The 72,089-nt window shown below is 46.0% G+C and overlaps 3 non-coding genes across 3 annotated transcripts; 1 reads left to right on the top strand and 2 right to left on the bottom strand.

The window, feature by feature from the left end:
* Positions 1-45,049: 45,049 nt before the first annotated feature.
* On the bottom strand, positions 45,050-45,122 carry TRNAK-UUU (transfer RNA lysine (anticodon UUU)). The gene has a single exon. It is a non-coding gene; the product is annotated as a tRNA-Lys (tRNA).
* A 1,613-nt stretch (positions 45,123-46,735) lies between these two features.
* TRNAQ-CUG (transfer RNA glutamine (anticodon CUG)) lies at positions 46,736-46,807 on the bottom strand. Its single transcript has one exon. It is a non-coding gene; the product is annotated as a tRNA-Gln (tRNA).
* Positions 46,808-48,903: 2,096 nt separating this feature from the next.
* On the top strand, positions 48,904-48,986 carry TRNAL-CAG (transfer RNA leucine (anticodon CAG)). The gene has a single exon. It is a non-coding gene; the product is annotated as a tRNA-Leu (tRNA).
* The last annotated feature ends 23,103 nt before the right edge of the window (positions 48,987-72,089 follow it).

Below are 72,089 nucleotides of genomic sequence, written 5' to 3'. Positions count from 1 at the left end.
GGACAAAATATTAGTGTTAGAGGGAGAATGCAAGGAAAACACAAATCAGCAATGCAACAACGATGGATTTCTGTCTGAAGGTACCTGTGGAACAAGGGGACCAAGTCCAAAAGTCACAAGCAGCTCGGAGATGGGCAGATGCCCAAGAAATGCCAGCGGTTGGTGCAAAGAAGCTCTTACTAGGCTGAAGAACTGTGAATACTGCAGGAACGACAAGGGCTAGAGACTTCCCCTTTGGAGGATGGATCCCCCACGCCTTGGAGAGTCGTGCAGAAGTGTTTTCCCGCCGGATGGACGCCAACAAGCCTTGCTACACGCAAATCGTGCGTTTGGCGTTTTTGGACGCTGCTGGGGCCCAGGAGGGACCAGAAGGTCGCAAATTGGACCTGCAAAGAGAGGGGACGTCGAGCAAGACAAAGAGCCCTCACTGAAGCAGGTAGCACCCGGAGAAGTGCCAGAAACAGGCACTACGAGGATGCGTGAAACGGTGCTCGCCGAAGTTGCACAAAGGAGTCCCACGTCGCCGGAGACCAACTTAGAAAGTCGTGCAATGCAGGTTAGAGTGCCGTGGACCCAGGCTTGGCTGTGCACGAAGGATTTCCGCCGGAAGTGCACAGGGGTCGGAGAAGCTTGCAAAGTCGCGGTTCCCAGCAATGCAGCCCAGCGAGGTGAGGCAAGGACTTACCTCCACCAAACTTGGGCTGACGAGTCACTGGACTGTGGGGGTCACTTGGACGGTGTCGCTGGATTCGAGGGACCTCGCTCGTCGTGCTGAGAGGAGACCCAAGGGACCGGAGATGCAGCTTTTTGGTGCCTGCGGTTGCAGGGGGAAGATTCCGTCGACCCACGGGAGATTTCTTCGGAGCTTCTGGTGCAGAGAGGAGGCAGACTACCCCCACAGCATGCACAAGCAGGAAAACAGTCGAGAAGGCGGCAGGATCAGCGTTACAGAGTTGCAGTAGTCGTCTTTGCTACTATGTTGCAGGTTTGCAGGCTTCCAGCGCGGTCAGCGGTCGATTCCTTATCAGAAGGTGAAGAGGGAGATGCAGAGGAACTCGGCTGAGCTCATGCATTCGTTATCTAAAGTTTCCCCAGAGACAGAGACCCTAAATAGCCAGAAAAGAGGGTTTGGCTACCTAGGAGAGAGGAAAGGCTACTAACACCTGAAGGAGCCTATCACAAGGAGTCTCTGACGTCACCTGGTGGCACTGGCCACTCAGAGCAGTCCAGTGTGCCAGCAGCACCTCTGTTTCCAAGATGGCAGAGGTCTGGAGCACACTGGAGGAGCTCTGGACACCTCCCACGGGAGGTGCAGGTCAGGGGAGTGGTCACTCCCCTTTCCTTTGTCCAGTTTCGCGCCAGAGCAGGGGCTAAGGGGTCCCTGAACCGGTGTAGACTGGCTTATGCAGAATTGGGCACATCTGTGCCCAACAAAGCATTTCCAGAGGCTGGGGGAGGCTACTCCTCCCCTGCCTTCACACCATTTTCCAAAGGGAGAGGTGTCACACCCTCTCTCAGAGGAAGTTCTTTGTTCTGCCATCCTGGGCCAGGCCTGGCTGGACCCCAGGAGGGCAGCTGCCTGTCTGAGGGGTTGGCAGCAGCAGCAGCTGCAGAGAAACCCCAGGAAGGGCAGTCTGGCAGTACCAGGGTCTGTGCTACAGACCACTGGGATCATGGAATTGTACCAACAATGCCAGGATGGCATAGAGGGGGCAATTCCATGATTATAGACATGTTACATGGCCATATTCGGAGTTACCATGGTGAAGCTACATATAGGTAGTGACCTATATGTAGTGCACGCGTGTAATGGTGTCCCCGCACTCACAAAGTTCAGTGAATTGGCTCTGAACAATGTGGGGGCACCTTGGCTAGTGCCAGGGTGCCCTCACACTAAGTAACTTTGCACCTAACCTTTACCAGGTAAAGGTTAGACATATAGGTGACTTATAAGTTACTTAAGTGCAGTGTAAAATGGCTGTGAAATAACGTGGACGTTATTTCACTCAGGCTGCAGTGGCAGGCCTGTGTAAGAATTGTCAGAGCTCCCTATGGGTGGCAAAAGAAATGCTGCAGCCCATAGGGATCTCCTGGAACCCCAATACCCTGGGTACCTCAGTACCATATACTAGGGGATTATAAGGGTGTTCCAGTAAGCCAATGTAAATTGGTAAAAATGGTCACTAGCCTGTCAGTGACAATTTGGAAAGAAATGAGAGAGCATAACCACTGAGGTTCTGATTAGCAGAGCCTCAGTGAGACAGTTAGTCACTACACAGGTAACACATACAGGCACACTTATGAGCACTGGGGCCCTGGGTTACCAGGGTCCCAGTGACACATACAACTAAAACAACATATATACAGTGAAAAATGGGGGTAACATGCCAGGCAAGATGGTACTTTCCTACACAACCCCCCCCCAAACGAAGGACAATAAGACTAGCCATTACCTGATGAGTCTTCATTGTCTAAGTGGAAATATCTGGAGAGTCCATCTGCATTGGAGTGGCTACTCCCAGGTCTATGTTCCACTGTATAGTCCATTCCCTGTAGGGATATGGACCACCTCAACAATTTAGGATTTTCACCTTTCATTTGTTTTAGCCAAAGTAGAGGTTTGTGGTCTGTCTGAACAATGAAGTGAGTGCCAAACAGGTATGGCCTCAACTTCTTCAGAGCCCAGACCACAGCAAAGGCCTCCCTCTCAATGGCAGACCAACGCTTTTCTCTAGGGGTCAACCTTCTACTAATAAAAGCAACAGGTTGATCCTGGCCCTCAGAATTAAGTTGTGATAGGACTGCCCCTACTCCTAATTCAGATGCATCAGTTTGGACATAGAATTTTTTAGAGTAACAAGGGCTTTTCAGGACAGGTGCAGAGCACATGGCCTGCTTCAGCTCCTCAAAAGCTTTCTGACAGTTTGCTGTCCATAATACCTTTTTAGGCATTTTCTTGGATGTGAGGTCATTAAGAGGGGCTGCAATGGAGCCATAGTTCTTAATGAACCTCCTGTAATACCCAGTGAGGCCTAGGAAGGCTCTCACCTGAGTCTGAGTGGTAGGGGGAATCCAATCAATAATAGTTTGGATTTTCCCCTGAAGTGGTGCAATCTGTTCCCCACCAACAAGGTGTCCCAGATAAACCACCTTACCCTGCCCTATCTGGCACTTTGAAGCCTTGATAGTGAGGCCTGCCTTTTGCAGGGCCTCCAAAACTTTCCAAAGGTGGACCAGGTGATCATCCCAGCTGGAGCTAAAGACAGCTATATCATCCAAATATGCTGCACTGAAAGCTTCCAGCCCTTGCAGGACTGTGTTCACCAACCTCTGAAAAGTGGCAGGTGCATTTTTCAAACCAAAAGGCATTACAGTAAACTGGTAATGTCCTCCAATGGTAGAAAATGCAGTCTTAGGTTTAGCATCTTCTGACATTTTGATCTGCCAATACCCTGCAGTCAAATCAAAAGTGCTTAGATACTTGGCAGATGCCAGTGTATCTATTAGCTCATCTGCCCTGGGTATAGGGTGAGCATCTGTTTTGGTTACCAAGTTGAGACCTCTATAGTCTACACAAAACCTCATTTCCTTCTTTCCATCTTTAGAATTGGGTTTTGGTACCAGTACCACAGGAGAAGCCCATGGACTGTCAGAGTGCTCAACCACTCCTAGTTCCAACATCTTCTGAACTTCTTGCTTTATGCAGTCCCTGACATGGTCAGGCTGCCTATAGATCTTACTTTTGACAGGTAAACTGTCTCCAGTATCTATAGTGTGCTCACACCAAGAAGTGGTGCCTGGCACAATGGAGAAGAGTTCTGAAAATTGTCCTAGGAGATTTATGCAATTATCTTTCTGCTCAGCAGTAAGACAATCAGCCAAAACTACCCCTTCCACAAGAGCATCTTGTTCTGTGGAAGAGAAGAGATCAGGTAGAGGATCACTGTCTTCTTCCTGTCCCTCATCTGTTGCCATGAGCAGGGTGAGATCAGCCCTGTCATAGTAGGGTTTCAGGCGGTTGACATGGAGCACCCTAAGGGGACTCCTGGCAGTGCCTAAGTCAACCAAGTAGGTGACTTCACCCTTCTTTTCAACAATTGTGTGTGGACCACTCCATTTATCTTGGAGTGCTCTTGGGGCCACAGGCTCCAAGACCCACACTTTCTGCCCTGGTTGGTACTGAACCAAAACAGCCTTCTGATCATGCCATTGCTTCTGGAGCTCTTGGCTGGCCTGAAGGTTTTTACTGGCCTTTTTCATGTACTCAGCCATCCTTGATCTGAGGCCAAGTACATAATCCACAATATCCTGCTTAGGAGCTTTTAAAGGTTGTTCCCAACCCTCCTTTACAAGTGTGAGTGGACCCCTAACAGGGTGTCCAAAAAGAAGTTCAAAGGGGCTGAAGCCCACTCCTTTCTGGGGTACCTCCCTGTAGGCAAAAAGGAGGCATGGTAGAAGGATATCCCATCTCCTGCGGAGTTTTTCAGGGAGTCCCATAATCATGCCTTTGAGAGTTTTATTAAATCTCTCCACCAGTCCATTTGTTTGTGGATGATAGGGTGTTGTGAACTTGTAAGTTACACCACACTCCTTCCCCATGGCCTTTAAGTATGCAGACATGAAATTGCTTCCCCTGTCTGATACTACTTCCTTTGGGAAGCCCACCCTGGAAAATATTCCCAGGAGGGCCTTTGCCACTGCAGGAGCTGTAGTGGTCCTTAAAGGAATAGCTTCAGGATATCTTGTGGCATGGTCCACTACCACCAAGATAAACCTATTGCCTGAAGCAGTAGGAGGGTCAAGGGGGCCAACTATGTCAACCCCTACCCTTTCAAAGGGAACCCCAACCACAGGCAGTGGGATAAGGGGTGCCTTTGGGGTGCCACCTGTCTTGCCACTGGCTTGACAGGTTTCACAGGACTTACAAAATTCTTTTGTGTCCTCAGACATCCTAGGCCAATGAAACAGTGGTACCAATCTGTCCCAAGTTTTCATTTGACCCAGGTGCCCAGCTAAGGGAATGTCATGTGCCAGTGTTAGGAGGAACTTTCTGTACTCCTGAGGAATCACTAATCTCCTGGCAGCTCCAGGTTTAGGATCCCTATGCTCAGTGTACAAGAGGTTGTCCTCCCAGTAAACTCTGTGTGAGTCACTGACATCCCCATTAGCCTGTTTGACAGCTTGCTGTCTGAGACCCTCTAATGTGGGACAGGTTTGCTGTGCCACACTCAGCTCCTCTCTGGCAGGCCCCCCTTCACCCAAAAGCTCAGCAGTGTCTGCTTCCAGCTCCTCTGGTGTAGGTTCTGCACAGGGAGGGAATTCTTCTTCCTCAGAATTAGAATCCACTGTAGAGGGAGGGATAGTAGGAAGTGGTTTGCTTCTACTAGCCCTAGCTTTAGGGAGCACTTGGTCCATTGTTCCAGGATCCAAGCTTCCCTGTCCTTTTTGCTTTTTGGCCTGAGCCCTTGTCAAAGCAAAAATATGCCCTGGGATGCCCAGCATTGCTGCATGGGCCTCCAACTCCACATCTGACCAAGCTGATGTCTCCAAATCGTTCCCTAATAGACAGTCTACAGGTAAATCTGAAGCTACCACAACTTTCTTTGGACCAGATACCCCCCCCCAGTTGAGATTTACAACAGCCATGGGGTGGCTTTGTGTTCTGTTGTGAGCATCGGTTACTTGGTACTGGTGTCCAAGTATGTGTTGTTCAGGGTGTACCAGTTTCTCAATCACCATTGTGACACTGGCACCTGTGTCCCTGTAGGCCTGGACCTCAACACCATTTATTAGGGTTAGTTGCTTGTACTTCTCCAAGTTATGGGGGCAAGCAACCAAAGTGGCTAAGTCAATAGCCCCTTCAGAGACTAAAGTAGCCTCTGTGGTCTCCCTAATCAGACCAACCCCAACTAAATTACCAAAAGTGAGCCCAGCTACTCCCTTGGATTGGCTATTAGTAGGTTTGCTCCCACCACCACTGCTATTAGTAGGGACACTAGGTGTAGCAGTAGGGGTTGTAGTGGTAGGAGCTGTGGTGCCTTTCTTTGGACAACTGGGGTCTGTTGTCCAATGGCCTTTTATCTTACATAAATAGCACCATGGTTTCTTTTCCTTGTTCTGATTAAAGGAGGGTTTGGGCCCACCACCCCCACCAGAGTGTTTTTGTGGGCCTGATGAAGACTCATTTTTAGATTTGTCCCCACCCTTGTCTGAAGACTTACCATCCTTCTTTTTGTTGCCATCTTTGTCACCCCCTGTATGAACTTTTCTGTTCACTCTTGTTCTGACCCATTTGTCTGCCTTCTTTCCCAATTCTTGGGGAGAGGTCAGATCAGAGTCCACCAAGTACTGGTGCAACAAATCAGACACACAATTATTAAGAATATGCTCTCTCAGGATTAAGTTATACAGGCTGTCATAATCAGTAACTTTACTGCCATGTAACCACCCCTCCAAGGCCTTCACTGCCTGGTCAATGAAATCAACCCAGTCTTGTGAAGACTCCTTTTTGGTATCTCTGAACTTGATCCTGTACTGTTCAGTGGTTAAGCCATAACCATCCAGGAGTGCATTCTTAAGAACTTGGAAATTGTTAGCATCATTTTCTTTTACAGTAAGGAGCCTATCCCTACCTTTTCCAGTAAATGATAGCCATAGGATAGCAGCCCACTGCCTTTGAGGGACATCCTGTACAGCACAGGCCCTCTCAAGTGCAGCAAACCACTTGTTAATGTCATCCCCCTCCTTGTAAGGGGGAACTATCTTATGCAGATTCCTGGAATCATGCTCTTTTGCAGGATGACTATGGGGAATACTGCTGCTGCCACCATGGGTATCTAAACCCATTTTCTGTCTTTCCCTCTCTATTTCTAAAGACTGTCTATCCAAATCCAGCTGTTGCTTCTTGAGCTTCAGTCTGGTTTGCTCCACTCTCAATCTATTGAGCTCCCTTTCCAACAATCTGTCATCAGGGTGGGTGGGAGGGACATTTCTAGATACAGAGGTATGATGGGAATGAACAGAAGGAGACCTGTCCCTTACAGAGGGCACCCTAACAGCTTGGCTACCAGTATAATGTGAGAGCACATCATCAGTATGATGTGATTCAACCTCTGTACCAACTATGCTAGACTGTCTAGTAATGGGCAGGCTGAGAAGTTTCTTTCCTGAACCTTTTCCTGGGGGAGTCCCTGGATCAGATTGAGAACCATTAGCTACTTTTTCTACAGATTGGGCACTTATGGCCTTATCCTGTACTCTAAGCATATTAATTAACAGTTCTAAGGAAGGATTCTTCCCTACACTCAAACCTCTCTCTATGCAGAGACTCCTTGCTCCTTTCCAGCTAAGGTGATCATATGCAAGTTTGGACAGTTCAACTTTTTGGCCTGTGCCAGACATTTTTAGAGAGAGTTAAAGTGATAGACAAAGAGAAAAAAAAGTTTTCAGAACTTTTTGGAAAGACAGAAAAACTTTTTAAACTTTTAAGAACTTTTTGAAAGTTTAGAAGTACTTTTCAGCACTTAGAAAAGAGTGAAAAGAGGAAATGCAAAACTTTTTGGCTATGTGTATATACACTGACCTTGTTTTGTATATTTTTCTCTTATGAAAAGTACAATGACAAGAGTGGTAAGTAGTCTCAAAGCACCTATCCCACCACTGCACAACCAATGTAGGAGGCTGGACTGGCTTGTAGTGAGTACCAAGGGGTACTTGCACCTTGCACCAGGCCCAGTTATCCCTTATTAGTGTATAGGGTGTCTAGCAGCTTAGGCTGATAGATAATGGTAGCTTAGCAGAGCAGCTTAGGCTGAACTAGGAGACGTGTGAAGCTACTACAGTACCACTTAGTGTCATATGCACAATATCATAAGAAAACACAATACACAGTTATACTAAAAATAAAGGTACTTTATTTTTATGACAATATGCCAAAGTATCTTAGAGTGTACCCTCAGTGAGAGGATAGGAAATATACACAAGATATATATACACAATAGCAAAAATATGCAGTATAGTCTTAGAAAACAGTGCAAACAATGTATAGTTACAATAGGATGCAATGGGGAAACATAGGGATAGGGGCAACACAAACCATATACTCCAGAAGTGGAATGCGAACCACGAATGGACCCCAAACCTATGTGACCTTGTAGAGGGTCGCTGGGACTATTAGAAAATAGTGAGAGTTAGCAAAATAACCCACCCCCAGACCCTGAAAAGTGAGTGCAAAGTGCACCAAAGTTCCCCTAAGGACAAAATATTCGTGTTAGAGGGAGAATGCAAGGAAAACACAAATCAGCAATGCAACAACGATGGATTTCTGTCTGAAGGTACCTGTGGAACAAGGGGACCAAGTCCAAAAGTCACAAGCAGCTCGGAGATGGGCAGATGCCCAAGAAATGCCAGCGGTTGGTGCAAAGAAGCTCTTACTAGGCTGAAGAACTGTGAATACTGCAGGAACGACAAGGGCTAGAGACTTCCCCTTTGGAGGATGGATCCCCCACGCCTTGGAGAGTCGTGCAGAAGTGTTTTCCCGCCGGATGGACGCCAACAAGCCTTGCTACACGCAAATCGTGCGTTTGGCGTTTTTGGACGCTGCTGGGGCCCAGGAGGGACCAGAAGGTCGCAAATTGGACCTGCAGAGAGAGGGGACATCGAGCAAGACAAAGAGCCCTCACTGAAGCAGGTAGCACCCGGAGAAGTGCCAGAAACAGGCACTACGATGATGCGTGAAACGGTGCTCGCCGAAGTTGCACAAAGGAGTCCCACGTCGCCGGAGACCAACTTAGAAAGTCGTGCAATGCAGGTTAGAGTGCCGTGGACCCAGGCTTGGCTGTGCACGAAGGATTTCCGCCGGAAGTGCACAGGGGCCGGAGAAGCTTGCAAAGTCGCGGTTCCCAGCAATGCAGCCCAGCGAGGTGAGGCAAGGACTTACCTCCACCAAACTTGGGCTGACGAGTCACTGGACTGTGGGGGTCACTTGGACGGTGTCGCTGGATTCGAGGGACCTCGCTCGTCGTGCTGAGAGGAGACCCAAGGGACCGGAGATGCAGCTTTTTGGTGCCTGCGGTTGCAGGGGGAAGATTCCGTCGACCCACGGGAGATTTCTTCGGAGCTTCTGGTGCAGAGAGGAGGCAGACTACCCCCACAGCATGCACAAGCAGGAAAACAGTCGAGAAGGCGGCAGGATCAGCGTTACAGAGTTGCAGTAGTCGTCTTTGCTACTATGTTGCAGGTTTGCAGGCTTCCAGCGCGGTCAGCGGTCGATTCCTTATCAGAAGGTGAAGAGGGAGATGCAGAGGAACTCGGCTGAGCTCATGCATTCGTTATCTAAAGTTTCCCCAGAGACAGAGACCCTAAATAGCCAGAAAAGAGGGTTTGGCTACCTAGGAGAGAGGAAAGGCTACTAACACCTGAAGGAGCCTATCACAAGGAGTCTCTGACGTCACCTGGTGGCACTGGCCACTCAGAGCAGTCCAGTGTGCCAGCAGCACCTCTGTTTCCAAGATGGCAGAGGTCTGGAGCACACTGGAGGAGCTCTGGACACCTCCCAGGGGAGGTGCAGGTCAGGGGAGTGGTCACTCCCCTTTCCTTTGTCCAGTTTCGCGCCAGAGCAGGGGCTAAGGGGTCCCTGAACCGGTGTAGACTGGCTTATGCAGAATTGGGCACATCTGTGCCCAACAAAGCATTTCCAGAGGCTGGGGGAGGCTACTCCTCCCCTGCCTTCACACCATTTTCCAAAGGGAGAGGTGTCACACCCTCTCTCAGAGGAAGTTCTTTGTTCTGCCATCCTGGGCCAGGCCTGGCTGGACCCCAGGAGGGCAGCTGCCTGTCTGAGGGGTTGGCAGCAGCAGCAGCTGCAGAGAAACCCCAGGAAGGGCAGTCTGGCAGTACCAGGGTCTGTGCTACAGACCACTGGGATCATGGAATTGTACCAACAATGCCAGGATGGCATAGAGGGGGCAATTCCATGATCATAGACATGTTACATGGCCATATTCGGAGTTACCATGGTGAAGCTACATATAGGTAGTGACCTATATGTAGTGCACGCGTGTAATGGTGTCCCCGCACTCACAAAGTTCAGTGAATTGGCTCTGAACAATGTGGGGGCACCTTGGCTAGTGCCAGGGTGCCCTCACACTAAGTAACTTTGCACCTAACCTTTACCAGGTAAAGGTTAGACATATAGGTGACTTATAAGTTACTTAAGTGCAGTGTAAAATGGCTGTGAAATAACGTGGACGTTATTTCACTCAGGCTGCAGTGGCAGGCCTGTGTAAGAATTGTCAGAGCTCCCTATGGGTGGCAAAAGAAATGCTGCAGCCCATAGGGATCTCCTGGAACCCCAATACCCTGGGTACCTCAGTACCATATACTAGGGGATTATAAGGGTGTTCCAGTAAGCCAATGTAAATTGGTAAAAATGGTCACTAGCCTGTCAGTGACAATTTGGAAAGAAATGAGAGAGCATAACCACTGAGGTTCTGATTAGCAGAGCTTCAGTGAGACAGTTAGTCACTACACAGGTAACACATACAGGCACACTTATGAGCACTGGGGCCCTGGGTTACCAGGGTCCCAGTGACACATACAACTAAAACAACATATATACAGTGAAAAATGGGGGTAACATGCCAGGCAAGATGGTACTTTCCTACACTGGGGTATATTACATTGTGGAAAGAATGCTTATTATCGTCTCCCAAGGGGATGGTATGGAGCTTGTTATTTGGGAGTGGTTTTCCTGACGATTTACCAGATTGACAATATAGATGACACACATGACATGAATAGATTGAAAAGACCAAGATTTAAAAGAGCAACTTATTCTGAAATAATTGGGGATATATTTGGAGCAATTATTCCTTCTGTAGGAGTTGTTCTGAATGCTCTGAAAATTAGAAAGTTGTCTACTATTGTAGATAACATGTTAACTGATTTTTCTGGAGCTGTTATCCTAATGGATACTGAAATGGTAGCGGTCTGTTCTACGGTTCTCCAGAACAGACTTGCGTTAGATATTCTTTTAGCAAAGGAAGGCAGAGTCTGTTGGATGCTGAAAGCTAAACATTGTTGTACCTATGTACCAGACAATAGTAAAGGAAGTAGAAATGTTATTAAGAACCTGGTAGATGAAAATTCAGACTTAAAAGATCCGAAAGAGCAAGGGGTATGGGAAAATATTGGCAAAGGTGTTACTAAAGTGAAAAATTGGCTGAGTAATCTTGGTGAAGGTATTGTGGGAAAAATATTGAAACCATTATTAATTGTGGTTGTATGTGTCATCTGTATGATTGGATTTTACAATCTATACATACTGATAAAAAGACAAAGGATGAAAAATGAACCGAGGAGGGAAGAAATCTGGAAAAGATGAGAAGCAGATACTTTCATGATTTGAGAAAAAATTAAAACTGGGGTAAACCAAGAAATAATAAATATTCCTAAACTTTGAGCAGACTCACAAGTATTAATACAAGTATTAATATGTATATTTTGTGACAACACATAGTCGTCAGAGGAGGGATTGTTGGAGTGTGAACATTATCAATAAAAATTGTGACACTAGAACGTAATGAAATATCATGTTTAAAACGATTAAACTGAAAACGTGTTTTGGAAAATGTGATTACCTTGGTGGCAGCCATAATCTAGTTCATAAATGTAATAAATAACTGCCTAATGAAAATGTATTTTAATTATTCATAATAAGATGTACTGAAAAATGGATATTACTATGTACTAAAAGGATTAATAGTTAAAAAAATTATGAAATGTTTTATTCTTCGTGTTTTAGCATTTGTTTTAAAAAGGCCTTATGTAATGAGTTTTCTAGAAGGCAATGTTTGAAATGTTAACGCTGCAAAATGTTTCTCTAAGCATCCTGTGTGACTTGCTCACTGTGGAAAAGTTATGTTCTTATATTGTAACCTTTGACTGTCTTCCTGCTATGAGATAATCCGTACCCAGGAACAATGGTCTTCAGTGCTTATGAATAACCAGCAACAATTGTATTTTAATGTGGAAACAGGTGACTGCAGTGAGAGAAGATGAGACAATCATGAATGCAGAAAATGAAGAAAAGATACTTCTGAAACCCAGAAGAAAGTTAATTAGTTCTGACCTAAACTACCCCATAGACTGACCAATAGTAGTCTAGTTAGTTCATGTCTAGGGTTTTAATATAGCAGTTACTAGATGATGTAAGGAGATTTTTCTTTCTGTCAATGACTGCAGATCTCCTGTCTTGCTATTGCTTAATGGTTCAGTTGCATTAAGCCCAGTCTTAGGGAACTGCTTCCACTGTCCTGAATGAAGACTGAAGATGCTCTGCTGATGATGACTTTGCTGCTTGCAGTTCCGATCCATTAAGGAGAGGTATAAAATCTGCATTTAACTTTTGCAGATTTTTGTGTTTTCTCTCTTTTAGAAATCCAACCGCTGTTTTGATGTTTTCCAAATTAATATTTTGTCTGCTTTTCTCTTTTTGCATGTATGTCCAAACATGCATGTCTAACTAAAGGCTAGATAGGATGTCATTCCTGATTTGAGTGTTTGAACAAAATTATTAATTAATCCATCTGTGCTGACTAAATGTATTCAATCTTGTTATTGCACATTCTCTTGTTGACTTACTGTATATCATACTTGAATGATAATTCAATTGTTTTGCTTGCATTCATCACCTGCTTTAGGCAGTTAGTTTTGTTTTCTTTACTTTTATCATTGGTGTTTTTGTATGACCTACGTGTCATTAGTATTGTTAATTTAGGGCAATAAATGTTTAAACTTTATTAAACTGGTGTGGTTATTCATGGCCCAATGGGTCATGGTGTGTGATTAATTAATGTCTTCTTATGAAAATTGATTTGAATATTGATTAGATTGTTGTTTAATGTGTGTAATGTGGTTTAGGGACATTATGACACTCCAATTGGAGTCCAAAGATTTGTGTCGACCTCTAAGGGTAATTGATGGCTACCCTCTACGTGTCACCTTATAAATAAATTATCAAAAGAAATATAAGGGTGGACATGCCCACAGAAGCTGAGAAAGTTTAATTTCAAAGCTGAAAGTAGCAGCAGCAAACGGGCCTGCACAGACAAGGTAAGTAAAAACTGCTTTTCAATAGTGTGTATGTGTGTGTGATAGTGTGTGTCCGTGAAAGAGGGTGTGTATATGTGAGCATGTTTTTATGTCTGTGTGCGTATGTGTGACTAAAGCTGAGAGTGTTAGAGAAGGAATGAGTCAAAGTGAGGACAAAGAGTGATAAGAAGAGTGAGTACAAGTGAGAATGAACGAGGGAGGGAGAATGATGGAATGTAACTGAATGTTACTGTGTGTGAGACTGAGTAAGTCAAGTCTGAGTGAGTCTTAATGAGTCAGAGAATGAGTGAGAATGAGTCAGTGTGAGAGTGAGAGATTAATTGAGTCGGACTAAGTGAGAATGATTGTGTCTGAATAAGTTTGAATCAGAATGAGTGTGAATAAGTGAGTCTGAGTGTGTATAAGTAAAGAGTGAATTGGAATGAGTATGACTGAGTGAATCAGTGAGAATGCGTGAGATTGAGTGAGAATGACTGAGGCTGACTATGAATGAGTAAGACTGAGTCACATTGAGACTGAGTGAGTCAGGATGAGGAAGACTGAGTGGGATTGAGTTTGAATGAGTGAGACTGATTGCGTATGAGTGAGTTACAGTGAGATTGAATTAGAATTAGTAGGACTGAGTGAATCAGGGAGGAAGAGTGAGTTAAGAGGAGACTCATGGAAACTAGGTGAGAATGAGTGAGACCGGGCGGCAATGGGTGAATCAGAGTGAGACTGAGTGAGACTAAGTGAGTCAGAGTGAGATTGAGTCAATCCGAATGATTTAGAATGAGAGGGATTGAGTGAGAGTAACTGAGAATGAGTGAGACTGAGTGGGTCAGAGTGAGAATGAGTGAGACTGCTTGAGGCAGTGGAACTGAGTCAGAGTAAGTAAAAGTGACTGCAAGTGCAAAGGAGAGTAAATGACTAAGATTGAGTGAGAATAAGTGGGAGAATAAGACTGGCTGCAAGCGAGTGTGAGCGAACCACCCCAAGAAAACCTCCAATTAATTGAGTCTGTCTCGAATTCAAGCTAAGGATTACGCAGTAGTGAAGTCTGAATGTTTACCTCTCTGCTTGACTTTGACGATTCTATTTTCAACCTTTTGCACTTGTTTTGTACATTCTTTATTGAAAATAGCAATTATGCAAAAGTTTGAAGCAAAGTTCTTAAACTTTCTCATTTAATAGAACAAGAACATGTTACTTATCTCCAATGTACAGAAACCCTGCTTCAACAGGAGGAATGACGTTGATAGGCACCTCACGAGTATAGCGCCCCGATGGCTGCACAGCCGAGGTTAGTGAACTACAAACTCTGAATGGAGCTGCAGATACTGAGAGAGAAGTCTGTCTCAGACGAGTCTGTGCTGCAGCCGCAGGAAAACACGCAGCACCAGCATCTCGGGCAAAAATACGTTTTTAAAAAAAAATACTTAAAGGCGAAGAATATTTCCATGGGTTCCCCAAGATATAAAGAACAATATTTAAAGAGCTAAACCCGAAGAGAAGAACTCCGGGTTGGACTCGGGCTCCAGGCAGCTGTAGGAAGAGTAAGGGGGCTGAACACAATAGGAAACCGCAGTTCAGCTGGCTAAATGATTTCAGTTTATAGATTGTGAAAATCTCACCGTCGGCCACTTCTGACATGTCAGGATGGCCGAGCGGTCTAAGGCGCTGCGTTCAGGTCGCAGTCTCCCCTGGAGGCTGTTGTTTTTACTGTGGATACAGAAGATATTTCTGTAAATTAACGCATCTGTTTCAAGCTTTGTGTACAAATTGCTTGAACATGGCAGACACAGCGAAGTTCAGAATTTGCGTTAAAACACAAGAATAGCAGGTGACTGACTTTCTGTCTGTATAAAAACAGTCATCATCTTGGCACTTTAGTGCCCGTCTAGACCCTGCACTCCCTCAACAGAGGAAACACCTGACTGCAGAAGTAGCCGTAGACCAGAGTCCAACTTAAAGACAACCCTTCTCTCTGCATGGAACATGGAGCGCAGCTGGATGTTGTGTAACGAGTAAAACCAGAGTAGAAAGAGTTAAACCTGTGGAAGGAGATTCGACCCCGGGGCGCACACGTGCCTGTGGACACGTGCAAATATTATCTGGTGAATGCGGCATGGGCGAGCTGGACTGGCACACTGGGCACCGGGCACAGAGGGGTGCACTGGGCACAGAGGGGCCCACTGGGCACCAGGCACAAAGAGGCACACTGGGCCTTAGGAACTGAGGGGCACACTGGGCACCAGGCACAGAGGAGCTCACTGGGCACCGGGCACAAAGGGGCAGACTGTACACGGGTCACAGAGGGGCACACTGGGTACCAGACAGAGGAGCACACTGGGCACGAGGCACAGAGGGGCAGACTGGACACCACGAACTAAGGAGCACATTGGGAACCGGGAACGGGGAGCACACTTGGCACAGAGGGGCACACTGCACACTTGGCACAGAGGGTTGCACTGGGCACTAAGCACAGAGGAGCACACTGAGCACCAGGCAGAGAGGAGCACACTAGGCACCTGGCACAGAGGGGCACACCAGGCACACCGAGCCTTCACTGAGGGGCACACTGGGCACCTGGCACAGAGGGGCACACTGGGCACCAGAAAGAGAGGCACACTGGGCACCAGGGACAGAGGGGCACACTGGACACCACAAAGTAAGGGGCACATTGGGAAGTTGGAACGGGGAGCACACTTGGCACAGAGGGGCACACTGAACACCAGGCACAGAGGGTTGCACTGGGCACCAAGCACAGAGGGTCACACTGAGCACCAGGCAGAGAGGAGCACACTGGGCACCTGGCACAGAGGGGCACACTAGGCACAGAGGGGCATACTGTACACGGGTCACAGAGGGGTACACTGGGCACAGTGGGGCACACTGGGCACCAGAAAGAGGGGCACAGTGGACACCACGAACTAAGGGGCACATTGGAAACCGGGAACGGGGAGCACACTTGGCACAGAATGGCACACTGCAGACCAGGCACAGAGCGTTGCACTGGGCACTAAGCACAGAGGGGCACACTGAGCACCAGGCACAGAGGAGCACACCGGGCACCTGGCACAGAGGGGCACACCAGGCACCGAGAGGCACACCGGGCCTTCACTGAGGGGCACACTGGGCACCTGGCACAGAGGGGCACACTGGGCACCAGCCACAGAGGGGTACACCGGGCACTAGGCACAGAGGGTTGCACTGGGCACCAAGCACAGAGGGGCAAACTGGGCACCACGAACTAAGGGGCACATTGGGAAAGGGGAGCACACTTGGCACAGAGTGGCACACTGCACACCAGGCACAGAGGGTTGCACTGGGCACTAAGCACAGAGGGACACACTGAGCACCAGGCACAGAGGAGCACACTGGGCACCTGGCACAGAGGGGCACGCCAGGCACCAGGCACAGAGAGGCACACCGGGCCTTCACTGAGGGGCACACTGGGCACCTGGCACAGAGGGGCACACTGGGCACCAGCCACAGAGGGGTACACCGGGCACTAGGCACGGAGGGTTACACTGGGCACCAGACACATAGGGGCATACTGGGAACACGGGACACAGAGGGGCACATTGGGGACCAGGCACAGAGGGGTACACTGGGCACCAGGCACAGAGGGGCACACCGGGCACCAGGCACAGAGGGGTACACCGGGCACTAGGCACAGAGGGTTGCACTGGGCACCAAGCACAGAGGGGCAAACTGGGCACCAGGCACAGAGGGCACACTCGGTACCAGGCACAGAGGGTTAACCTGTGCAACAGGCACAGAGGGTTACACTGGGCACCAGACACATAGGGGCATACTGGGAACACGGGACACAGAGGGGCACATTGGGGACCAGGCACAGAGGGGTACACTGGGCGTCAGGCACAGAGGGCTTCACTGGGCACCAGGCACAGAGGGGCACACTGGGCACTGGGGGGCACACTGGGCACCAGGCACAGAGAGGTACACTGGGCACCAAGCACAGAGGGGCACACTGGGCACCAGCCACAGAGGGGCACACTGGGCACCAGCCACAGAGGGTTACATTGGGCACAGAGGGTGCACACTGGGCACTGGGCACAGAGGGTTACACCGGGCACCAGGCACAGAGGGGCATACTGGACACCAGGGGAGCATGCTGGACACCAGGCACAGAGGGTTACACTGGGTACTGGGCACAGAGGGGTACACTGAGCACCAGGCACAGAGGGTTACACTGGGTACTGGGCACAGAGGGGTACACTGAGCACCAGGCACAGATGGTTACACTGGGCACCCGGCACAGAGGGGCACACTGGGAACCGGGCGCGGAGGGGCACTCTGGGCACAAGGCACTGAGGGGCACACTGGGCACCGGGGGGCATGCTGGGCACCTGGCACAGAGGGTTACATTGGGCACCGGGCACAGGCCTTTCCTCTCTCAGGCACCAGCCACCAGAGAGAACTACTTTTGTTTCCCTTGGATCTCCCAGTGATGCCACCCTCTATTATCTCTTGCACTTTTACCTGCACACATCACCACTCCCTCATCCTTTAGGCTCTGACAGTCTGGAGCTGGGTTGAAGCTTTGGGGGGCCAGTTGTGCACTTTAACTGGCCTCATCAGACAATTACCCTTTTTGTGTCCCTCTGCTTTGAGCACTGGAAGCGATCAGCGCTTCTGAGTGCAGGGCTGTGGTGTTCACACAACAGCACCACAAGACACATCAGCTTCACACCTTCAGTCTGACACTATTTCTGACAGTGCAATCTGTGTGCAAAATGTAATGCTCTGTTTGTAAGAAAAGGCGCTCGAGCGCCTGGTAGTTCCCTCAAGGATCCTCCTGCCTGGGACATTCCCTTCTACCCCAGTGTTATCTGGTCCATTGCCAGCCTGGCATCTCTGCTCTTTCTGCAATTCATTATTTATGAGTATGTACACTATGGGCCGGATTTACAAGGCCCTTGCGCCTCTTAGCGCCACACTAGCATAATTTTTTTTTTACGCTAATGTGGCCTTAAGGAGCCATTCTCCTTCGTCATATTTACAAAGTGGTGCAATGCTTGTAATGCGCCACTTTGTAAACCCTTGCGCCACATTATGCCTGCACCAGCCATTATGTATGCAAGGAGGGAATTCCCCCGCAGGGAGGCTGTAAAAATGGTGCGTTGAAATTTACATTTCACTGCGCCATTTATAGCGTGAATATGACTCGCCCATTACTTTCAATGGACCTGCCTTTACTTTTCAGGATTAGCACCACAATTTATGGTGCCAGTCCTGCAAAGTACCACAATAGAGTCATAAATTATGATGATGTTGTCCTAACATGCGCCACGGTGCGACATATTGTAAATACGCCAAACAATTGGTGTCGTTAGGTGGTGCAGACGGGCGCAAGAAAAGTGGCGCATCACAGCTGATGCGCCACTTTCTTGTAAATCTGGCCCTAAGTGCTTTATGTAATGCTGCAGCGCTGTAGTAAAGTGCTTGAAAACACTTCTGTAATGTCAACAACCAAAGTGCCAACCAAGTTGTGGCTGTGTATAAACGGTGCGCACATCCAGAATTACTATTGTCATGGATATCGTAAGTACATGGTAGTTTATCTGATTCAGACAGAATAGAGTGCTCAAGTGGTAGTACACCCAGCCACAGGGTGTGGTACGCTGTTAACCAAAGGTTCACAGTCCATGTAGGAAAGAAGAAAACCACTGCACGTCACAGGATCAAGGTGAGAAAACTTTATTCCTTGGTAATACGTCAGGGCTAAAATCCTCTGGTGTCATAAAATGCACTAGGAACGTGGTGTAAGAACACAATACTTTTTTCCAGTTTGAATAACAACAGCTGACACGTGTTTCGTCATCCTTGACTTTTTCAAAGCTGTAAACATATGCAAATAGGATGTGTCAATCACAAGACTTGACATTGAATCTCAAACATATTGGATTATAGTGTTCAAACGTGATAACCTCGTTGGAGTGAGTGAACTGTGATGAGAGGCCCAATATCACCAGGCATAACATGAAGATGAAAAAGATGCCATTGTCTACCCTTGTGTGGAGAGAACACGAAAGTGAGTGATAGAACGAGAAAAAACATGCAACTACCTAAGTGCCTAAATGAGATAGCATCGATGCCTAGGACCCTGCAGATACCCATGCAAAAAGAGAGGATGTTGATAACAGTGTACTACAGCTGGTAGTTAACACCAGGAATGAAAGGTAGAGTGAAGAAGTGAAGGGTGCGTCCAGAAATGGAACGTGTAAACCGAGAAGAAATAGAATAACATACAAGCGTACATTGCTAAATATGAACAATGAGATTAAATTATGATGGGACTCCAAGATTTCAAGAGTTTGTACAGCAAAGTGTACACATATTGGCATGGAAGCATTCAAAGGACATAGACCCTGGTAAGTCTGTAAAAAACGAAAAGAGGGTAAGGGGATAGAGGAAAGAATCAAATGAGTAATGACCGGAAAGTAATATATAAAAAAATGTGGAAAACTGGCCCCAGAACATGAGTATTATTGAGCGCTAAAAAGCGCATATATCTTGCTATGTAGCTCAACAGTTATAAATGTACGAATAATATGTGGGGAAACAAAACGAGGACTTAAAGACACCAAATATGTATATTCATTGTGTCTAAGCATCTGCTTCAAAAGTTGAACCAGCGCGTAAGATAAAGAGCCAGGCTGTAAACTCAAGGTTACGAAGATCACTCCCCCTGTTATCCGGCCCAACGAGATATAAATGCGTAACGGGAGATCACCTCTGAAAGGTTCTATAAAAATAAAACTTCTGTAATGTCAACACTAAATAAAACTAAATATATAAAGGCACGAATAGTAAATATCAAAAAGCTAAAAACTGCACATGGTTCAGCTGGCTGGTGACCTGGTGATCACCTCCAGACATAAAATGAAAAGCGAACCAAGGCTGAGATTTACCCAGAGTCACGCAGCACAATGCTATTCTGCATACAAAGCAAAACAAGCATTGGCAAAGCCAATAGGTCTCGACTTTGAGACCTATTGGCTCTGCTAACTGTTTTTCTTCATGGTGTATAGGGTCCTTGCAGACACTGCACAGCATGTAGGAAAGATTTAACAGAAAAAACAAAAATGGGCAGCTGCGTCATTTTGTAGCCACACACGTGTGCTTCATGTATGCACATACCTACAAAATGATGAGGCGGAATCATAGTGCTTTTACATTTTAAACAAGGGTCAGGGTAGAGGGAAGGATTGAAGCAACATGGAGGGCGGGGGGCAGAGAAGCACACAGGTGAGACCAGTGGAGGAGACGTACAAGGGCAAACAAAATCAACATAGAAGAGACAGAGGTGCAAAGACTCACGGGGCCAGAGAGAAACAGGGGCCCTGACTTAAGAAAAGTGGCCCTGCAGCCATTGCAGCGCCACTTGTCTTGCACCAAGGCCCTTAGATTTCTTTGTGCATTTTTTCGCCCCCCCCCCCAACGGGTGGAACGCCCTCATTGCATACATTATGCCTGGTGCTGGCATAATGTAGGGCAATGGGTTACAAAGTGTCGCAATGCATTAATTGCGCCATTTTGTAAACTAAGCGCAGCAATTCTGGCCTTGTTGGGCCACATTAACATAAAAAAATGACGCTAATATGGAGCAAGGAGGCGCTAGGGGCTCTTAAATCAGCCCAATGGAGTATAGCAGGGGGGCACAGAAGCACACGGATGAATGAGAGAAGCATGGAGGAAAGCGGGGGGCACAGAACCACATGGATGAATGAGAGAAACATGGAGGAGATGGGGGGCACAGAAGCACACAAACGAATGAGAGAAACATGGAACATGGAGGAGAGCGGGGGCACGAAGCACACAGATGAATGAGAGAAACACGGAGGAGAGCGGGGGGCACAGAAGCATACAAATGAATGAGAGAAACATGGAGTAGAGCGGGGGCACAGAAGCACACAGATGAATGAGAGAAACAGGGAGGAGGGGGGCATAGAAGCACAATGATAAATGAGACAAACATGGAGGAAAATGGGAGGTGCACAGACGCACACAGATGAATGAGAGAAACATGAAGGGGGCACAGACAGCACACGGATGAATGAGAGAAACATGAGGGAGAGCAGGGGGCACAGACAGCACACGGATGAATGAGAGAAACATGAGGGAGAGCAGGGGGCACAGAAGCACACGGATGAAAGAGACCAACATGGAGGAGAGCGGGGGCACAGGAGCATACGGATGAATGAGAGAAACGTGAAAGATAGCCGGGGGCACAGAAGCACACAAATGAATGAGAGAAACATGGAGGAGAGTGGGGGCACAGAAGCACACACATGAATGAGAGCAACATGGAGGGGGGCATACAAGCAGTCTGGTGAGAAAGAGCAACACAAGTGTGAGTAGGGAGAGAAGTGCAAGGATGTGAGAGACCAACATGGAGGGAAGGAGAGAAATCCACAAAGGAGACAGCTGCAAAACACATGCATTTTTGTGGAGTGCATACTCAGAAAAAAAAGTAAAGCTCCAAAAGTGAGCAGTGGGAAGAGACAAATGCTTTGACCATGCTCGAGGGGTGGGACAAACAAAAGCAGAGGAACTAAGGTCCACAAAGGTATTGAGAAAGAAAACTGATATGCCAATAAAGCCAAAAAATGGCAAGCAATGGTTAAGCTCTGAGCCCACTATAATCTGACAATATGTCTTGCAACAAACAGGGCACATGATGTTTAGGAGGCAGGACCTAAACATTCTTTGACAGCACATCCCAAACTTGATTACATGCCTGTAAGGAAACTGGCTTGGACTGTGCCTACGGCTCCTGACTCTGGAGGAAAAGTTGATTCCTGATCTCCAGCAACGACATGGACTCCAAGGGTCAGTCAGCAGATCTCCTGGAACCAGTTCAAGGGACACAAGAGGTGAAGAAGCCCAAGTAGCAAACTGGTAGCTACCACATACGTTTTGCCGCTACCAGCTGCAGGGGACCCAAGAGGACAAATCCGAGATAGCTAAAACCTGCACTTGTGTCTGCTGACCCCAGGAATACTATCCAGTACGGCATTCATCTTACCCAAGGGACACTAGCCCCCACCAACAGATTCTGCTCCAACTGCCATGCAGACTGACCAGTAGCCCAGGATCGGCGGCCTTCTACTGCAACATAGAGGACTTCGAGGGACCTGGACTTCTGTGGCCAAGTTCGGCCCACTTCACCAATGGACTGAGGAACCACCACAAAGACACCCCTGTCGACCGCACCACAACCGGACCATCCTTTGAGCATCTTTTGTCTGCAACCATAGGCATCAGGACCACATCACTGTTGTCTATGGTAGATGTCCTTTAAAGCTTGGACCTTGCTTTAAAGTCACTCTTGTGGCCAGGAAACTGTCCAAAGTATCCTCAATGGCCCCCTAGACCTCTGTCCTGTCAGACTTGGTCACCCAACTCTGATCTTAGTTGCAGAACTAACTGTTTCAAACTTTTCCAAACTTTTTGTTGACCAATGCTTGTTTGCAGTTGATTTAAAACTAATTTATTGCTTCTAAAATCGATATCTCTGGAACCCTTCTTGTTTTGTTTGTTTTGTGTTATGTGACTTTCTTATTCTGTGGTCTGGTGCTGATAAATGCTTTACACATTGCACCTTTACTAGGCCTTACTGTTCGAAGCCACAGCTACCCATGTTTGATCCAAGGTTAAGTAAATGCACCTGACTGGAGCCAAGACAGTATTTGTGAGTGTACTGCAAGGTAAAGCTCCACAGCCATTCCATACAGTGCATCCAAATCTTCAGAATGCCTTTCAAAATTATCTACAGTGATAAAAGAACAATTTCTTTGCCACCCCAACTCTGAAACAAATCTCAAATGACATACCTCCTGACAAAAAAAACAAATATTCCTCCATATATACTGTGGGAATATTACTATCTCTGAAACCTGTTAAAAAATAGCCTCATCTCAACCGGATGTAAACCCGCTGGTAAATTGCAAATGGGCCCAACTATACAAGTTGCAGATACTTGAGCTGCTCCTGTAAGAATACCACGATATGTGCACTACTGCCATCCAACCCACACTCAACTGTCCAACATTTCAGTGAGCCTCCTTATCTAGATTGCTTAACAGCCCTTGATCCTGTTTGAGTTAGTAAGACCAAAGATACAATTCATGACCTCTGCAACCAAACCATGGTGAACAATGCTGCTGTCCGAGCCTTGGCAGACAAAGCCATCTCCACAACACAATACACAAGAATGTAGTTGCTGGTCTAGAAAACAGCATCAAAACTCCAGATCGAGATTTACCTAAAAATATTGACACTCCCAAACCCACCTCCTCTAATTGCAATTCCTACACTGATCCTTTTCAACCTGATAGACATGCACAACACTGTTCTCAGTAACCTCTCTCTCATCAAAGAGATTGATTATCTACCTTCTGAAGTGAAGTGGACTATTACTTACCTGACCATCTACAAGGACTACCACCCATTGCGGGCATGATTACTCAATATAAAACAGTTAGGGCCACATGTACGATGCTTTTTGCACGTCGCAAACGGCGAATCTGGCTGTTTGCGACATGCAAAAAGCACTTACCGATGCATAAACCCATTTTTGCGATTCAGTAACATTGTTACCGACTCGCAAAACGGGATTGCGACTCACAGTTAGGAAGGGGTGTTCCCTTCCTAATTGAGACTCGCAGTGTGATGTAGGATTGTTTTGTGACCGCGAATGCGTTCGCAAAACAATCGCAGTTACCACCAGTGTCACCCTGGTGGAAATACATTTGCAAATGGGAAGGGGTCCCCATGGGACCCCTTCCCCTTTGTGAATGTCACTGAAAACAGTTTTTCAGAGCAGGCAGTGGTCCTAAGGACCACTGCCTGCTCTGAAAAAATGAAACAAAAACGTTTAATTTTTCGTTTTTCTAATGCATCTCGTTTTCCTTTAAGGAAAATGGGCAGCATTACACAAAAAAAAAAAACTGCTTTGTTGAAAAGCAGTCACAGACATGGTGGTCTGCTGTCTCCAGCAGGCCACCATCCCTGTGAGGGCCGCCATTCCCAAGGGGGTTGCAAATTGAGACCTACCTCATGAATATTCATGAGGTGGGCATTTGCGACCCCCTTGCGAGTCGCAATTAGTGTCAAAGACACTACCCTACATTCGGATTTGCGAGTCGCAAATTGCGAGTCGCTCTGACTCGCAATTTGCGAGTCGCAAATCTGAACTTTGCTACATGTGGCCCTAGTGTAGACATAGCTTATCCTAAATTTTGAAAGACAAAAAAACTGCACCTTCAGACAAAAACTGAGAAAGCAGCCCACATCAGCTCTATCCATGAACTTAACACAGCAATGGAACTAATCAAAAATGAATATCCTAAACAGAAAAAACTGCATTGCTTTAATACAAAATAAAATGAGCTAAAGTACACACAAAAACTGTTTGAAAGAACAAGGGCCCAAAATATTGACTGGTCTAAAACAAATGCCTGGCTACTGTGCACCTGATTTGATTTGATTTGATTTTAGTTTTGTCGAGTGCTTGGCTACCCTGTTAGGGCTGTTAGGGCTTCCCGGTACTAAGCCTTAGAGGCAGAAGCAGAACATCCGCAAGGCTAAACAGTCAAGTCTTCAAGCTCTTACAAAAGACTGGTAGAGTAGAGCAATTTATCAAAGAAAGTGGAAGAGAGTTCCAGAGTTTGGGGCCCAGAACAGAAAAGGACCGGCCTCCGATCCGAGTCCGACGGAACCTAGGAACTGCGCACCATGCCATATGTTGGGATCTCGAAGACCATGTTGGAATATAGGGCTGTATAAGCTTCTCAATGTCACACGGACTAACTTGCGCTCTAGCCTTTAACACATAGCACAGGGCCTTAAACTGTATACGTTTCGGAACTGGAAGCCAAGTAAGTTCTTGTTGAAGCTGGGAGGTTGGGGCAAGCTGCCGCATTCTGAACTGTCTGAAGGTGATGAATAGAAGTATGGTCAATGCCCAAGTAGAGGACATTGCCATAATCCAGCCTCAACAGAATTAATGCCTGGATCACAGTTTTCTGGGCAGAGAAAGTCAGGATCTAAATGATCTTCTTCAACCATTTTAGTGTGGCAAAGCAGGACGACGCCAGCTTAACCACCTGAGAGCTCATTGAGAGATTCCATCCAAAATAAAGCCCAAGTTCTTCATCTTGGGAGAAGTAGAGGGAAGAGAGCCCAAAGAAGAGGGCCTATGTTGTGAGCACCAAAGCTGAGGATGTTTTGCAGAGGATTAGCACCTCATCCAGATTTCAACGGACTTCAAGCCCAAGTTAAGAACGGAGGGACCCTGGGCCTGCGCCGATAACAATGAAAAGACGATTTGAGTATCGTCAGCATATAAAAAGAGAGTCAGACCACAATTTTCCACAATGTCCACAAGCGATTGGACGTAGATGTCAAAGAGTAGCGAGCTAAGCACTGATCCTTAAAGAACACCCGATGTTAAACACTGCTTGCCAGCCTTTGCGTTGACTGAAAAAACCTGAAAAGATCGATTTTGAAGGAAAGAAGTCAGCCACGCCAAAGCACTATCTGAAAGCCCCAAAGATGCCAGCCTCTCAATCAGGACAGCATGTGACACAGTATTGAATGCTGTGCTCAAATCAGGAAGAATGAGTGCAGAAGAGCCGTCCGACCCAGGAGCTTCTTAAGATGGCCAGTTACTCCAAGGAGGGCTTGCAGCAACAAAGTAGCAAGATTCTTTGATGGTAAGACATGTAATATTTGTAATGTGATTATAGATACCCCAGGCAGCCTCTGACTAACTGATGTAAAAATCAACCAAAAATGACCAACTCACAGCTCAAAGGCTTCTGCCTCTCTCTCCAAATGAGACCTGGAGCAAAACATTCTCTTCAACAAGCCACCAGTTATCATCTTGACCTCACTCCTTACAAATCTAGTTAAATAAGCGTTCTGCTCCCTACTTCCCCTTCAAGGAGGACATTCTAAGCATCTCCTTTGACGGATGAAAAACCAAAATAGCATGCAAAAAAACTGTGATAAAAGAATATTGCGTACCAAATGTCAGAGCAGGATGGAGGAAGGGTAGCCAAACTGGTCTTCAAAGGAGGGAAAGACACTTGGGACAGAAACAAGACCTCCTCCATTTCCTGCAGCCCTAGACAGATAGGAGCCCCCCGATTAGATTAGGAGAGGGGCTAGAAGGAGTCTGTTAAGAGAACGTTAGCCAGACCAGTGGGTGGACTCAGCCAGATCTAAACTCTAAGGATGGATTTTTGCCCTCTTGGATTTTTGAAGAATTTTGTTCCCTCGGATTGATTTTTGTCACACTTCCAGGGAAGTGGTCACCCAAGAGCGTGGTGGCCTGCACTCCACTGGATAGGAGCACCCCCATGCGTCCCACCCCCACAATTCAGATCCCTGCTGGAACAAGATACTGGAAAAGACGAACTGCCCTGGTGGACACATGGCCTGCACCTTGACACTGCACTCACAAGGACTGCACCAGCTGCACACTTTCGGCTTCAACAAGAAAAGGACTCTGCATTGATTCTGCAACTCCAGGAGTGGACTCCCTGTAAGCAACAGGCACAAAGGAGCTGGCCAGAGTCCTCTCCATCAAGTACTGCGAGAATAGCCTAGCTGACCAAGGTCGGTGGCCATTTGAAAATTCTGTTCAGGTGCATTCTGGAAACTGTAGTCCCAACTTTCAAAGAGAATCTCGGAGCTTCTGGGATCTTGGATCAAGTTTGTGGACACTTTGAGTGCCCAAAAAGTACTTCTGGAAGAAGATTCAGAAGTTTGGAAACTTTGGTAGCAACTATTGAAACGGTCAAACTGGCGACATCGATCCGCGACCTGGCCTGAATTTCAGGTTCATCTCGCTGAAGCTCCAGAGTTTTACCCCATCGACGAGACTTCCAAGAGTTGACCGGGACCCTGCGCTGAAGCAAGCCGCCGTCGTTGCATCACAGCCTGACCTGAGGAGGAACCTCACCCGATGATGAGAGAAAAAGCTCCAGAAAAATGTCTATGTGTGAAGGTAAAACTTTGACCGGGCCTACCGCTCAGTGGATCCAAGCAGGGCTCCATCGTGGTCGGCCTCAACTTTTGACCTTGCCCCGGTCAAGTGCAATCAAATGGTTCCGGTTGGCGTTTTTGGTTTTCAGGCACTAGAAAGCTTTTTTTTTCTATTTAATCTTTAAAAATGCATATCTCCGATTCCCTACATTGGATTCTTGTCGTTTTGGTGTCGTTTCAAAGATACAAATATTCTCTATTTTTATAAATTGGTGTTAGATTTTTATTATGCGATGTGTTTTACTTATTTACTGTTTTGTTGATATTAAATGCTGTCCCCTATGTTAAGCCTAGCTGCTCATGTGCCAAGCTAGCAAGGGTTGAGCAAGGATTCATTTATTGAGACCTTGACTGTACCTAGTAGGGGGTTGTGGCCTATTGCTAAGTGTAGGTACCTTCTGGCCCTTACTAGTAATCCACTTTCCAACATATACTAGTTATTTTTAGGTATTAGGATAAAAGTATGTTATCTTTTAGTATAGTGTGTGCTTTTAAATGTGTATTTTACATTTGTATAATAATGGTTATTTAGTCTCTGGTTGTTGGGTTGATAAGTGTGGGAATGTACTTAAAAGAGATTTTTTTTTCATTTTTTTTTTGTTCAATATATAACTAATTGGTCATTAGATATGTACTTTTTACAGTGATTGTTATTCTATTTAGCATAGTTTGAAAGTTTTACTGTGTACATTTCTTCTTTTAGACTTAAAAATAAAAATGTTATTTAGTAACCGGCTGTAGGGTTTGTAGAGGATTAGAGTGGGAGCGAATTTAAAATGCAAATTATCGTTTGTATGTATGATAAATTAAATAATTGTTTGGTACCTAACTATGTAAGTTATTTATTTGAAAATAATTGTTAATTTTCTGTTGCTTTTTAATTAATTGGTAATTTCTTGTTCATCGTATTTAATTATACATGCTATTTGTTTTATTTATTCACCAATTTAATATTAGTAATGTTTAATTTAAAAAAAAACAATTGTTAGTGATTTGGGTAGTAGGGAGGGATGTGTTAAATATTTTAATTGATTGCATAGTTTTTTTATCTTAATTTTGTAATATTTTTAAATTCGTTTTAATTTAATTTATTCATAATGAATTTGTTTTGGAATATGTTTTTTTTTTATATATACGAAAATGTTTTTGTAAAACGTTTAGGAAATGGAAGGGTCCATCTAACCCATCCAAAGTACAATATTTTCCTTTCTGTTGCTAACATTGGAGTAAGTATAGTAAATCTAACCCCTTCAAAGTCCAACACTTCCCCTGCTTTTGGTTACACTGGAGTGGGAATAATAAATCTAACCCATCCAAAGTCCAACACTATCTTCACTTTGAAAAGTGTAAGCTCCTAAATACAAATATATTGATAATATAATTTCATCCATCAGACTTTTGCTCATACAGACTACATTCAGCATCATAGACAATGCCTACCAAATACTAGATAAAAATGAAATGTGCCTGCTGCCTTGTGAGAACTTACGCTGTTGGGTCAGGATGGTGAGAGCCCCTCTTAAGCAACAGTGACAATCCCTGTCAGGGGGAAACACTGAAGTGATTAAATTAACCTGTGCTTAACCCTCTGGTAGCTTGGCACAAACGCAGTCAGGCTTAACTTAGAGGCAATGTGTAAAGTATTTATGCAGCATCCAAACAGTAATAAAGTGAAATTACAATAAAAGAAAAATCCCACACCAACTTAGAGTAAATGTTAATAAATTGACACCAAAATGGCACAAATCCAATCAAAAGAATCAGAGATATGCAATTTTAAAGATTTAGGTAAAAACAGTGGGTTTAAGCACAATGGTGGTCATTATGACTCTGGCGGTCTCCTGACCGCCAGGGCAAAGGTGGCAGTTTCACCACCAACAGGCTGGTGGTGAAGACCGCCATATTATGAGTGTGTCGGGTTGGCCTCTGCCAACCCACCACATCTCCACTCATACGGCCATGGTGGTCGGACCCGCTGGGCCGGAGATGAGGATCTCCGACACGGCGGTCCACAGAAGACCACCGGTGGTACTAGGAGCTGTCTTTCCACCAGGGTTTCTGCAGCGGTAGCACTGCCACAAAAACCCTGGCGGAATGGCTACCGGTGACAGGGAATTTCTTCCCTGTCACCGGTAGACATCTCCCCCACCCCAGCAAGCACAAACCCCCCACTTCTCCCACCCCCCTTTCAGGTACAGCGCCACCCTCCTCCCAACCCCCCCCCACATTCATGCACATGCACACAAACACCCACACGCACCACGCATATACTCTTTCACCTACACTTACATGCACGCATTCACTCACATGCATCCATACTCGCATTCACCTCAGCACTCATACACGCATTCAACCACACATACACACACCTATCCATACACGCATACAAACACCCATCCAAACATGCATACACACACCCATACATACATGCAGACAAACATGCATAGAGACACCCATACATACATGCATACACACATGCAGACACACACCCACTCACACACGCACACCCCCTACCCTCCCACCCCCTCCCCTGTCGGACAATCAACTTACGTGGTCCGGGGAGGAGGTCCTCCGGCAGGGAACGGGAAGGGGCGCTTCAACTTCCAGCAGCGCCCCACCATCAGGACACCGCCACGCCGTATTATTGCACATAATACGGCAGGCGGTGTCCTTCTGGCGGGGCGAGGCCAGTGGTGGGACTGCCCATGCCCCTCCACCCACAAGCATGACTACTGCTGGATTTCCGCCCAAAGTGTGGCAGAAATCCAACAATACCCGTAATATGGTGGGAGGCAGACCACCAACACTGGCGGTCTTCGGGCACCCGCGGCTTCAAGAGAGACCGCCAAAGCCATAATGACCACCAAGGTGTATATTGTGTTTATCTTGTCTGGCAAGATCAGGACAAAGTTCAGGTTGACTGCAATGGAGCATGGGCTGGATCCAGGGAACAGGTTAGGCATGCTGAGAATTGTACCATATGTCCCTGATGCAGGGCATTGTACAGAGCAGCAGCGGTACTGAGGAGTGATAGGGAGTCCTGCTTTGATCTGTGTGGCGCTGCATCAATTCCGAAGAAGAGCTGCAAAGTCTGTGTTGCGAGGTCCATGTTGAGATACATTGTGCCTCATCAGCTCCAACAAGGAGCTGCAAGGGCTGCGATGTGACTTGATTCACACTGCATCGGCTCCAATGAAGAGCTGCGAGGGCTGCAGCAGGTTGCTTCAGTTCTGATGGGGACCACAGCTGGGCTGGCAGAGTTCCTTTAGCCCAACTTCCAAGCAAATGTGACTGGAAAGGTACCACTTGGGTGATTAGGAATCACAGCAGGCAGAGTCCAGATGCAGGGTTCAAGATAGTTGGAGACATTTCTGTTGCTGAGGCTCTAATCAGGAGGCCAGATAACTACCCCTTGGAGTCACTGTGGTGGTCCTGGGTTCAAGATGCAGGTCCAGGTCTTTTTACTTAGGCAGCAAGGCAGCAGAGCATTCCTTCTTGCAGCAGAGCCCCGCTTCTTCTGAGTCGCCCACAAGTCCAGAAGAGAACTGAAGAGTGGGTTAGAGGGTCCAATATTTGTACCTGGTGCCTACTTTAAAGTATGAGATGCTTCTAGGGTTTCCCCCTACGGAGGTGTCTAGAATTACCTGCCTCCCTATCCTGATTCTAGTCTGTCTTTGTGCATAATAGGCTAGTGTGAAGTCCTTTGTGTGTGAGCTGAGCCGGTGCCTTTCAAAGGTAAGTGTGGTAGGTGACAGCTCTGCCCCCCCTCCCTTATCAGGTCAGAATGGTCCACCCTGTCAACACTCAGACCCTCCTTTATTATACTGTATAGGAGAATACACTAAGGCCAACTACACCTAGTTGTGTGACTCAGGAACAGGCTACAGGCACCAAATGGTTAGGACAAATAAATGTCAACTTACTAAAAGCGAGATTTTCAAAATTGTGACTAAAAATCCAAGTTCACCAATACAGAGGTTTTTAATTAAAATTCCTAAGACACCAAACATCACTTTCCTACGTGCTCCCAATCAAACGTTATCACTTATTAAATGCAATAAGGTAACACAATGCTACTCTCTGGAAGAGGTAAGCCTCGCAGTAGTGAAAAATGAATTTAGAAGTTTTTCACTACGAGGACATGTAAAGCTTATAAGTACATGTCCAACTTTTTAAATACACAGCACCTTGGGCTATGGGTTGTTTAGGGTCTACCCGAGGGATGATTCATGACTTATATGTATTAAAAAGAGAGGTTTAGGCCTGGCAAAAGGTTTATCTTGTAAGGTAGAAATGGTAGTTTAAAACTGCACACACAGACTACAATGTGGGCCTGGGACATGTTTTAAAAGGCTACTTAAGTGGGTATCATGATCAGTGCGACAGGCTCACTGTTAGCATTTAATTTACAGGCCCTGGGTACGTGTAGTACCACTTTATAAGGACTTACAAGTAAATTAAATGGGCCAGATGGTTGTAAGCCAACTGTACCATGTTTGAAGGAGAGAGCACAAGCACTTTAGCACTGGTTATCAGTGGTAAAGTGCGCAGATTCCTAACAGCCAACAAAAATGAGTACAGCAAACAGACGGGATGAAGCCAAAAAGCTTTTGGGTGACCATGCAGGGGGGGGGCAACATCAACATTGGTTCACTGGTGAAGGGTGTGCAACATCAGCAACTACACATAAAATCAATTAAAAGACCAATTAAAGACCTTAAATAGGTCATACAGGCACTATTAATGTTGAGACTGGCCTCCTGGTTACCTCAACAATCGCACTGAAAACTGTCCTTCCGTAAGTCAGATGAATGATTACCCTCACAAGGACATAACTATATCACATTCACATCTGCTTATGGAACTCAAATCATTCCCACACCATATTCAGAGGTCTGAAACAAAATCCCACTTAACATCTAAACAAGTGTCATCAATGGATGTCAGCTTTTTGCCTTTGTAAATCCTTGCTTTGCCATGTTTTTTGTGCTCATGTGGGCTGATTTATTACACCAAGGCTGTATGCTATAGTGGTAGGAAGAAAAATATGAATGGCTCAACAGCAGACAAAAATAAACTGAAAATAAACTAAAGCTCAGGCAGACAAGACACCCTCGCAATATCATCAATTTCCAGTTGGAAATGATTTGCTGAAACAAAACATCCCCTTCATTCTGTTCCTTTGAAGGTTTTCCCCAAAGATATGGAATCAAATTCTTGCAAATGTCAGACAATACCCACCCTTCATATCAGTCAAAGGCAATAGGTTTGATACTGGTGAACCTACTATATTTATTTTTCAGCAAACCTATACAATAGGCAATAAAAGTATAAATGTAAAAAAGTCCAAATGTAGCAGTCTAATTGTGATGGCCATATTTTTCCCAAAAATATTCAGTAAAAATGCCCATTGACCAAATAAATTAAAAAACATGAAAAGAAAACCGAGATGGCCTGCCCTCCCTTGCACAAGTGGACTTCTTTTTCGGCGGATATGTACATGTGCAAAGCAAAATACAAGCAATCCCAGTAGAGAGAGGGACTAACTGATACGGGCTGACTCACTGACCAGTGGTGCAGGCAGCAGCGGGTGAGAACATATTGTGAATGACACCTGTAGCAGCTCAACTGTGAGAGTTGAGCTGTGATGTCAAAATGCCTGCTACCAGAATACCAGCAGCCAAAGTAAAAGTCACAGTGCAGAACAACAAGTGCAGTTTATACATCAAAACGTAGAACTTGCTTTTCTTTCTAATTTCTCTTTCTAAAAGGAACAGCAGAAATGAGATATTTAAAGCAAGGGCCATGGTTTATCACAAGAAGGATAATGGGCCTTATTACGAGTTTGGCAGATGGGATGACCCGTCCGCCGAACTTCCGATGGGGAGGTTGCCGCCTTTCTGCTACCTCCCCAGCGGGCCCATTCTGACTTTCCTGCTGGGCTGATGGGTGGAAATCAAGGTTTCTGCCCGTCAGCCCAGCAGGAAAGTGGTGGCAGCATTGCCTCTGGCTCGTAATCGAGCCGGCGGCATGCTGCCACCCGCAGGGTTCACCAGCAGCCTCTCAATGCTCACTTTCTGCTCAGCCGCCAGTAAGCATTGAGAGGGTGCTGGGCAGGGGAGCCCTGCACTGACCATGCCAAGTGCATGGGCAGTGTAGGGGCCCCCCTGTAACCTCCTGCACCTGTTCTCCGCTAGCCTGTTCATGGCAGTAAACCGCCATGAAAAGGCTGGCGGAGAACCAGGTCGTAATCAATAGGCCGGTGCTGCAAGCAGCGCTGCCCTGGCTGATTGCGACCTGCAGCCGCCCTCCACCTGTCGGGATCACCAATACCGGCGGAGACCCTGGTACCCTGGCAATCTGACCGCCAGCGTTGTAATGTGGAGGTCAGACAGCAGTGGCGGTCCTCACTGCCACCTTGAGTCTGGTGGTCTAGTGACCGACAGACTTGTTATCACGCCCACAGTCTCTGCATGTTTCTACACAAACTGAGCCACAGCACTTTTAATCTGACTTACATTAAAATGATTCTAATATTTCTGTAACAATTTCCTATTTACTGGTGTGTTTTTTCCAAACTGCATTATTCTCATTTTATTCTTCATGTCTGCAAACCTATTTTCTGTTTCTTACGAAACAACAACACACAAAAGATTTCAGTCATCTGTGGGAATGGTGATGGCGTTACCATGTACTACAAAGAAAAGGATATTGCAACTCACGTTGCAGTACCATGAACTTATAAAGGAACTCATTCTTCAACCTTGCACCTCTATATGGTTCCGGAAGCTTCTCACTGACTTGCATTATCCTGATAATATAAGGTAAGTGGTACTTTATCCAATAAATATGTATAAAGATATAAATGCATGTCTTGTTACATATTTTATTTAAAAGCACGAGGCTGGTGATAACACCTAAAAACACCTTCTCCTGCAACTTCCTTCCACACCTGATGGCTGCATTAGAAACTCTTAGGGGCATATTTACAAGCCCCTTGCGCCACCTTGGGTCGCCCCAGCATCATTTTGTTTTATGTTAAGGCGGCGTTAAAGAGGCCTTTTCCCTGCGCCAGATTTACAAAGTGGCCCAATGCTTGCATTCCACCACTTTGTGACCCCTTGCTACACATTCTGCCTGCGTCAGGCATAATGTATGCAGGAGGGACGTTCTGACTCAGGGAGGCCCAATAAAATGGTGCTGTGAAATTTATAACTTTTCACTGCGCCATTTTTTCTGTAATTTTTAGGGCCTGCCCATGATGATGCATCCATGGTAACCTATGAGCCTTCTTATCCTTTGCTGCACTAGCGTCAACATTTTTTACACTAGTGCAGAAATGCGCAACGATAGTGTGTGCTAACGACTGCTGTTAGACCTGACAGCCTTAGGGTCGTCATCCCTTAACTTCTTGCCTGCCTCCCTCCACTTTTCTGACACTGTTTTTGCTGGTTTTAGGACTCTGATCCCTTTACCACTGCTAACCAGTGCTAAAGTGCATACGCTCTCTCCCTTAAACATGGTAACATTGGTTCATTCCTAATTGCCATATATGATTTACTTGTAAGTCCTTAGTAAAGTGCACTATGTGTGCCCAGGGCCTGCAAATTGAATGCTACTAGTGGGCCGGCAGCCCTGGTTGTGGCACCCAAATACGTAGCCCCTTAACCATGTCTCAGCCCTGCCATTGCAAGGCCTGTGTGTAGGAGGCTGGACTGGCTTGTAGTGAGTACCAAGGGGTACTTGCACCTTGCACCAGGCCCAGTTATCCCTTATTAGTGTATAGGGTGTCTAGCAGCTTAGGCTGATAGATAATGGTAGCTTAGCAGAGCAGCTTAGGCTGAACTAGGAGACGTGTGAAGCTACTACAGTACCACAAGTGTCACTTGCACAATATCATAAGAAAACACAATACACAGTTATACTAAAAATAAAGGTACTTTATTTTTATGACAATATGCCAAAGTATCTTAGAGTGTACCCTCAGTGAGAGGATAGGAAATATACACAAGATATATGTACACAATACCAAAAATATGCACTATAGTCTTAGAAAACAGTGCAAACAATGTATAGTTACAATGGGATGCAATGGGGACACATAGGGATAGGGGCAACACAAACCATATTCTCCAAAAGTGGAATGCGAACCACGAATGGACCCCAAACCTATGTGACCTTGTAGAGGGTCGCTGGGACTATTAGAAAATAGTGAGAGTTAGAAAAATAACCCTCCCCAAGACCCTGAAAAGTGAGTGCAAAGTGCACTAAAGTTCCCCTAAAGGACAAAGAAGTCGTGATAGGGGAATAATGCAGGAAAGACACAAACCAACAATGCAACAACGATGGATTTCCAATCTAGGGTACCTGTGGAACAAGGAGACCAAGTCCAAAAGTCACAAGCAAGTCGGAGATGGGCATATGCCCAGGAAATGCCAGCTGTGGGTGCAAAGAAGCTTCTACTGGACAGAAGAAGCTGAGGTTTCTACAGGAACGAAAAAAGCTGGAGACTTCCCCTTTGGTGGACGGATCCCCCTTGCTGTGGAGAGTTGTGCAGAAGTATTTTCCCGCCGAAAGACCGCCAACAAGCCTTGCTAGCTGCAAATCGTGCGGTAAGCGTTTTTGGATGCTGCTATGGCCCAGGAGGGACCAGGATGTCGCAATTTGCGTCAGGAGAGAGAGGGGACATTGAGCAAGACAAGGAGCCCTCTCAGCAGCAGGTAGCACCCAGAGAAGTGCCAGAAACAGGCACTACGAGGATACGTGAAACGGTGCTCACCCGAAGTTACACAAAGGAGTCCCACGTCGCCGGAGACCAACTTAGAAAGTCGTGCAATGCAGGTTAGAGTGCCGTGGATCCAGGCTTGGCTGTGCACAAAGGATTTCCGCCGGAAGTGCACAGGGGCCAGAGTAGCTGCAAAAGTCGTGGTTCCCAGCAATGCAGTCTAGCGAGGTGAGGCAAGGACTTACCTCCACCAAACTTGGACTGAAGAGTCACTGGACTGTGGGAGTCACTTGGAAAGAGTTGCTGGATTCGAGAGACCTCGCTCGTCGTGCTGAGAGGAGACCCAAGGGACCGGTAATGCAGCTTTTTGGTGCCTGCGGTTGCAGGGGGAAGATTCCGTCGACCCACGGGAGATTTCTTCGGAGCTTCTAGTGCAGAGAGGAGGCAGACTACCCCCACAGCATGCACCACCAGGAAAACAGTCGAGAAGGCGGCAGGATCAGCGTTACAGAGTTGCAGTAGTCGTCTTAGCTACTTTGTTGCAGTTTTGCAGGCTTCCAGCGCGGTCAGCAGTCGATTCCTTGGCAGAAGGTGAAGAGAGAGATGCAGAGGAACTCTGATGAGCTCTTGCATTCGTTATCTAAAGTTTCCCCAGAGACAGAGACCCTAAATAGCCAGAAAAGAGGGTTTGGCTACCTAGGAGAGAGGATAGTGTGCCAGTGTGCCAGCAGCACCTCTGTTTCCAAGATGGCAGAGGTCTGGAGCACTGGAGGAGCTCTGGACACCCCCCAGGGGAGGTGCAGGTCAGGGGAGTGGTCACTCCCCTTTCCTTTGTCCAGTTTCACGCCAGAGCAGGGCTAAGGGGTCCCCTGAACCGGTGTAGACTGGCTTATGCAGAATTGGGCACATCTGTGCCCAAGAAAGCATTTCCAGAGGCTGGGGGAGGCTACTCCTCCCCTGCCTTCACACCATTTTCCAAAGGGAGAGGGTGTAACACCCTCTCTCAGAGGAAGTCCTTTGTTCTGCCATCCTGGGACAAGCCTGGCTTGACCCCAGGAGGGCAGAAAGCTGTCTGAGGGGTTGGCAGCAGCAGCAGCTGCAGTGAAACCCCAGGAAAGGCAGTTTGGCAGTACCAGGGTCTGTGCTACAGACCACTGGGATCATGGGATTTTGCCAACTATGCCAGGATGGCATAGAGGGGGCAATTCCATGATCATAGACATGTTACATGGCCATATTCGGAGTTACCATTGTGAAGCTACATATAGGTAGTGACCTATATGTAGTGCACGCGTGTAATGGTGTCCCCGCACTCACAAAGTCAGGGGAATTGGCCCTGAACAATGTGGGGGCACCTTGGCTAGTGCCAGGGTGCCCTCACACTAAGTAACTTTGCACCTAACCTTTACCAGGTAAAGGTTAGACATATAGGTGACTTATAAGTTACTTAAGTGCAGTGTAAAATGGCTGTGGAATAACGTGGACGTTATTTCACTCAGGCTGCAGTGGCAGGCCTGTGTAAGAATTGTCAGAGCTCCCTATGTGTGGCAAAAGAAATGCTGCAGCCCATAGGGATCTCCTGGAACCCCAATACCCTGGGTACCTCAGTACCATATACTAGGGAATTATAAGGGTGTTCCAGTAAGCCAATGTAAATTGGTAAAATTGGTCACTAGCCTGTTAGTGACAATTTGAAAGAAATGAGAGAGCATAACCACTGAGGTTCTGATTAGCAGAGCCTCAGTGAGACAGTTAGTCACTACACAGGTAACACATTCAGGCACACTTATGAGCACTGGGGCCCTGGAGAACAGGGTCCCAGTGACACATACAACTAAAACAACATATATACAGTGAAAAATGGGGGTAACATGCCAGGCAAGATGGTACTTTCCTACACTGTGTGTGCAGTTTCACTGCCACTTCAACTTGGCATTTCAAAGTACTTGCCAAGCCTTAAACTCCCCTTTTTCTACATATACGCCACTCTAGGTAACCCATAGGGCCCTAGGTAACCCATAAGGCAGGGTGCTATGTAGGTAAAAGGCAGGACAAGTCCATGTGTGTTTTATATATACTGGTAGTGGAAAACTCCTAAATTTATTTTCCACTACTGTGAGACCTGCTCCTTTAATAGGATAGCATGAGGGCTACCCTCATATACTGTTTGAGTGGTAGATTCTGGTCAGAAAGGGGTAACCAGGTAATTTTTAGTATGTCAAGAATGGTAACAGAAAATCCTGCTTATTGGTGAGGTTGGATTTTATATTACTATTTTAGAAATGCCACTTTTAGAAAGTGAGCATTTCTCTGCACTTAAAATCCATCTGTCCCTTACGGCCTGTCTCCAATCAACGGTCTGGGCTGGGCAGGTTGATAGTTTCCTCGTGCATTTCACCCAGACAAACACAGCACACTCAGTCATACATGCACTCATCTGCATACTGACTGGGACTTTCTGGGATGGAAGGGTAGAGGGCCTGACACACAGTGGACTGCCAAACCCCCTACTGGGACCCTGACAGACAGACCTGTACTGAAAGGGGAACTTGTGCACTTCAAAACCACTCTTTGAAGTCTGCCCCACTTCAAATGCATTTTTGGGCACATAAAATGGGTCTTTAACCCCACCAACCCAGAAACTTCTGGACCTGAACCTGCAGCCTGTCAAGAGGAACTGCCTGGCTGCCCAAATGACTCATCTGGACTGCATTGCTGTGAAGGACTGCTGCCCTGCTGCCCTGCTGACCTCTGATTTTGCTGAGAAGTGCTCTCCAACGGCTTGAATTGAGCTTGCCTCCTGTTTTCTGAAGTGTCAGGGCCAAAAAGACTTAGGCGGTCATTCTGAGCGCGGCGGGCGGCGGTAGCCGCCAGCCATCAGTCACCGCCATTTGGCCGCTCCGCGGCCAAAAGACCGCGGAGGCCATTCTGGCTTTCCCGCTGGGTCGGCGGGTGCCCGCCAAAAGAGCGCCCGCCGGCCCAGCGGGAAAAGCCCTGCAACATAGAAGCCGGCTCTGAATGGAGCCGGCGGTGTTGCAGGGGTGCGACGGGTGCAGTTGCACCCATCGCGATTTTCACTGTCTGCTATGTAGACAGTGAAAATCATGCTGGGGCCCTGTTAGGGGGGCCCACGACACCCGTTCCCGCCATCTGTCCCTGGCGGTAAAAACCGCCAGAAACAGGGTGGCGGGAAGGGGGTCGGAATCTCCATGGCGGCGCTGCTTGCAGCGCCGCCATGGAGATTCAGCCCAGACAGGGGAAATCCGGCGGGAAACCGCCGGATCCCCTTTTCTGACCGCTCAGAATGGGCAGGGAAGCACCGCCAGCCTGTTGGCGGTGCTTCCGTGGTCCTCCACCCTGGCGGTCGATGACCGCCAGGGTTGGAATGACCCCCTTAATCTCTTCAGGAAACTCCTTGTGGGCCCAAAACCAACTTGCAGCCTGCCGGAAACTACGCACTGCCTGCCTTGTTACCGAGAAATCGCAGCATAGCAGAACCGGAGCAACGCAGCCCAACTTCTTGAGTGGAAATTCGACGCAGCGCCTGCCTTGCGACAGAACATTCAACGAACAGCCCTACCAGATCAACGCACAGCTGAACCAGAATGATGCAGCCGATTCCGTGAGTGGAAAATCGCCTGACGTGCGACATAAAATTCGAAGCATCTCCCTGTGACTTCTTCCAACTCATCCAGGAGTTCTCCACATTGTCCCTGGGCGTCAAAAACATTCCTGCATCGCAGTAAGGAACCAAGACTGTGCACCAAACAACGAGGCAAACCCCTTGCAGCGTAGAAAGAAACAACGCATTGTCTGTGCTGCGCCTAAGGATCTGACGCACCCCATAATTTTCCAAGCATCTCCTCCTCTGAGGTCTCCGTGCGTGTTATTTTTCACGCAAACCAGGTCCTCTGTGTAATTAAGAAACAAATGTTGATTTCTAAGATTTAAGGCTCTTTTTAAACCTGCAGACTTGTGCTTATTGAATCTTTATCGTTTTGACCTTATTTTATTCAGATAAATATCAACTATTTTTCTAAACCTGTGTGGTGTATTTTTGTCGTGTTTTTACTGTGTTACTGTATGAGTTATTGCACAAATACTTTACACATTGCCTTCTAAGTTAAGTCTGTCTGTTCAGTGCCAAGCTACCAGAGGATAGGCACCGGATAATTTGAATTGTGTATGACTTACCCTGACTAGGATTGTGGTCCCTACTTGGACAAGGGTGTATACCTCTGCCGACTAGAGACCCCATTTCTAACAACTGCCATGGTGCACCTTATTATAAATATGGCAAAACCATGGGGTCATTAGGTGGGGATGCAAGAAAAGTGGCTCATTGGGACTGATTCGACACTTTCTTGCAAATCTGCCCTTTAGTGTGCGTTACAGTTTCCTAACATGATGTCATAACATTACTCGTGCTGCAGATCCCAGTCTTTGCCTAACTGGACACAGACCTACCAATCCATGCATGGAATTTACTGCAATGTCTTCCACCATAATTTACTTCTAAAGTTCCTAAATATCATATTTTTGCATTTTTTTTATTCTGAAGTTTTGTAAACTTAAAGTTTGTTACTGTGTCACATCCGTGAATATTCTTGTAAATTGCTATGCCGTCCTCTGTGCCCATTGGCCACAGTGCAGAAAAATCAAAGTGAATCATTTGAAAACTTCAATTTCACTGACTATCAGGTGGCCATTACATGGAGGGTTGGAGAGGTGATCAGCAACAAAAAAGACATGTTCATTAAATAATATTTGTGCTGCTTGATGCAAAAAGAAGAGAGACTAGTCATCTTAGAAGTCAGGTGTGCTAATGATTACCACACAGAGAATCACTGGTGGGCTCTTTGGTGTACACACATCAGACTTCTGTTAAATGACATGATGGATGTTGCCTGACCCCTTAGCAGAAGAAGACATACAGAAAGAATGAGAATGCAAGCCATCTGGTACACGGAAGGACTCAGAATGACCAAACAGCACTACAAACAAATGGAACGGAGATGGAAAGCAAGCCATGAAGAATGGGTCAAGAAAGTATTTCAAATCTGCCCAGACACACTTTCACCAGCAAATCTGGTAAACCAGAAAGAAGGCTTACGCCAAGGGCATTGACAACAGCTCAAAAAACAGCAAACACAATTTTGCTACATTCAAGTACATCACCAGACCACTTGCAACCACCTGTAACATCACCCCAACCCGAGAATTGAGCCATAGCCTCTCAGATGACTCCTACAACAAAACACAAACATCTACACCATCTTTGACCCACAAGCAAACCCCATCAAAATTGCAATAAGTCTTCTAGAAACAGACAAACGCGACATCCTGACAACATGGAACCCCATCACCACAGAGGAAACCACAGCTATTGTGAGGACCTTCCACTTTAGGGCCTCATTGGATCCTTTCCCCCACCACACCTTTGGAAAAGGTTCAACCTCCATCAGCAAGGCTTCCATCTCCATACTCAACACCTCCACGGGCACAGCCACCTTCCCTGAATCCAGGAAGGATGAAGCTGTCAATGCCCTCTGGAAGCAGACCTCAACAGTTCCAGCCACACTCATGAACCACCGATGGATCTGCCTTCTTCCATACCTGGCCACAGTCCTGGAGAAAGCCATTAACAGATGTCTCTCTGACCACCATGCCAACCTCCAAACACTAGATGCCATATGAGCAGGTTTCAGGGGTAACCACAATACAGAGACGGCCCTCAAAGCAGCAACAGACAACATCCAAACGATCCTCGACACAGGAGAAAATGCTCCCTCATCCTACTCGACCACTCTGCAGCTTTCAACACAGTCTCCTATTGCATCGTGACTAGGCAAGTTCAGAAGGCTGGCATCCAATGGCCTTACTCCAATGGATATGCAACTATTATCAGAAGAACACAAACAGTCAACATGCTACTGAGAGAGCGTAGTTTAAATAATATATATCTAGACGTGAAATGCTTAAAATTAACAAAGCCGCATTAATAGTTATAAAATATTATTCATTTTGAAATGTATTCTAACATACCTATAAACGTGAAGAATTATTACATGCATAAACTAATGTCGACTGTAAGAAATAATTGCTTGTACTATGATTAATTGAATATGTTAACATCTATGAAGATGGCATTTATTAGTATCCATAAGTCTTAAGTTAGCGTGAGTCGAAAACTAGCTGTGTAACTCTCATATTAAAGCATATTTTTCTGTTTCTTCAGTGTGCTGACTTGCAAAAGGCCATGACCCAGCAATTGTTCTTTTCTCCATTTATGTAACATTGCTAGATTTTCTCATCCGCATGCTAGCTGCTTTAGTATAAAATTTATAAGCTTTGCAACAAAATATGGACACTTTCAAGGACATTGAAGCATGGAAAAGAGAACTCTTGACCCGAAGAACGTGCCAGAGAATGAAGTAACCCCGGATGTGCCACCTACGAAAAGCGTCAATTATGAAGACCAATCAGAATGTTATAAGTTATCGTAAAATGACAAATGCATTACTTAATGTATAATTTGATAGGTTACAGATAGTGGGGTGTAGTGACTATCCAATAGAATTTTGGGGGAATGTATTATGAAAAAGGGATAAAAACCCATGACACAGGAGACTCGGAGAATTAGGTAGGGAATGATATTGATTGCATCCAGAAACTCTGTCACTCTATTTGGTGACTTGAGACTTAGACGAAACCATCCTCACCCTTAGTCGCCCCATTATACTTTCTTCCTTATGAGGGAAGTGTCCCCTGCCCTTAGACTAGATAGACTGACGGCGATCTAACTGATGTCCTGAAGACGAAGACTGATCCTGTATGCTGACCTATCCTGAGGAGGTTAATTATGACTGTAACTATTGAAATTTGTTTATTTGCTTTTTCTTTCTAGGTACCAACTGCTGTGTATTTTTTGATTAGCGACCTTAGTTAGAGGTTTTTCCAAACTGATGTTCTAAATTGTTTTGCATGAAGCCCAACATGCTGATGCTAATTAGTGGCTAGATGAGGCATTCACCTTGACTGACGTAACTGACGTGACTGACGTGGTGCTATGCTGAACTAAGACATATATGAGGTCCTATGCATTTTGATTTGTTTACCTTCATATTACTATCTTATGTTTGTGATCTTTGCATTATTGAAACCTTATCATAGTTGCCGCATTGTGACTATGCTCTTTTGCTTCTTGGTTTTGAGATTAATACATCATATATGAGATTGTAATCAATAGGGAATAAAATTCACAAAACTTCAATAAGGTGTGGTTATTCATGACTGAAAGGTCATGGTTGCGTCAGCGATCTTAACTAATGTCTAAATTGAGATATATTGTGGTGATATATGTTGACAATATTATTGATATATTGCTTGACATATTGATCAGTTACCTCGTTTTACGGTGTCTCACCACTGGGTCCAAAGATTCATCGGCCTAAAACGAGTCCTAATGTGTATAAATTAACATAGAAGGACGCGTTAACACTACCTTACTCCTCAGAAGCCCGGAAACTCACTTGAAGCATCCCATAAGGTTACTCTCTCAGCTCAACATTTTTCCACAGCTACATGACCCCTGCTGGCTGACATCATCCATGCACACAACATCGAAATACTTACCTATGCCGACACACAACTCACGTTGTCTCTGTCAGATAAAAAAAATCACACCAGGAACAACTTCAACTCGTGCAGACCGAAGAAGCCCCCTGGATGAGTTGCAACTGCCTTACACTTAACAGATTTAAGACTGAAGTGGTAATCTTTGGAAAGGATGCCTCTCAGATACATCGCTGAGGGCCCTTCCTGGAGGCCTATGGACTTAGAACCCACACCCACTCCAAGCACATAAGTAAGAAACCTCAGAATTATCAGCAGCAAGCTGGGCCTGACCGCCCAGGGCAATGATCACCACAGCCTGCTTTCACACCCTACCCTAAGAATGCTGAAAAAGATATTGACGTGGCTGATCACCAACACCAGGGAAACCATCACCAAGACCTCATCACCAGCAGACTAGACTATGGAAATGCCCTCTAAGTAGGAATCACAAGCCAACTCCCAAAAAGACTTAAGGCTGTCCAGAAACTAGTACTCCACCATCTGTGCCAGGTGGACGTCCCACCACGCGTGAGGGATCTTAATTGGCTCTATAAACATCTGGACGCACAGTTCAATCTCTTCTCCCACACAAACAAGGCACTACACAGGTCCTGCCCACCTGAACAGCTGCGTACAGTTCAATCTCTTCTCCCACACAAACAAAGCACTACAGGGGTCCTGCCCACCTGAACAGCTGCGTACAGTTCCACCAACCCTATACGCACCACCGCTCAGCCGAACTCTCACTAGCACGTGAACAATGGGTATGAAAAACCAGAGAAGGAGGTTGTGCCTTCTCACACATCTCCCCTACAGATGGAATGACCCCCGCACCACATTCGATCCTCCTCAGTGCTTTGTGAGCTCACATGTGAGCAGACGCTATAAAAATCATATTAACATAACATGTTACATTCCCACAGATGTGTTTTGTGGTCATCTTTAGGGGTGCACGCTTGGAAACAGGGTGCTCTTATGGACACAGAAACCCCAGAATTGCCTTTACAGAGCAAGTGGTTCCTGCTTTATAAGAGCAGTCGTGAAAACCGGACTTTAGAAACACAAATCAGCGTCACTTCGGGGTTGTTACTTATTTCGCCTTTTTCCCGGCAGAAGGGAAGTGAAAGGTTGTAAAGCCGAGTCCAATCAATCGATTATTTCCACGTCGCTACCTTGTAATGAAATAGAGATGGAACTTGTCATTGTGACTTTGCAAACACTCAGTAAGGGTTTGTACTTTACAAGGCGCAACTTTTACGTAAATAAATATTCTCTTTTAGCTGAAAAGCGGCCACTGTACTTGGGCTTCTGCGCTTCTGGGTGCTAGAGCCGCATTGAGGAATAATCTTGTTCTCCCTACAGGGCAGCAGGTGGCGCTACTGTGTCTATGGAGCTAACAGGCAGCGGGGGAAAGCGGACTCAACCCCCAGGAGGCGGAGGGTATGTTGGACTGGACTGGGAAAATGAGCGTCATTTGTTGTGTTTAAGTTAACAGGAATTGTAGAACTTGGTTAAAATAGTAAAACTGAACGCCCGAACAGGGACTTGAACCCTGGACCCTCAGATTAAAAGTCTGATGCTCTACCGACTGAGCTATCCGGGCTCCTGAAGAAATAGCAGTCAGATACTTCTACAATACTTGCTCTGCTGTGAGGACAGTCCATACCTGTGATTTCCTCAGTGTGCACACTCTTATCTTCCTCCCACAGACACTGTAAGTTTCTTCCTTTAAGATAACCTTCCCTAAGAGTCAGGGCTCTCTCACTGCCCCCCCCCCCCCCTGCGCTCTGCCCCAGCTTCATCTTGTGACAGACCCATGGCAGAGTAGTAACTTCACTCTACTACTCCTCCCCACTAGCTCTGCTTCCCTCCTCCCTCTAATCTCCTCACCCCTCTCGCTGCCCCACCTGCCCCCCACTGCGTCTTCTGGAACACCCCTCACTGGCAGGGCAGTCACCGGTCTCTGCCACCCCTTTCCACTAGCCCTAGATCCCTCCTCCCTCTCACCTCCTCACCCCTCTGAGTGCCCCACCTGACCCCTCTCACTGCCCCACCTGCCCCTCTCACTGTCCCACCTGCCTCTCTCACTGTCCCACCTGCCCCCCACTGCCCCACCTGACCCCTTCCACTGCCCCACCTGACCCCTTCCACTGCCCCACCTGACCCCTTCCACTGCCCCACCTGCCCCTCTCACTGTCCCACCTGCCCCTCACTGCCCCACCTGTCCCCCACTGCCCCACCTGACCCCTCTCACTGTCCCACCTCCTCCTCACTGCCCCACCTGCCCCTCCCACTTGCCCCCCACTGCACTGTCCCCTGCTGTGTCTTGGGGTCTCTCCTCTTACTCCTCTCAGACCTCCAGTTGTCTCCCCAGCGGCGGAGTCACACTGTGTCGCGCCCTCTAAAGCCACGAGGCTAGTTAAAGCCCGGGGTGTGTAGCGTCCGCGCCCTTTAAACAGCCGCCGCCATGCTGCTTGGTGATTCGGTTGTGCGTCTGTGATCATAACAAAAGAAGACGTAGAAAGCACAACTATTAAATAATGTAACCATAACACCGGAAGCGCAACCAGGCAACAATGTACCCATTGCGTAATTGCTGCGTCAGTGTGTTGCGTCTCATGTTGTGTTGTGTTTGCTCTTGGCCTTTCAGTGTAGTTGTGCTGCATCACTGTGCTGCATAGTTGTCTTACCGTGTTTTTGTTGTGTGCTTGTGTTGGTATGATGCTGTGGTGTATTGTTCTGTTATTCTGCTGTTGTGCTTTGTTCGTGTTACGTGGAGTGTTTTCTTGTTGTGTTGTGTATTATAGCTCTGTTCAAAGAAGCAGAATCAAGCGCTAAGAGCGGTTCCCTGTGTTTTCTGTGCCACATAAATACAACAGTTTACACTGAGGTGCCAACAACCGGAAGTAACATCACAGGTCAGAAGACACAACTCTATGAAATTTAGAGCAGTCCTGTTGTCGAAGTCGTTTCCAAATATATGTGCGGACACTTTAGGTAGTGGTTAAAAAATCAGGACAGCGCTTCTTAACAAATCCGTGTTTATTGCAATAATGCCGAGAACAAGCCGTGGGTCAGGCTAAAGAGACATCCGCTGAATAAAGATAAAAAGCACGAACTGGCAGGGTTTTCGTGAAATGAATAAATGACACAACCAGCCCCCTCTCACTGACTGTGTAAAGCAGGAGGCTGTGATCATCCGGTGCTTAAAAGAACAGGTCCCACCGAGATTTGAACTCGGATCGCTGGATTCAGAGTCCAGAGTGCTAACCATTACACCATGGAACCACATGTCTATGACAACCGGAAGTCTTTTTAATAGCACAGATGTGGGTTCAGTGGTACATGGTGTCCCCTTTACTGCACCTGCCTTTTTACCTCACTTTCAGTGAGTGCAGACAGAAGTTCAAACTGACCCCAGTTGACTCTCAACTTCCAGCCTCACAGCGTCACTGACACGAACCGACTGATTCTTCTTTATCAGATGGGGGCAGAGGGGAGTTAACACAACTCAGTGTCTCGTCAGCACAGTCCCCCCTGCACCCTTTCCCAGGGGAAGGATGTGAAACCTCATAAACCTGCTTCTAAAGAAACACGAGTCCAACAATCTTCCGGGTCACCGCGTTATCATACACACTCATCCCGGGGGGGCTTATACCAGACATCGCTCCCATTTATAGGGACCTTGTAGTCAGATGCCTCTATTTTTTACATTAATAAATACATATTCTCCCTTCAGCTAGGGACAGCTATTTACATTAAATAGCACCGGCACTTTGCATTTGGCTTCACAGCACTAGATCGGGATGGAAGGAGTTTACTGTGCGCGCAACACGGCCGCTGGGGGCGTTAATGAGTCTGAGACTATGAGGCAAAGGGAAGAGAACAGAGTGATAAACCGCAGAAGGAATCCTGCGGGACAGAATGTGGGAGAACTGTTTTATCCAATCCGGGCCCTCTGAGAAGAGCTAACATCTGACCTCTAAATGTACCTCGGTTTAGAGCTTTGCCAGTTGTTAAACAGCTTCTGGGCGCTGTAGAGGTGGGAGGATCCCTTCATCCTTAGGGTGTCCCTCTAACAGGCCCTTCAGTTAATGGGAGGACCTTCTTTTCACAGACCACTGCTTCATTGCTATATGAGGTTAATTTATAATCAACAATTTATTTTAACTGGCAGATATTGTCAATTCATTCCAAATGTAAGCCAGCAATGTATTTAAGAATTTGTTTTGCATAATTTTATTTATTTTACATTTATATTTACTTATCATTTCAGTGTCACATTTTGTGCTGTTTATTTGTGTGAACGTTTGTTTGCTATCACCTCATATGACATCAAATATGCTAATTAGTTCTCACTACAAAGGACTTTTAAAACCTGAGAGCTCTGGTTTAACAGTGGAATGAAGCCACATGTGTGTCAGGCACCCAATGGACGCCTGACAGGCGGTTTGTATAAACCATATACTTTTAAAGTTTAAACATTAAATTAGACATTGAAGCTTTTACTTAAACACGGTCTACTTGTGATCAGCGGCTTCACAAATAAATTTACTTGTGTCCTGCTGTCTTTATTAGATGTTAATGCATTTATCTCCGCAGTTTTTTTTGCGTTGTCTTTCCATTTTAGTTTAAAATGAAGTGTTTCCACCCGGTGACCTTTCGTGTGTGAGGCAACTGCGTTAAGAACTGCCCTAGAGAAACCGAGTGAATGATGTGCTGTTTTCAGCGTCCTCTAAAAGACTTCACAGCGCTGAGAAGTCAGTAGTGAAGTTTGGATGTTTACTTCTCTGCTTGACTTTGACGATTCTATTTTTTAATTTTGAACTTGTTTTGAATATTCTTTATTGAAAATAGTAACGATGCAAAAGTTTGAAGCAAAATTCTTAACCTTTCTCATTTAATTTAATGAAGCAACAAGAACATGTTACTTATCTCCAATGTACAGAACCCCGTTTCAACAGGAGGAATGAAGCTGACATGCACGTCATGAGTATAGCGCCCCGAAGGCTGCACAGCCGAGGTTAGTGAAGTACAAACTCTGAACGGAGCTGCAGATACTGAGAGAAGTCGGTCTCAGCCGAGTCTGTGCTGCAGCCGCAGGAAAACACGCAGCACCAGCATCTCGGGCAGCAATATGTTTAAAAAAAAAACTTAAAGCCGAAGAACATTTCCTTGCGTTTCCGAGACATAAAGGACGACAATTAAAGAGCTAAAACCGAAGAGAAGAACTCCCGGTTGGTGGAAATGTTTGGACTCGGGCTCCAGGCAGCTGTTTGGAAAAAGTAAGTGGCCTGTATACACCAAGAAACCCTCAATACACCCCATGCACGGTTGCAACACGTGTACAGTGTGAAATTCCCCGCGGTGTACACTGTGGGTATGTCAGGATGGCCGAGCGGTCTAAGGCGCTGCGTTCAGGTCGCAGTCTCCCCTGGAGGCGTGGGTTCGAATCCCACTTCTGACATTGAGCTTAACTTTTATCGTGGATACAGAAGATATTTCTGTTAATCACTCCATCTACTTCATGTTTCGGGTACAAATTGCCTCAACATGGCAGAAACAATAAAGATAAGGGTTTGCATTAAAACATTTAAGAGTAGCAAGTGACTGACTTTCCGTCTGTATAAAAACAGCCACCATCAACATCTTGACACTTCAGTGCCTGTAGACCATGGCACCCCCTCAACAGAGCCGAAGTGGCTGGAGACCAGAGTCTAATTTAAAGACAATACATGACACATGGAGAGCAGCTGGATGTTGTGTAACTAGAAAAACCAGAACAGAAAGAGGAGGAAGGAGATTCGATCCTGGGGCGTACACATGCCTGTGAACACGTGCAAATATTAGCTGTTGAATGCGACATGGGCGAGCTGGACTGGCACACTGGGCACCGATCACAGAGGGGCACACTGGGCACCTGTCACGGAGACTGAGCACTGGGCACACAGAGGGGCACACTGGGCACCAGGCACAGAAGGGGGCACTGAGCACCAGGCACAAAAGGGCACACTGGGCACAGAGGGGCACACTGGGCAGCAGCCACAGAGAGACACACTGGGCCTTAAAAACTGAGGGGAACACTGGGCACCAGGCACAGAGGGGCACATTGTACATGGGTCACAGAGGGGTACACTGGGCATAGGGGGGCACACTGGGCACCAGACAGAGGGGCACACTGGGCACCAGGCCCAGAAGGGCACACTGGACACCAGGAGCTGAGGGGCACATTGGGAACCAGGCACGGGGGGGCACACTTGGCCCAGAGGGGCACACTGCACACCAGGCACAGAGGGTTGCACTGGGCACTAAGCACAGAGGGGAACACTGAGCACCAGGCACAGAGGAGCACACTGGGCACCTGGCACATAGGGGCACACTGGGCACCCGGCACAGAGAGGCACACCGGGCCTTAGGCATTGAGGGGCACACTGGGCACCTGACACAGAGACACACACCAGGCCTTAGGCACAGAGGAGCACACTGGGCACCTGGCACAGAGGGGTACACTAGGCACCAGGCACAGAGAGGCACACCGGGCACTAGGCACAGAGGGTAGCACTGAGCACCAAGCACAGAGGGGCACACTGGGTCCCAGGCACAGAGGGGCACACTGGGTACCAGGAATGGAGGGGCACACTCGGTACGAGGCACAGAGGGTTAACCTGTGCAACAAGCATGGAGGGTTACACTAGGCACCAGACACATAGGGGCACACTGGGAACACAGGACACAGAGGGGCAGATTGGGGACCAGACACAGAGGGGTACACTGGGCATCAGGCACAGAGGGACACACTGGGCACCGGGGGGCACACTAGGCACAGAGAGGTACACTGGGCACCAGGCACAGAGGGGCACACTGTGCAACAGGCACAGAGGGTTACACTGGACACTAGGCACAGAGGGTTACACTGGACACTGGGCACAGAGGGGCACACTGGGCACTGGGCAAAGAGGGTTACACAGGGCACCAGGCACATTGGGGTACACTGGGCACCAGGGGAGCATGCTTGACACCAGGCACAGAGGGTTACACTGGTACTAGGCACAGAGGGGCACACTGAGCACCAGCCACTGAGGGTTACACTGTGTACTGGGCACAGAGGGGCATACTGAGCACCAGGCACAGGGGGATTACACTTGGTGGTAAATAACTGTACAAAAGGCTTGTGATCGGTTCTCACAGTAAATCGAGAGCCCCACACATATTGTCTAAAATAATTTATGCCCCACCAACACGCTAAAGCTTCTCGCTCAATTACAGAATAGGTTGCTTCAGCTCCTCTCAAATCTCTCGATGCAAATGCTGCAACCTCCTCCTTGCCATCTCTCTCTTGCAACAACACAGCACCTAACCCTTTCTGGCTAGCATCAGTCATTGTAATTGTGTGATCTTTGGTGTCAAAAGGTTTCAATGGAATGGCCTGAGGAATCTCCTTCTTTATACATTCAAACTCACTGTTGCAACTTGCATCCCACATAAACCTTGAATTCTTCTTCAATAAATTCCTTAGATTGTAAGTTTTTTCTGAACAATTAGGTATGAACCTGGGAATAAAATTCAATCAAACCCATGAAAGACCTCAATTGATCCTTATTCTCAGGACACATAAAATCATCAATTGGCTTTACCAAACTTACTTCGGGTCTAATGTCATCCGCTGACATTTCAGCTCCCAAATAATTCACTGAAGTTACACCAAAGTGACACTTATTTGGACGGAGAGTCACTCCCTTCAACTTCAACACATGACTCAATCTTTCATCATGCTCACCTACATCCTTACCATAAACCAAAATGTCATCTTGAAATGCTTTCACTCCATGCATATTCTTGGACATGCTTTCTACAGTTCTTTGAAAGACAGCAGATGCTGAAGCCAACCTGAGAGGCATACGTTTAAATAGAAAAGAAACAAATGGCATTACAAAGGTTGGGATGCAAATTAATTTGGTGATACGCCAACGTCATATCAAGTAAAGAAAATATTTTTCCACCCTTAACTGATGATAACATCTCTGATATGTTAGGTAGAGGATACTGATCCACCCAAATTTGATCATTTAAATCACGTAAGTCCACACACATTCGCAGCAAGCCATTGGCCTTACGAGCTAAAACCACAGGCGCAACCCAATCAAAAGACTCTATCGGTTCAATAATGTCCTCAGAGCACAATTTGTCCAGTTCTTTCCTAAATCATCTTTCAACGCCAAAGGAACTTTACGCACTTTATGCACCTTTGGTTGTACACCCTCATTAATACTGATCTCATGGGCAAAACCTTTGTACAATCCCACACCACTCTTAAATATTTCAGGATACTGAAACTCCCATTTATCACACATTACAGACGACACTTGCATGTATTCTCTCCTTACTACAACCTGTTCAGGGTTATTAGGATCCAACACCATTTCCAATTTTCCTTGATCGAACCACCCAAGGAGACATGCATCATCCTTGGCCACATAAATTGTTGATGACGATACATTGTTTTTGAATTTGTGTTCAGCCTTAAATTCCCCAACCACTTCAATAGATTTCCCTTCATACCCAACAGGCTGGATTAATGACTGAGATAAGGTAAATCCTTGATTTTTAAATAACTCATTCCATTTAGCTACACTTATTAGTGAAAATGGTGATCCAGAATCTGCCATCACCTTAACATGAATTCCATTAATCTCAACCAGACAAAGGGGTCTTTTCATATTTGGAGATTTTAACTCATAAATTAATGAACTATTTCTATTTACAACAAATACTTCATCGTCATCACCACTAGAAGATGGAGAATTATTCGAAGCCACACTGTTCACTTTGCTTGTTTCTTGTCTGTTGGACTTATTAGACTTGCGCACTCTAGCAAAGTTTACCTTCTTGTAACACTTGGCACACATTTTATCAGTGGCTGGACAAAATGTTTCATTTCCCAAATGAGCAGTACTGCCGCATCTATAACACCCCAATGGTTTATTTCCAAGTTTCTTATCAGTTTTACTGAACCTAGACTGTAGCAGATTACCGTTCTTTTTGTTCCCTTCAATGTTTTTACTTTTATCTTCAAACACATTCGGCCATGGAACCTGACTTTTATTGTCAGAAATAGCCATTTGTTCCATAAATGACACAGTGCTTTTAATCCTGGTTGCAATTTCCAACGCTTTTTGTAACGTCAAATTGGGCGTGGATAACAAAGCTTCTTGTACCTTTTTATTATTCGTCTTTTCCACTAGCTGGTCTCTAATCATTTCTTCCTCAAACTCCTTATATTCACAAGAAACCGCTAAAAGTCTTAAAGCTCCCACATAACCAGAAGCAGATTCACCATCAGCTTGGACTCTCCTGTAAAATTTGTGTCTTTCTAATGTGACGTTCTTACACTTCTTGAACCTAACATCCAAGGACTTTATTGCTGTCTCATACTCGTCCTTCGTACCATCACCTTCACCATCAGCAACTAAAACCACCACCTTTGGAATGTATTTAAGAATTTTCCGACCCTCATTCCCCAAACAATGCCTTAAAACTGCAAATTTCCTCTTGTGAGTAAAGTTTTCATCCTCAAGAGCATCCAAATCTTCCTCAAAGGCCTCTTTCCACTGTTCCCAATCAGCATCTGGTGAAGCAGGATTAGGAATAAATGGAGTAGGCAAAGAAATAGATTGATGCATAGTGAATGTGACATACAATGTTACAATAAGACAATTTGCAAATTAAATAAATTAAATGTACACAGTCCCACAAGGTGTGTGTGTCACCGTGACACGTAGAATATTACTGATGATAAAATTCTCTCACTCAAATGATTCCTAAAAAGGTGTGCGTGTCACCGCAGCACGCAGAATATTATGGTGAAATAAACATATTATTCTTGCAATAAAGTTGCAAAATTAACTGATCACAAGGTGTGCCTGTCACCGTGACACGCAGAACACTTCCATAAAAGAATGCTGCTCAATTGGTGTGCGTATCACCGTACGCGCTGAAACCCACTCCCATAACAATTGTCAAACATGCGGCCACACAGGGTTCCAATTTAAAAACTCTTTCTAAAATGGATGAACAATTGGTGTGCGTGTCACCGCGGCATGCATAATTGCAAAGAAAATGGCCCCCAAAGCGTGCCACAAAACAAAGAACGCGCTGGCAAAACGTCTTTAAAATGGCCGCCAACCAGGTGTGTGTGTCACCGTGACACGCAGAATGTAGCTGCCAACCTCAATATGGCCACCGGAAACCGCGACGTAGATAAGAGGCCACTCCCATAATAACACGCACATACACGTAACGTGTTAAAAGAGGAACAACGCCTCCCAGTAATAACGCGTCCCAGGAGAAACTTCCAGCAGTAACACATCCCAGGAGAAACTTCCTTCAATAGGGAGCGCATTGATCTCACCGTAACACAGAAGAAGGAGAAGCTGTCAATGCGCTGTTGATCCACGATGTGGGAGGTTTGTCCATGGAAGACCCTCGTCGCCACTGAAAAGATGTCCACTCAGTAAGACTTACTAGAGTACATTTATTCAAGTACATGTAGATAGACAGCTTATCCCTCCGTTCCTCCCACTCCAACTTCGTCGTCCGCAACAACTGTCACCGTGAACCGAATCCAAACACCTCCCCAGCATTCTCATTCCATGGCACGTAGCGAGCGGCATGGCACAAGAACACAATACATACTCTTAACCCCACACATAACCCAACAAGCACCTTCGCTTCCCATCCCCAGGAGCAAGGATAAACATGGCAGAGCTGCCCCACAATTCAGATCCCTGCTGGAAGAAGATAGTGGAAAAGAAGGACTTCCCTGCTGGACCCCTGGCCTGCACCTTGACACTGCTCTCACAAGGACTGCACCAACCGCTCACTTTGGACTTCAACAAGAAAAGGACTTTGCATTGCTTCTGCAACTCCAGGAGTGGACTTTCTGTAAGCAATAGGTACAAAGGATCTCACCAGAGTCCCATGCAACGAGTCCTGCAAGCACAGCCCAGCTATCCAAGGTCCAGCGGCCATTTGAAAAGTCTGTTCAGGTGCATTCTGGGAACTGTAGTCTCAACTTACAAGGAGCATCTCAGACTTTCTGGAACCTGTGATCACATTTTTGACATTTTGAGTACCCAAAAAGTACTTCTGGAAGAAGATTCAGAAGTCTGGAAAAGTTTGAAGCAACTTTGGAAAAAAGTTCCATAAGATGACTGACCTGTCAAACCAGTGACGTCGAACAGTGACCCGCCCTGAATTTCAGGTTTATCAAGCTGAAGCTCCAGAGCTTTACCCCATCAATGAGACATCCAGGCGTTGACCGGGACCCTGCACTGAAGCAAGCCACCGCGGTTGCATCACAGCCTGACCTGAAATGGAGTCTTACCAGATGATGAGAGAAAAATCTCCATATGTAAAGGTAAAACTTTGACCGAGGCCTTCAGCTCAGTGTATCCAAGCAGCGCTCCATCATGGTCAGCCTTAACTTTTGACCTTGCCCCAGTTAAGTGCAATTAGATGGTCCTGGTTGGCTCTTTTGGTGTTCAGGTGCTAGAAAGCATTTATTTAATTTAGTCTTCAAAAATTTCATATCTACGGTTCCCTACATTGGATTTTTGTAGTTTTGGTGCCATTTTAAAGATAAGAATATTTTTTTTTTTAAATTGGTGATGGATTTTTATTGTGTGATGTGTTTTACTTATTTACTGTTCTGATGATGTTAAATGCTTTACACTTTTGTCTCCTAAGTTAAGACTAACTGCTCATGGGCCAAGCTACCAAGGGTTGAGCATGGATTAATTTATTGAGACCTTGACTAGACCCAGTGGGGTTTTGTGGCCTGTTGCTAAGTGTAGGTACCTACTGGCCCTCAATAGAAATCGACTTTCCAACATACACTAGTTATTTTTAGGTATTAGGATTATAGTTATAGTTTTTTAATATAGTTGGGCTTTTAAATGTGTATTTACATTTTTTTTAAATAATGTTTAATTTAGTCTCAGGTTGTTGGGTTGATAAGCAATACGTGTGGGAAAATACGAAATAATGAAATTATTCATTTTTCATTTTGAACTATTTTTTGTTAAACAAATAACTAATTGGTCATTAAATATGTACTTTTTACATTTATTGTTACTCTATTTAGTATAGTTTGAAAATTTTAACATGTAATTACTTCTTTTAGATCCAAGCAATACTTTTTTTATTTAGTAGTGGGGTGTAGGGTTCGTAGTGGATTAGAGTGGGAGGTTATTTAAAATGCAAATTATAGTTTTTATGTATGATAAATTAAATAATTGTTTGGAACTTAATTATGTAAGTTATTTATTTAATAATAATTGTTACTTTGGTGTTGCTTTTTAATTAATTGGTAATTTGTTGATCATCCTATTTAATTATGCGTGCTATTTGTTTTATTTTATTCATCAATTTAATATTAGTAATGTTTAATTTAAAAAAAAAACAATTGTTAGTGATTTGGGTAGTAGGGAGGGATGTGTGTTTATTTCAAATATTTTAATTGATTGCATAGTTTTTATATCTTAATTTTGTAATATGACTTTTTTTTTAAATTACTTTTAATTTAATTTATTCATAATGAATATTTTTTTATTTTGAAAATGTTATTTTTTTATTTTGTTATGTATGTAAATGTTTTCGTAAAATGTTTAGGAAATGGAAAGGTCGATCTAACCCATCCAAAGTACAATATTTTCCTTTCTGTTGCTAACACTGGAATAGGAATAGCAAATCTAACCCCTTCAAAGTCCAACACTTCCTCGCTTTTGGTTACACTGGAGTGGGAATAATAAAACTAACCCATCCAAAGTCCAACACTTCCTCGCTTTTGGTTACACTGGAGTGGGAATAATAAAACTAACCCATCCAAAGTCCAACACTATCTTGACTTTGAAAGTGTAAGCTACTACATACAAATATATTGGTAATATCATTTCGTCCATCAGACTTCTGCTCGGAACATAACACCTAAAAGACTACATTCAACATTATTGACAATGCCTACCAAATATTGGAAAAAAATGAAATGTGCCTATTGCCTTGTGAGAACTTAAGTTGTTGGTTGAGGAGGGTGAGAGCCCCTCTTAAGCAACATGACAAACCCTGTCAGGGGGAAACACTAAAGTGATTAAATTAATCTGTGCTTAACCGTCTGGTAGCTTGGCACAAAAGCAGTCAGGCTTAACTTAGAGGCAATGTGTAAAGTATTTATGCAGCACACAAACAGTAATAAAGTGAAATTACAATAAAAGAAAAATCCCACACCAACTTAGAACAATAGAGTACATTTTAATAAATGATTTGACACCAAAATGGCAAAAACCCAATCAATAGAACCAGAGATATGCAATTTTAAAGATTTAGGTAAAAACTGTGGTTATAAGCACAAAGGGCCTCATTATAACCCATCAGGGCCGTGTTGGTGGTCAGACCGTCGCCAATGTGGTGGTCCGACAGCCACATTACGACCGTGGCGATTGTGCCACGGTCGGACCACCAGCACTGCCACTTCTACTCCACTGGAGGGGCTGGCGGTCCTAATCCGCCACGGCAGCGCTGCAAGCAATGCTGCCCTGCGGATTACAAGTCTCTTCTCTACCAGCTTTTACATGGCAGTAGCACCGTCTTGTAAAGGCTGGCGGAGACGGGGTGCAGGGGTACCATGGGGGATTACTAGTCTCTTCTCTGCAGCTTTTACATGACAGTCGCACCGCTATGTAAAGGCTGGCAGAGACGTGGTGCAGGGGGCCCCATGGGGGCCCTTGCACTGCCCGTGCACTTGGCATGGGCAGTGCAGGGGCTCCCATGGCCAGCCACTATGGTTATCTTGTCTGGCCGGACCAGGACAAAGTCACAAGTTCAGTCTGACTGCAATGGAGCATGGGCCGGATCCAGGGAACAGGCCAGCTGAGAATTATACCATATGTCCCTGATGCAGGGCATTGTGCAGAGCAGCAGTGGTTCTGAGGAGTGATAGAGAGTCATGCATTGAGCTGCGTGGTACTGCATCAATTCCGAAGAAGAGCTGCAAAGACTGTGCTGCGCTGTTCATTTTGAGATACATTGTGCTGCTTCGGCTCCAACGAGTAGCTGCGAGGGCTGCGATGTGACTTGATTCGCACTGCGTCGTCTCCAATGAGGAGCTGCGAGGGCTGCAGCAGGTTGCTTTGGTTCTGATGAGGACCACAGCTGGGCTGGCAGAGCACCTTTAGCCCCATTTCCAAGCAAATGGGACTGGAGAGGCACCACTTGGGTGATTAGGACTCACAGCAGGCAGAGTCCAGATGCAGGGTTCAAGATAGTTGGAGACTTTTCTGTCACTGAGGCTCTAATAAGGAGGCCAGGCAACTAGCCCTTGGAGTCACTGTGGTGGTCCTGGGTTCAAGATACAGGGCCAGTCCTTGCTACTCAGGCAGCAAGGCAGCAGAGCATTTCTTCTTGCAGCAGAGACCTCCTTCTTCTGAGTCGTCCACAGATCATGCATAGAACTGAAGAGTGGGCTGGAGGGTCCAATATTTATACCTGGTACCCACTTTGAAGTTTGAGATGCTTCTAGAGTTTTCCCCTAAAGAGGTGTCTGGAATTTCCTGCCTCCCTAACCTGATTCGAGTCCGTCTGGTGGCACAATGGGCTTGTGTGAAGTCCTTTGTGTGAGATCTGAGCAAGTGCCTTTCAAGGGTAAGTGTGGTAGGTGACAGCTCTGCCCCCATCCACTATCAGGTCAGAATAGCCCACCCTACCAACACTCAGACCCCCTTTGTTATACTGTATAGGAGAGTACACAAAGGCCAACTGCTAACTACACCTAGTTGTGTGACTCAAGAACAGGCTATAGGCGTCAAATGGTTAGGACAAATACATGCCAACTTTCTAAAAGTGGGATTTTCAAAACTGTGACTAAAAATCCAACTTCACCAATACAGAGTTTTTTAAATTAAAATTCCTACAACACCAAACATCACTTTCCTACCTGCTCCCAATCAAATGTTATCACTTATTAAATGCAATAAAGTATGCCAATTTTACCCTCTGGGAGAGGTAAGTGTTGCAGTAGTAAAAAGTGGATTTAGGAGTTGTTCACTACCAGGACATGTAAAACTTAAAAATACATGTAAATGTTTTTAAATACACAGCACCTGGCCCTATGGGCTGGTTAGGGCCAACCTGAGGGATGATTCATGACTCATATGTATTAAAAAGAGAGGTTTAGGACTGGTAAAATGTTTATTTTGTAAGGTAGAAATGGTAATTTAAAACTGCACACACAGACTACAATGCAGGCCTGGTACATGTTTTAAAAGACTACTTAAGTGGGCGTCACAAAAGTGCTGCAGGTCCACTATTATCATTTAATTTACAGGCCCTGGGTACCTGTAGTACCACTTTATAGGGACATACAAGTAAACTAAATGGGCCAGATGGTTGTAAGCCAACTGTACCATGTTTGAAGGAAAGAGCACAAGCTCTTTAGCACTGGTTAGCAGTGGTAAAGTGCACAGATGCCTAACAGCCAACAAAAATGAGTACAGCAAACAGAAGGGATGAAGCCAAACAGCGTTGGGGTGACCTAGCAGGAAGGACTAATAACAACATTTGTTCATTGGTGAAGGATGTGCAACACCAGCAACTACACATAAAATCAATTAAAGACCTTAAATAGGTCATACAGGCACTACTAATGTTGAGACTGGCCTCCTGGTTATCTCAACAATCACACTGAAAACTGTCCTTCCGGAAGTCAGATGAATGATTACCCACACAAGACAAGACTATATCACATTCTCATCCACTTATGGAACTCAAATCATTCCCACACCATATTCAGAGCTCTGAAACAAAATCCCACTTACCATCTAAACAACTGTCAGCAATGGATGCCAGTTTTATGGCTTTGTAAATCCTTGATCCTTGCTTTGCCATGTTTTGTGTGCTCATGTGGGCTGATTAATTACTCCAAAGCTGCATGCTGTAGTGGGATTAAGAAAGTTGTGAATGACTCAACAACAGACAAAAATAAACTGAAAATAAACTAAAGCTCAGGCAGACAAGACACCCTCGCAATACCATCAATTGCCAGTTGGAAATGATTTGCTGAAACAAAACATCCACTTCATTCTGTTCCTTTGAAGGTTTCCCCAAAGATATGGAATCAAATTCTTGCAAATGCCAGACAATACCCACCCTTCATATCAGCCAAAGGCAATAGGTGTGTTCCTGGCAAAACTACTATATTTATTTTTCAGGAAACCTATATAATAGGCAATAAAAGTATAAATGTAAAAAAGTCAAAATGTAGCAGTTTAAATGTGATGGGCATATGTTTCCAAAAAATAATAAGTGAAAATGCCCATTTAGAAAATAAAGGAAAAACCATGAAATGAAAAGAGAGATGGCCTGCCATCCATAGCACAAGTGGACTTCTTTTTAGGCTGATATGTACATGTGCAAAGCAAATTGCAAGCAATCACAGTAAAGAGAGTGACTAACTGATATAGACTGACTCACTGACCTGTGGTGCAGGCAGCAGTGGGTGAAAACATATTGTGAATGACACCTGTAGCAGCTCAACTGTGATAGTTGAGCTGTGATGTCAAAATGCCCGCTACCAGAATGCCAGCAGCCAAAGTAAAAATCCGGTCACAGTGCAGAACAACAAGTGCAGTTTATACATCGAAAAGTAGAACTCGCTTCTCCTTCTAATTTCTCTTTCTAAAAGGAACAGTAGATATGAGATATTAAAGGTAAAGGCTTTAGTTTATCACAAGAAGGATAATGGGCCTAATTACGAGTTAGGCGGATGGGATGACCCGTCCGCCGAACTTCTGACGGGGAGGTTGCCGCCTTACTGGCTACCTCCCCGCCGGGCCCAGTATGACTTTCCCACTGGGCTGATGGGTGGAAATTAAGGTTTGTGCCCGTCAGCCCAGCAGGAAAGTGGTGGCAGCATTGTCGCCAGCTCATAATCGTGCCGACGGCATGCTGCCACCAGCAGGGTGCCCACTGTCTGCGTTGAGAGGGTGCTGGGCAGAGGGACCCCTGCACTGACCATGCCAAGTGCACGGTAAAACCGCCATGAAAAGGCTGGCAGATAACCAGGTCGTAATCAATAGGGCGGTGCTGCATGCAGGGCTGCCCTGGCTGATTGCGACCTGCACCCGCCGTCAATCCGTCCGATACACCAATACCCACAGCAATCTGACCGCCAGCGTTGTAATGTGGTGGTCAGACTGCCACGTCCTGACTGCCACCTTGAGTCTAGTGACCGCCAGACTCGTAATCACACCCACAGTCTCTGCATGTTTCTAAACAAACTGAGCCACAGAACTTTTAATCTGGCTTACATTAAAATGATTCTAATATTTTTGCAACAATTTCCTATTTATTGGTGTGTTTTTTTCCAAACTGCATATTCTACTTTTATTCTTCATGTCTGCAAACCTACTTTCTGTTTCTTAGAAAGAACAACACTCAAAAGATTTCAGTCATCTGTGGGAATGGTGATGGCGTTACCATGTACTATAAAGAAAAGGATATTGCAACTCACGTTGCAGTACCATGAACTTATAAAGGAACTCATTCTTCAACCTTGCACCTCTATATGGTTCCGGAAGCTTCTCACTGACTTGCATTATCCTGATAATAAATGGTAAGTGGTACTTTATCCAATAAATATGTATAAAGATATAAATGCATGTTTTGTCACATATTTTATTCAAAAGCACGAGGCTGGTGATAACACCTTAAAACACCTTCTCCTGCAACTTCCTTCCACACTTGATGGCTGCATTAGAAACTCTTAGGGACATATTTACAAGCCCCTTGTGCCACCTTGGGTCGCCCCAGCATCATTTTGTTTTATGTTAAGGCGGCGTTAAGGAGGCCTTTTCCTGCGCCAGATTTACAAAGTGGCCCAATGCTTGCATTGTACCACTTTGTGACCCCTGCGCCACATTATGCCCGTGTCAGGCATAATGTATGCAGGAGGGACGTTCCGAAGCCGGGAGGCCCAAAAATAAGGTGCTGTGAAATTTATAACATTTCATTGCGCCATTTTGTTCTGTCATTTTTAGGGCCTGCTCAAGGCAGGCATTAAAATTATGCAACCACAGTAACCTATGGGCCTTCCTGTCCTTTGCTGCACTAGTGTCAACATTTTTGACACTAGTGCAGCAATGCGCAACAATAGTGTGTGCTAACGACTGCTGTTAGACCGGACAGCCTTATGGTCGTCATCCCTTAACTTTTTGCCCGCCTCCCTCCCCTTTTTGGACACTGTTTTTGCTGGTTTTAGGACAGATCACTTTGCCACTGCTAACCAGTGCTAAAGTGCATATGCTCTCCCCCTTAAACATGGTAACATTGGTTCATTCCTAATTGGCATATTTACTTGTAAGTCCCTAGTAAAGTGCACTACATGTGCCCAGGGCCTGTAAATAGAAAGCTACTAGTGGGCCTGCAGCACTGGTCGTGCCACCCAAATAAGTAGCCCCTTAACCATGTCTCAGGCCTGCCATTGCGAGGCTTGTGTGTGCATTTTCACTACTATTTCGACTTGGCATTTAAAAGTACTTGCCAAGCCTAAAACTCCCCTTTTTCTACATATAAGTCACCCTAGGTAACCCATAGGGCAGGGTGCTATGTAGGTAAAACACCGGACATGTCCATGTGTGTTTTACATATACTGATAGTGGAAAACTCCTAAATTTGTTTTCCGCTACTGTGAGGCCTGTTCCTTTCATACAATAGCATTAGGATTACCCTCATATACTGTTTGAGTGGTAGATTCTGGTCAGAAAGGGGTAACCGGGTAATTTTTAGTATGGCCAGAATGGTAATGGAAAATCCTGCTTATTGGCGAGGTTGGATTTTATATTACTTTTTTTAGAAATGACACTTTTAGAAAGTGAGCATTTCTCTGCACTTAAAATCCATATGTGCCTTACATCCTGTCTCCAATCAACGTCTGGGCTGGGCAGGTTGACAGCTTCCTCGTGCATTTCACCCAGACAAACACAAACACAGGACACTCAGTCACACATGCACTCATCTGCATACTGAATGGGTCTTCCTGGGCTGGAAGGGTGGAGGGCCTGACACACAATGGACTGCCAAACCCCCTACTGGGAACCTGACAACCAGACCTGTACTGAAATGGGAACTTGTGCACTTCAAAACCACTCTTTGAAGTCTCCCCCACTTCAAAGGCATTTTTGAGTATATAAAATGGGTCTATGACCCCACCAAATCAGACACTTCTGGACCTCAACCTGCAACCTGCCAAGAGGAACTCCCTGGCTGCCCAAAGGACTCATCTGGACTGCTTTGCTGAGAAGGACTGCTTCCCTGCTGCTGCCCTGCTGACCTGACTTTGCTGAGAAGTGCTCTCCAAGGGCTTGGATTGAGCTTGCCTCCTGTTTTCTGAAGTCTCAGGGCAAAAAGACTTCATCTTTTCAGGAAACTCCTTGTGCACTGAAAATCGACACACAGCCTGCTTTGTGACCGGGAAATCGCAGCATAGCCGAACCGGAACAACGCAGCCCGACTTCCCGAGTAGAAATTCTACACAGAGCCTGCCTTGTGACAGAAAATTAAAAAAACAGCCCTACAGGAGCGATGCACAGCTGAAACAGAATGACGCAGCCAATTTCCTGAGTGGAAATCGACTTATCGCCTGACGTGCGACAGAACATTTGAAGCATCTCCCTACCGGATCGACGCAATGCCTGTGAGTTCTTCCAACGCATTCAGGAGTTCCTATATTGTCCCTGGGTGTCAAAAACATTGCAGTGAGCAACCAAGACTGTGTTCTAAAAAATGACGCAAACCCCTTGCAGCGTGGAAAGAAACAAAGTATTGTCTGTGCTGAGTCAAAAAATCTGACACAGACCATATTTTTCCATGCATCTCCTCCTATGCGGTCTCCGTGTGTGTTATTTTTGATGCAAACCAGGTCCTCCGTGTAATCAAGAGACAGCTGTTGATTTCTAAGATTTAAGACTCTTTTTAAAACTGCAAAAGTGATATTTCAACTTGTGCTTATTGAATCTATCGTTTTGACCTTATTTTATTCAGATAAATATCAACTGTTTTTCGAAACCTGTGTAGTGTATTTTTGTGGTGTTTTCACTATGTTACTGTATGATTTATTGCACAAATATGTTACACATTGCCTTCTAAGTTAAGTTTGTCTGTTCAGTGCCAAGCTACCAGAGGGTAAGCACAGGATAATTTGGATTGTGTGTGACTTACACTGACTAGGATTGTGGTCCCTACTTGGACAAGGGTGTGTACCTCTGCCGACTAGAGACCCCATTTCTAACAACTGCCATGGTGCACCTTATTATAAATACAGGAAAACCATGGTGTTGTTAGGTGGGGATGCAAAAAAAGTGCCTCATTGGGATCTATTCACCACTTTCTTGTAAATCTGCCCTTTAGCGTGCATTACAGTTTCCCAACATGATGTCATACCATTACTAGTGCTGCAGATCCCAGTCTTTGCCTAACTGGACACAGACCTATCAATCCATGCTTGGAATTTACTGCAATGTCTTCCACCATAATTTACTTCTACAGTTCCTAAATATCATATTTTTGCACTTATTTATTCTGAACTTTGTAAACTTAATGTTTGTTACTGTATCGCATCCATGAATATTCTTGTAAATTGCTATTCCGTCCTCTGGGGCCATTGGCCACAGTGCAGAAAAATCAAAGTGAATCATTTGAAAACTTCAATTTCACTGACTATCAGGTGGCCATTACATGGAGGGTTGGAGAGGTGATCAGCAACAAAAAAGACATGTTCATTAAATAATATTTGTGCTGCTTGATGCAAAAAGAAGAGAGACTAGTCATCTTAGAAGTCAGGTGTGCTAATGATTACCACACAGAGAATCAAAGGTGGGCTCTTTGGTGTACACACATCAGACTAGTGTTAACTGACATGATGGATGTTGCCTGACCCCTTAGCAAAAGAAGACATACAGAAAGAATGAGAATGCAAGCCAGCTGATACACAGAAGGACTCAGAATGACCAAACAGCACTGCAAACAAATGGAACGGAGATGGAAAGCAAGCCAGGAAGAATGGGTCAAGAAAGTATTTCAAATCTGCCCAGACACACTTTCACCAGCAAATCTGGTAAACCAGAAAGAAGGCTTACGCCAAGGGCATTGAAAACAGCTCAAAAAACAGCAAAGACAATTTTGCTACATTCAAGTACATCACCAGACCACTTGCAACCACCTGTAACATCACCCCAACCCAAGAATTGAGCCATAGCCTCTCAGATGACTTCTACAACAAAACACAAACATCTACACCAACTTTGACCCACAAGCAAACCCCATCAAAATTGCAATAAGTCTTCTAGAAACAGACAAACGCGACATCCTGACAACTTGGAACCCCATCACCACAGAGGAAACCACAATTCTCATGAGGACCATCCACTTCCGGGACCCGTCTGATCCTTTCTCCCACCACACCTTTGGAAAAGTTTCAACATCCATCAGCAAGGCTTCCATCTCCATACACAACACCTCCATGGGCACAGCCATCTTCCCTGAATCCTGGAAGGATGCAGCTGTCAATGCCCTCCGGACGCAGATCTCAACAGATCCAGCCACACTCATGAACAATCGATGCATGTGCCTTCTTCCATACCTGGCCACGGTCCTGGAGAAAGCCATTAACAGATGTCTCTCTGACCACCATGCCAACCACCAATCACTAGATGCCATATGAGCAGGTTTCAGGGGTAACCACAATACAGAGACGGCCCTCAAAGCAGCAACAGACCACATCCAAATGATCCTTTACACAGGAGAAAATGCTCCCTCATCCTACTCAAACTCTCTGCAGCTTTCAACACAGTCTCCTATTGCATTGTGTCTAGGCAAGTTCAGAAGGCTGGCATCCAATGGCCTTACTCCAATGGATATGCAACTCTTATCAGAAGAACACAGTCAACACGCTACCTTACTCCTCAGAAGCCCGGAAGCTCACTTGCAGCATCCCATAAGGTTACTCTCTCAGCTCAACATTTTTCCACAGCTACATGGCCCCCGCTGGCTGACATCATCCATGCGCACAACATCGAAATACTTACCTATGCCGACACACAACTCATGTTGTCTCTGTCAGATAAATCAAACCACACCAGGACCAACTTCAACTCGTGCAGACCGAAGAAGCCCCCTGGATGAGGTGCAACTGCCTTACACTTAACAGATTTAAGACTGAAGGGGTAATCTTTGGAAAGGATGCCTCTCAGATACCTCGCTGTGGGCCCTTCCTGGTGGCCTATGGACTTAGAACCCACTCCAAGCACATAAGTAAGAAACCTCAGAATTATCAGCAGCAAGCTGGGCCTGACCGCCCAGGTCAATGATCACCACAGCCTGCTTTCACACCCGACCCTAAGAATGCTGAAAAAGATATTGATGTGGCTAATCACCAACACCAGGGAAACCATCACCCAAGACCTCATCACCAGCAGACTAGACTATGGAAATGTTAACAACAAGGAAGAGGACGAGGAGTATTGATGGTCCAGTGTACAGTCTCCCAACAATAGTAACTGAATATAGGTACACTGTTCCCAATGATAATATATATAGACAGGATAAACCCGTAGTCTCAGGAGCGAGGACCCTCAAGCATCCATTGGATGACTGGCATCATCATCGGGAATTGCTCCTCACTAGGCTGGCGCTGCAACGCCTAGTGGGCACCCCGAAGTGGGGGCTCTCAGCCAACTTTTGAGACAGTGACTAAAAGAGTTCAACTATGCAGAATAAAGGTGCTATAAGTCACCATCAACAACAGAAAAAGAGGTCTAAAATTGGTTATTCATCCGTTAAACTCCATCATTTAATCAGTCTAATCTACAAGGATGAAGACCAAGGTTAAAAACATAGTTATGAAAGTGCATAGGAGGATTATGCTCCAAAAGCCTTTCAAAAAGTGTAAGAAAAAAGTAGAGTATTCTAAATACTAAAAAGAACCTCAATAATATGGTCGACATGTTTCGCGTCTGTTGGTCCAGCCGGATCCATTGACGCTTCATCAGGACCTACAAAACTAAATAGCAAACCTCTTTGAAGTAAGTATCGTTGGTAAAGATACAGTAACACCGGCCACTTACTTAAGATGACTGGTACTACAGGTACCCTGAAATATAAGCAAAAGAAAAAAAGGCAAAACCACGTTGAAATAAAACTCATGGTAATGATATATTTTGAATGTCAATGGTGTTAACCATAAACAAATTTAAATATGCAAAAACTGAATGGGACAGCGCACAGACATCAATGCTTACCACCCCCTATTTGAGAACAGGTACCATGGGTAGGGCGTCTCGGGGACTCAAGTAGACACTAGTTGTGAAAATAGTAAAATGAAATCAGTAATCAACAATAAGATTTGAAAAAAACATACATAGGCATAAGGTAACTCATCCATAAGGAAAAGTTTCTAAAGGTTATACTTGGTCATGAATAGATAAATACATGGTCTTATAATGTCACATGGACAAGGAAAACATTAGGCATAAGTCATGAAAAAGTTAAATTAGGCACACCTCCACGTAAAGGTGAAATATATACAGATCTCAACAGTTTGAAAAAATGTGGCATTATGTATAAATATTAAATTTACGAGCCATCGGCATACATACATTAGCAACTAATTGTCATGCTTTGATTGTTATCAGTGAGCGAGGCAGAATGCACGTTTCACCAAGAAAAAACGGCGTTGCCCAAACATCGGTACAAACGCCTAATCAGCCAGATAAAGTAATAAATACAATGAGCCTGACAAGAAAAACGGCGTCCTCAAGAACGCTAGAGTGAGTACTTACAATTTGTGTTACTGGTCCTGAAATGGGACCTACCCTCGGAGACCGCCGCCCGGAAAACAACCGGGTCGGAAGGTCTCCGAGCTATAAATAGACGCGGCTCAACGCTGCGCGTCTAGTAGCGGAAATGAAGGAAGGACTCGAGCGAGTCCTCAGAGACAAAGATAACAAGGACGATCTCCGGCCCGTGTCTCTCGTGCTTCCCCTAGCCGATGGAAATAGAGAAAGGACTCATAAGAGTCCAATCGGGGATTAATTATAACAGGCAGAAACTCAGAGGGGTAGCTATAAAATCATGTCCCCCTTCGTCCTCAACTTGATCAAATGATCAAAGGAAAGCTGCTATCTTGAACTATTATGAAGAAAGGTAAATAGAACACCATAATGTAACACCAGCATATATTATATGGTTGTGGTATCTGTAGACAAGAACCAGAGATTATGATAGAGGACCAAGAGAACATTAAAAATTAAAAATTACTGAAAATTATGTGCAGATACACAAGTAAATAAGAAAAAAAGAAGAAACTGTATAATGGTCAGGCTCTATGGTGAGAGGGAGGACCAAGGGATGTCGTCATTTAATCCCCGTAGGTGTGTCCCCAATTTGTACACCCATTTTTGTTCAATCTTGAATAGGGTTTTAGAGTCATCAGGGCGAATGGAAGGTGCTTCCACTACCACCCACCAAAGATCGTTCGGGGAGTGGTGAACCTCCAAAAAGTGAACACTCAATTTGGTAGTGAGTTTCTTGCACCTGATATTACTTCTGTGTTCGTTGATCCGAGTCTTAACTGGCCTGGATGTCATCCCAATATAATGTAAGTCACAAGGACATGTGATCATGTAAATACAGTTCTTGGTATTACAATTAGTGTGTTTATTGAGATACCAAGGTCCAATCGAATCAAAGTCTAGTTTCTTTAAATGTCTGGTGAGGTTGCATACATTACAATTACCGCACGGGTAATGACCCACAACTGGTGGAAGATCCCATAGTGTCTTTTGGTTGGCAGGGTTATGTAAAGTGCGTGGGCGTGTATGGACCACTAGGTCCTTTATATTAGCAGTCCGTTTAAATGCAAACTGGGGTTTTTGTAAGTTGTAACCTCCACTAGTGAGGATGGACCACCTCTTGTTAATCAATTTCTTAATGGAATTAGACAGTGGAGTGTAGGTTGAAACACACGTAAGCTTTGCTTGAGATTGATGTTCTCTGGGCGCCAGTAAGGCTTCTCTGTTATTATTCCTGGCTCTCTTGCGTGCTTGAGTGATAATCTTTGCTGGATAGTTCCGCTCGCAGAGTTTATCTTGAAGGATATCTGCTTGTTGTTCAAATCCTTTCAGTGAGCTGCAATTACGACGCAGGCGTAGGAATTGTCCGAAGGGTAGATTGTCCCGTAAAGCCTTACAAAAACCCCAGTTTAAGTCTTTTAAAAAGCAATAAAGGGTCTTTCAAGCACAGAGTACCTGGTTTCTGGTGGGAAATCTCCTCAGAGGGCCACAGGAGAAGAGATGCGTGGAAAAAGGGGTGTGTGCGTCGATTTCTCCTCAGCACACACAGACTTGCGTCGTTCTTTTCCACGCGGGGAAGTCGGGCGTCGTTTTCCGGCGCGCAGACAGTCTCTTTTTGTGGATCGCGGGGATTACCAGATGTCCCGGGTCTGTGCGTGGATTCTCCTGCTTATTTTCCGGCTGCGCGTCGTTCTGCGGGGCTGCGCGTCGAAGTTTCGATCGTACGGTAGGCGTCGCGTCTATTTCTCCTTGGAAGTCGGGCGGCGTTGTCCTTGCGAGGCCGTGCGTCGAAATTTTGGTCTCACGGCAGGCGTCGCGTCGATTTCTCCTTGGAAGTCGGGCGGCGTTGTCCTTGCGAGGCCGTGCGTCAAAGTTTCGCACTCACGGTAGGCGTCGCGTCGATTTCTCCTTGGAAGTCGGGCGGCTTTGTCCTTGCGAGGTTGTGCGTCGAAGTCTCGATCGTCCCGAGGGCGTCGCGTTGATCAGCGTCGGTGTGCGGCGTTTTTCTCGCCGCGAAACAAGCTGTGCGTCGAAATTTTCGGCGCACGGAGCGTCCACGTGAAAGGAAGAAGTCTTTTTGGTCCTGAGACTTCAAGGAACAGGAGGCAAGCTCTATCCAAGCCCTTGGAGAGCACTTTCACAGCCAGACAAGAGTTCAGCAAGGCAGCAGGGCAACAGCAAGACAGCAGTCCTTTGGAGAAAGCAGACAGGTGAGTCCTTTGAGCAGCCAGGCAGTTCTTCTTGGCAGGATGTAGTTTCTGGTTCAGGTTTCTTCTCCAGCAAGTGTCTGATGAGGTAGGGCAGAGGCCCTGTTTTATACTAAGTTGTGCCTTTGAAGTGGGGGTGACTTCAAAGAGTCTCTAAGAAATGCACCAAGTTCCCTTTCAGTTCAATCCTGTCTGCCAGAGTCCCAGTAGGGGGTGTGGCAGTCCTTTGTGTGAGGGCAGGCCCTCCACCCTCCCAGCCCAGGAAGACCCATTCAAAATGCAGATGTATGCAAGTGAGGCTGAGTACCCTGTGTTTGGGGTGTGTCTGAGTGAATGCACAAGGAGCTGTCAACTAAACCTAGCCAGACGTGGATTGAAGGGCACAACAAGTTTTTAGTGCAAAGAAATGCTCACTTTCTAAAAGTGGCATTTCTAGAATAGTAATATTAAATCCGACTTCACCAGTCAGCAGGATTTTATATTACCATTCTGGCCATACCAAATATGACCTTCCTGCTCCTTTCAGATCAGCAGCTGCCACTTCAACAGTGTATGAGGGCAGCCCCAATGTTAGCCTATGAGGGGAGCAGGCCTCACAGTAGTGTAAAAACGAATTTAGGAGTTTTACACTACCAGGACATATAACTACACAGGTATATGTCCTGCCTTTTACCTACACAGCACCCTGCTCTAGGGGTTACCTAGGGCACACATTAGGGATGACTTATATGTAGAAAAAGGGGAGTTCTAGGCTTGGCAAGTACTTTTAAATGCCAAGTCGAAGTGGCAGTGAAACTGCACACACAGGCCTGGCAATGGCAGGCCTGAGACAAGGTTAAGGGGCTACTGAGGTGGGTGGCACAACCAGTGCTGCAGGCCCACTAGTAGCATTTAATCTACATGCCCTAGGCACATGTAGTGCACTCTAATAGGGACTTACAGGTAAATTAAATAGTCAATCATGGATAAACCAATCAATAGTACAATTTACACAGAGAGCATATGCACTTTAGCACTGGTTAGCAGTGGTAAAGTGCTCAGAGGTCAAAAGCCAACAACAACAGGTCAGAAAAAATAGGAGGAAGGAGGCAAAAAGTTTGGGGATGTCCCTGTCAAAAAGCCAGGTCCAACATGACCCCCCACCAGCCTAAAGCCAGGGGAGAACAATCACTATCCTGATGTACTTCCCTGTTTGAGGCGACAGAACAAGGACCCAGGCCCACAACAGCAGGGGCATGCTCCAGTTCTTCGCCTTCCTGACTCCAATTGGATCCCTCTGTCCATACTCTCAGGGCCCACTAAGCCCATCCATGGGGAACCTTTCTCCTTTCCTGCGGATCCCATCTGTGCAGCACCTAACCTTACATTGCTCACAGATGTATCCCAGGAGCAGGATAGTACCACCAGGACCAACACAGTGGTGTTGCCCATTCTATCCCCGGGGTGGGACACTTGTCCCCTCCCCAGGGATAACTCTGTCCACCCGGACAGCAAGCCACAGTGATTACTGACAGCTGCCAGGGATGAGAGCCAGGCCCCAGGCCTCTCAAAGCTCTCCAACCACTGTGGCTGTGGAGAGTGGGGGGCGGTAGCCCCAGGTGCTGGGCACCCTTTAACCACTCTCCCTTCCACCAGGTCAGGGATGACAGCCTGAACCTGGTCCTCCCCTCTGGGGCTTTGTACCCTCCCTCCTGGAGCGGTACCCCCAGAGTCCAACATGGCCAGGGGGCTTACAGAAGTCGCCCTGTACCATTCCTCCACCAGTGCAGGGCTGTTAACCTGCCACTGGCCCTCCAACCTGGGGTCTGTACCTTCAGGTTGGACTAGGGCCCGGGGTGAGGCTTCCCTCCCCCTGCCCTCCCTTCTGGGGTCCAGCACCCTCCAACTAGGAGTGGCCTCCTCAGAAGACAACATGGTAGGGGCACTGTTATCAGTAGCCCCTCCCTCCAGGTCCGGGGGGACACCCTGAACCTGGTCTTCCAGCCCAGGGTCTGTACCCTCAGACTGGATCACCGCCTGGCAAACCAGGACTTCCTGGGAGGCACACCTACCCCCCACCCGGTCAGAGTTTAACCTCTGCACCTGCCCATTCAACTCAGAGTCACCACCCTGAAGTTGAACAATTGCCTGGCACGCCAGGACTTCCTGGAGGGCACACTGACCCTCCACCAGGTCAGAGTTTAACCTCTGCACCTGACCATTCAACTCAGAGTCACCACCCTGAAGTTGAACAATTGCCTGGCACACCAGGACTTCCTGGAGGGCACACTGACCCTCCACCAGGTCAGAGTTTAACCTCTGCACCTGACCATTCAACTCAGAGTCACCACCCTGAAGTTGAACAATTGCCTGGCGCACCAGGACTTTCTGGGAGGCACACCTACCTCCCACCAGGTCAGAGTTTAACCTCTGAGCCTGGTTCCCCAACCCAGGGTCACCACCCTGAGGTTGGGCAATTGCCTGGCACGC

Source organism: Pleurodeles waltl, unplaced genomic scaffold (genome assembly GCF_031143425.1).
Source record: "Pleurodeles waltl isolate 20211129_DDA unplaced genomic scaffold, aPleWal1.hap1.20221129 scaffold_39, whole genome shotgun sequence".
Lineage (NCBI taxonomy): Eukaryota > Metazoa > Chordata > Amphibia > Caudata > Salamandridae > Pleurodeles > Pleurodeles waltl.
The sequence above is the reverse complement of the archived record's forward strand: the minus strand, read 5'-3'. Positions and strand labels throughout refer to the sequence as shown.